General features: G+C 38.4%; 1 long non-coding RNA gene across 1 annotated transcript; it reads right to left on the bottom strand.

The window, feature by feature from the left end:
* Window positions 1-42,778: 42,778 nt before the first annotated feature.
* On the bottom strand, window positions 42,779-48,123 carry LOC131196033 (uncharacterized). Its single transcript, XR_009154609.1, has 3 exons — window positions 48,103-48,123; window positions 43,372-43,457; window positions 42,779-43,164 (listed from the first exon to the last, which is right to left on the bottom strand). It is a non-coding gene; the product is annotated as an uncharacterized LOC131196033 (long non-coding RNA).
* Between the last annotated feature and the right edge of the window lie 23,966 nt (window positions 48,124-72,089).

The raw sequence follows: 72,089 nt of genomic DNA, 5'->3' as shown, positions 1-72,089 counted from the left end.
AAATGCCACGATGGTCTTGTTTGTGTGTTTGTTTGCTTCATGATTTTATACGCTTCCCATTTCCAAAAGGCAATGTATGTAATGAAAAGTTAGGTGGAATAAAATAGGAGCACACCAGAACTAACGATTTATGTAAAAAGCAGCCCAGGAACAATTATACCCAAATATTCTAATGGCTTATTTACAAAAGGCATGGAAAAATCAGGGTGTTCCATTTCTCTGGGGAATTTGATTCCACATCAAAGAACAACTAACAAAGCAAGTACAGCATTGGTCCCTGATTCCTTTGACTTCCTATGCAATGATGAATCTCAGTAATTTCTTGTTGCAAAATTCATGGACAAGTCAGATCTTGACAGAAGAGATAGTCAAGCCATGTAAAACAACCAGTACTTTGAATTGTACCTGGAAGCAAAGTGGTAATCAGTTGCAGCAACCATAGCATGGGTGTTAACAATGGGAAATCTGCTGCCTTCAGTTAGCAGATCACAGACACACACACACACACACACACACACACACACACACACACGACTAATTGAAGCTTCTTGGGCAAGCATGTTGGAGTTGCCTAATCATGAAATGTCAAGAGCATATGTCACAGTCATCAGGTAAGCCCACATCCCCAGCCATAATTCTATCAAGAGTTGCAAGCCCAGGAAAGCCTCCCCTCAAAGAGTGAACTGTCACAGCCATTCATAGGGATGATATCAACCCTCTACTGAGTGTAATAATGCTTCATAGAAAAGCAGTTTTGTTTTTTTAAAAAAATTATAAATGAAGCGCCGTGGACGACTCACATGGTGCCAGTATTGTACTGTACTTTAGGAGATAGATTGTTAATCATCAGTTGCTCAACATATCAGTCCTCTGAGGCTCTTTGAAAGAGGTGGCTGGCTTAGATATGAGTGTATGACTGTGTTATATACTCGTGCATATATATATATATATATATATATATATATATATATATATATATATATATATATATATATATATATATATATATATATAATCTACCTTTTTGTCTATACACTACATTCCTCAGAGTACTCTTTTGCAAACTGAATCTGGAATGTCGATTGCTGTTGCAATTATAGGTGCTATTTCAGATTTCAGGCAGGCAGCTGTTAGCTGAATTAGCTTGCTGAAAAATCCTTTACTGTGTTATATATGGTGCCACTTGCCTATTTAGCGTAGCGCCATTGGTCATATTAATCAGCGCTGTTAAGGATGCTTCTCTGCACAGCGTTTGATAAATAATATCCACTTCAGAGCTGAGTATGTACGAGCAAAGGTTAATGGTTTGGCTGATGCATTGTTTCATTTACACTGGCTGCGATTCAGTTTGCTGGCGCTGAAATGGGACAAGAGACCATATGCTGTATGACACATGTTATAGAGTATTGGCAGCCAAGACTTTTAACTTTGCTCCCCAAAGAAAAGTACGAGACCATAAAGAGATGCATTTCTGCTAACTCTTGACCATGTGTCCTTCCTTCCTTCCTTCCTTCCTTCCTTCCTTCCTTCCTTCCTTCCTTCCTTCCTTCCTTTTGCAGAGTTGAAAAAAAAAGGAATGAATGATGGAGCATGAGAAGAGCCAAATCCATAGCAATCAGTAAAGATAACAATGATATTCCTGTATTCCTGTGAGTTTGTCAAAAAAGTTGGGATGGCAAGTATGACATCCCATTTTCATACATTAAAAAACAATTCAAAAAAAAAAGGAATGAGGCTTCTATCACACAGCCACAACTGCAATCTTGATATTATTTTACTCAGAGCCACCTCCCATTCCCGTGGACACCCCTGAAAGACAGGCATAGACAACAGATCTGTAAACATTTAACGCTTACCCAAAAACCAAAGTGCTGGGGGAAATAATAACAATTATAATTATTTTATGTGAAGCCATTGGATGTGCTCTAACATTTTGTTTTGTTTTTACTAGTGTCACTGAAGGAAAGACCAGTAACAACAGACAAACTTTTTTTTTTTTTTTTTGCTTTCAGCTTCTGAGCCAAGTAAAAAGCAGTATGCTCTTCTGGGAAAATGTGCCATGATCTCCATGTCTTCTCCTTGGTGTTGCCAGAAATTGTCCTAGGTACAGAGGGGAAAGGGGAAATCTGCTGTCTGCTAGCTTCTTAATTTCCCACTTCTATATTTAAAAATGGATACCCTCCCCCTCACATTAGTATAAGCCACAATTGTCTGGTTCAAATTAAAAATGTCCTCCTGAATGTTTCCTTCTTCTCTCTCGCCCCTATTATGTGAAACTTTTGTTCAGTTTATACTGATTATTACCGAAGGAAGCCATGGGTCACGAGGGGAAGACTGGAAAGATTAGAAGATGCAGTCACGGATTTCTTCAATAATATTAAAATACATTGGGTTGGGTCCAGAGTTAAGTCTGAAATTCTCCATCTGGTTCACAGGAGCTTAAATGGGGTGAAGCACTTAGCTGGCTATTCTCCAAGTGAGGAATGGGATATTTTTCAAAAAGGAAAATTCTCAGAGAATTTCTGCCTGTTCGGAGCCATGATATATGGGAGGCCAATGATTTACTGCCCAGAAAAATGCAGGATGGAGGCTGCTAAATATGGTAATATTTAATCAAAAGGGCTTGCAGAATAAGCAACCAGTCCAAATGGACTATAACTGCTTACATTAAACTACTGTTTCCAAAATGGTAGTTATCCAAAAGTGTAAAAATAATATATATTTTCACCATGAATGTTAACTATAAAAGACTTTGACAGTACTTTTGGATCTAAATTTGAGATATAAAGCACTGAGGCCAAGTACGATTTTATCTGGCATCAAAAAAAGTCTCTATGTAACTTGTGAACTGACTATCATTTCTAGCCCAGCAGCTGAATTAATAAATGGGAATTCTGCTTTATTCTGTTACCACTAAGTTACCAATTTAGTTTTCAAATCGCAGCTTCATGTCTGCTCAGAAATCCAGTACGTCCCACTGATTTCAGTAAGGCTTACTTTGTGTTTTGAAAAAAAAAAAAAAAGGCAGAATAATCAATCCTAAAATATACTTAATTTTTTAAAAAAAGAATTAATTCTTAAATTACATTAAAACAATATTGAATAAGCTATCTTTAAAATACTACATGCATGGATAATTTTATAAATAATTCTATCTGAATTAAATTTACCTATGTATAGATACATTTACCTATGTATAAGCACATAGACACATAAAGAGAGAGGTGTATGCCATTTATTTCTGACTGTTTTAATTTTATTAAACAAGTGGCCACATACAAGATGCATTTTAAAATTTTGGTGATCACTTTTCTAATACAATTTCAGCTCAGGAAATGATCATTCAGAGTAAAGAAGTGCAAAAGAGATCTCCGTTTTAACTTTTACCTGTAATTTCTACATGAACCAATAAACCACCTCTTTTCACATGATGTTCTGTAGGCAATGTCTACCAGGAAGGAGGAGGAGGAGGAGATGGAGACACTGAATGGAAGAAAGCAGCTACCAAGGAAAGTTTTTAATATCCTCTTTTCCCCCAGCCCATCATTTGATCTGTTGCCAAAGCTGCTTTTCCATCAACAAAGCTTAGCGGTTTCAAAGCGAAGATAATCACACATGCCTGTCTGAAATTTTCTACCCTTCTGCAGTGAATCATGTCAGATGATCCCAACCTCCAATGCCGCACACATGTCACTCGCTAACCCTTGTCCTTAACTTTATCAAAGTTATTTTGTCTGTCAGTTCAAAGTGCTAATTGCGCAGGCATTCCTCTAGAAAATGTAAAGCATAGAATGGTTCCACTATTAAGCCTTTTTAATTCTGGCAAAGCAGATGGTCTGGGCAATGTACAGCCTTCCAGAGTGTCAAACTTCAACTACTAGCCAGGGTGGCAAATCATGAGCGATGACAATTGTATTCCCACAATACCCAGTGGATTGGACCCTTGTCCCAAACTACATGAAACAGGGTCTCACGGAAATGATCTTTTCTAGCATTGCAAATGCAGGACAACTCTATTTTTTCTATTTTAGGATTGTTCAATATAACTCATAAGTGATGGATCTCAGCTGCTTTGGAAATGATCCACATTTTCTGTCTGTTCAGTAGGTTTCCCATCATGCCTCATTATTATCTTTCTTTATACCCTTGCTTCACACATTCTAGAACTATACTATAAATATTTTCATGGAAATTTATTTCCCTTTTATGGCTATAACAGTCTATAGCAGATGTATAGGCTAAACCAGTGGTAGTCAACCTGGTCCCTTCCACCCACTAGTGGGTGTTCCAGCTTTCATGGTGGGCGGTAGGGGTTTTGTCCGATACTGAAGCACTTTCCTTTTTTTTAATTTAATTGACTTTTTTAAAAAAATTCATAGCATTACTTAAAAACATTTTCATAAAGGTTTTCATAAAATTCCCTGTGACAATTTAAATTTCTGAAAATATACTATTTGTATCGCCTGCGCATAAGTTTAGTTCATGTTACGTAAGTGAAACTAAATGGCCCTATAGTGTGACCGCAAACAAAACAGCCTCATCCCAGAATAGCTCGCAGATCTCCTCCCACACCACCCAGCTGTAACAGACAAGCAGAGCTGGTAGCCGGCGCCCCCCCAACCCAATCCATGATGCACAAGAGGCATGCGCAGATGACGATACACGGCACATTACTGTGGAACCATTGGGCAGTTAGAAAATTTTAGTACTAACAGAGATACAAAAGTGGGCGGTAGGTATAAAAAGGTTGACTACCCATGGGCTAAACAATCTTTGGGGGCCATTGAACAAATTTGTAACAATCAAATCACATAGTTGTGTTTTTGTGCATTTTTATCCTTCAAGACTGGTATTATTGACAGTTCTGGAAGATACAGAACATGTTCAGCTCTCTCAATAGACATAAAAGCCAATGATCACTTTCAATAGTCATACTCAATATAAACGAAACATTGACTGTTGAGTAATTGTGGAAATTTGCTTAACCACATCAAAGTGCGTGTGCTATCCAGTTCTGGGAATAGACTCTGCAAATCAATTTTGAAGGACAAATGCAATATTGTAGGTGATTTATATAAGGATATCCCTCCCTTGAAATTTAACAATAGATCTATTGTAAGCAAAAAGTTGATTTTTTAAAAAAATTATTAGCTGATTCACAAAGCCTAGTAGTATTTATTATGTTGGTATTTAATTAACATGTTTCTAAATACACAGGTGAGAGAAGGAGTGGTTCTAATTATATGGATCTGGAGGTTACAGATTACTTGGGTTATCTTTTGTGGTTTTAAGGATTACCCATTCATTAAAAATGATGCATGATTAAGAACAGAGTTTACCCACATAGTGCTCTTCCTTAACTCTTGCAGCGATCAGGAGAACTCTAATGGCAATAGTTAGTGAAGGAGAATAAAAATATTTAACTTGACACTGCTGCACTAACAAAAGCTGAAGAGATAACATGGAGCAAATTCCTGATAACATCTTGACTAAAACAACTACAATTTCAGTTACTACAACCATTTAAAACAGTAGTGCCTGCAGGTGTTTATTAAATATGTCCACAATTTTACACACAGCTTTAGGAGAAACTATTCATGAAAGTCAACCTAGGAAAAGTTAGACATCTTGAAAATGACAATCACAGGACAAATGGAGGTTCGATCCAATTTTATGTATCACAAACTAACCAGAGATGTATTTGTGTTATGTGTGTAAGTCCAATTGCCAAGTTTGAGCCACAAGTGAATTTCTATCACCAACTTAATCTATTATGCCTGGAAATAAGAGCTCACAACAGAACTGCTGACACAGTCTTAGCAATGGCAAGCAGAACTGTTTGTGCTGTTGCAGCACAGATTCAATTGTGCTTCAGCCAAGAACACCTTGACAATCTTGTTTGGGCCTTGTGATTAGTTTTTTGCTCCTGTTTGCTAGAACTCAATAGAACTAATAGAACAGGGAGGGGTTGCTGTTGGGTTTTTTTTGCAAAGGTTTGATGATTACACTGTACCCCGGAATGCTTCAGAAGCAGAATCAGCCAGGGTGCAAATAACAAATGAATTGTCAGCACTGCTCCGTGAAGTCAGTACAATGTTGTTCAAACAGACGCTTATTTATATTCAGGCAGCTCCTTCTTCCTTGCTCCCTTTGTTAACATTATTGAAGGAAACTGACTCCAGCTGCCAGGGCTATAGAAGTCAGTGCCAACAATTTAAAGGAACAGTATAGTGGAACTGAAGATAAACATATAGTCACCAGCTGACGGAGGCGAAACATGTGTAGGGCTGCTAATGTTTTGCAATTCTATTTCTGGCCAGGAGGAATTAATGAGACACTTCATAGAGAAAGATTAATTAACACCTGGGAAATAGAAAGATTTATGGGGCCAAATTTTGCTCAGCGGTATCCCAGGACAAATCCATTTGTAGTTCTTTCAAAGGAAAGAGTTTTAAATGGTGACACGGAAACTAGAAATTTATTGTTCTAAATTTATTGATTCATTGTGTCCATCAAAACTGGGAGTGTTCCTCTGAAATAATTTTAGGAAAAAAAACTCTGAAAAGTTAGAAACTTCTATCAGTGGCAATTATGCCAATCCCTGATGGAGTTTGGACTATTAAATGGATAAAGCAAACTCTCATCTTTGGGGCCTAGTGACAATCATTTGCCACTGCAGATTAAAAAAAGATTGTATTTCTCCAGGGTCATTCCTTTACATTTTCTTCCTCAAAAGTCTTTCTAACATTTATACATATTACTTTCACAGCTATTACATGCATAAGTAATGATACAGGGAATTATATGCTGGTTCTGTTTAGGCATCATTATTCAACACCCATGTCTAAAGGTGCTTTTTCAAAAGGCAATTGGATTGGGTTTTTTTTCCTTAAGGAAGAAGAAGAAAACATTTCACTTCTCACCCAAGAAGCTTCATTGGTTCTGATGGTGGCGGGATAGATGGCGCCTAAGATGGCGCCGACGAAGGCTGCCTCGGTGAAATGCTCTCTAACCACTGAGAGCATATGCACCAAGACAAATTCCTTGTGTGTCCAATCACACTTGGCCAATAAAAATTCTAATCTAATCTAATCTAGAAGGATAAATTCCATCTCCCCACCATTAGAATTGATGAAGTTTCTTGGATGAGATGTGAAATGTTTTCTTCTTCATCAGGTAAAAAAAAAACCCAGTCCAGTTGCCTTGACTGAGAATCTCCACAAACACTTACAACTATTTTATTCCTGTGTTATTAAATTATAACCTCAGAAAAGGAAAAGGTCATGGCTCTCATGGCCTGTACCCAATGTCACCAAATCATGACAGTGCCATTCTGAGTTTCCTACCTCATGCTTTTCATTTGAATTTTAAGTGTAATGTTGTTCATTTAGCTATTTGCTTCTGTTAGCCTTTCTTACAGATATTTTGAATGGGGAATAAATCTCAGGAAATTCTAAACATACCTGCAGATAGACTTCTGCCGATGAGCAGGTTCTCAGCCCAAATGAACTTTCTAAGCAGATTCAGACAAACACACACAAATCGCACTTATTTATTCAAGCGGGACTGGCTTAATTTTTTTAAATTTTTTATTTAAACATTTAAAAAATTTAAATTTTTTAAAATTTAAATTTTTAAAAATTTTTAAAATAATTTTTAATTGGGGTTACTATTTTAAGAATTTTAAGGGTTTTAAATTTAATTATTTTAAATTTCGGCCATTTATGTAATATGTTTTTTAAATCTTTGTTTTAATTCTATACTGTAATGTTTTAGAATTGGCTGTACACCGCCCTGAGTCCTTCGGGAGAAGGGCGGTATTAAAATCTAAATAAATAAATAAATAAATAAATAAAATCTTCCTACTAGGGCCTGCATACAGATAACATATTCCTATTCTAGAGATACAGTTTAGGAAGGCACATGTGACAATCCCTATTGGGATATTTCAGGATGTCCTAAGTTCCACTAGCTTTTGTGCAATCACAGCAACATATTCTATATCAAATACAGGATGACACCCCCACCCCCCAAATGTCCACATGGTTAGGAAAAGGAGAGTGGGGACATGATAAAAGCAGTGTTATGCTCTTGCAACACAGCTTTGTCCTTCTACAAAAGAGGTGGAGTTTGCACCTGCAATGTTGTATGCTAATTTTCTCATAAAGTGTCCTAACAGTAACAGAGTTGGAAGGGATCTTGGAGGTCATCTAGTCCAACCCCCTGCTCACGCAGGAGACCTGTACTAGGGATTCGAACCGCTGAACTGCCGACCTTTCTGATCAACAAGCTCAGTGTCTTAGCCACTTGAGCAACCTAGTCCTATATGTAATATGCATAGTGAATTATTTGATTAGGGTTCAAGAATTCGTCAACAAGGCTATAATGTGCCTTGTTTGATTTTAGTTCATTGTATTGTATGAATAAAGTCAGGGCTTAAAATACATGGGTTATAGGTTAGGGTAATGTGTGAACCCAGCCAGGTTTTATTCAATAAACTACGATTAAATAAACTATAGCTAAGCAAAGTGAGCCAAACTCTATATGTATATACCTAACAATACATCTGTATCCTACAACAATTTAGATGTTCAGGCAGTTATAGCAAAGTAACGTCTGAAGTAGAAAACTATAGATATTGTTCTCAAAATTAAGAGAATTAAGAAACATTTACAATAGATGATTATGATTATGTATTTCTTTTTATATTATTTATTTATTAAATTTGTATGCCACTCATTTGATAAGCAAGAGAAAGAGATAGTAAACATAACAAACCAAAAATTAAATAAATGGAAAAATTATAAAAACAATTATTTTACCCGAGATAGCATATTCCTCTCTTCTCCTGCTAACTTGATTTTTGCATCATTGAACAACAAAATAGAGCCAGTCTACAAGGTTCAATTTTCCAGTACAAATGAAATGTAATATCCATTCATACTGGAAACTTTTAACTTAAAAGAGTAACTCAAAAAACTGAAGGAAATAATTTTATGCAGCATAGAAAGCTACAAACTAGAAATTCTTGCGCATATAACAAAAAATATTGAATGAAGTCACAGAAAGTTGGACTTTAAAACACTGGTAAAATGTGTATTAATAATAATCAACTGATCAAACAATATGCACAAGTATATTTTTAATAAGATCAAAATAACTGCTATTTAGTAACTTAATGTTATGCCATTAATTAATTAATTTAAATTTTCTTGCCCAGCATATATCTGAAAATGATCAAGCTATGAAAGGCCAGATGTAACTTTGTAACACTATATACCTGTGCATTTGAGATCCCAGCCAAGACATTTGAATTCAAGATATCTGGGAGGTAGAGGATAATGAAAACAAAAGAGGAACTTTCAGTTTAGTCTATAAATGGATATTTCACAGAACAGATGTTTATGCATACTCCAAGTGATCAGTTATTTAAACATAATTTATTGAATAATCCATAGTAGGCTGAATTTACACCAAATGCAAAAATAAAATCATATCAAATATATAGCTTGGAGCAATGTATGGACATTTCATTATTTCTTTAACACGACTGACAATGTGGCTCACAGTTTAGTCGCCACAGGTATTTAGGCTTCTCAGTAACACCTCCTCAGTTATTCAACTGAACCCCAGAATGTCTTCCTTGAAACAACAGCCAAAGATATGACAAAATGTCTGTGGAGATTCTCAGTCATCCATGCCATGGTTGTCCTAAAGATGTTTTTTCAAAAGGAAACTGGGCTTTCTTTGTTTTGCTTGAGGATGTTTCACTTTTCATCCAAGAAACTTTTTCATTTCAGTCAAGTCACTGAATGAGAAGTAAACATCTTCAAGCAAAACAAAATCCAGTTGCCTTTTAAAAAAGCAAATTTGGGACAAATAGCAATAGCACTTAGACTTATATATTGCTTTACAGTTCTTTACAGCCCTCTCTAAGTGATTTACAAAGACAGCATCTTGCCCCCAACAATCTGGGTCCTCATTTTACCCACCTCGGAAGGATGGAAGACTGAGTCAACCTTGAGCCTGGTGAGATTTGAACTGCCAAATTGCAGGCAGCCGGCAAACAGCAGAAGTAGCCTGCAGTACTGCACTCCAACCACTATGCCACCATGGCTCATAATGGCAGTTCATGCCACTGCCATGGCTTTCAATCTGTTCAAGCAGCTTCACTTCTGAGTCAAAATTTTTTTGCCAAGTTCTTATTTTCTGGGGGTGTTCCAGCATGCAGTACTTACTTAGATGTTCTGCTAACAATATTTTACTCTAACTAACAAAACTATTGAGAAAGCATGGGAGCAGGAAGGAAGGAGGTTCACACATTTCCTGGTTTAAAGCTGAGAAGGATAAAAGAGTAGAATAAGCTGTCTTATTTTTTTAAAATAAAAATGCATCTGTTGACCCAAATGTTTGACATAACGAAAGAGCATGTTTATGATTAGACAAGTGTTTAAAGAATAAAGACTTGTCCAATAATAAACACTGCGTTCTTCTAGATTAGTTCTTGTTGAAAGTAAGGATCATATTTTGGACAGTCGTGAGAAGGAGGTGTATTTGTCTAACGACATTTATTGGGATCTTTGCAACTTGTCAGAGCTGGAAGTAGTTATCTATGCTTTGTTTCCCGTGACTGCCACAATTCATTATCATAGGGCTAACCTTCAGAACACTAGAAAGTAGCACTGTTGTAAAACACAGCTTCTCTGCTGCTGTCTAGTGAGCTGTTTTGTGATCATTATCAGAGCCATGTGCACTGAAAGATGCTATGGATTAAAGAAAATGTTAAACATGTTAAAACTTTGCATTTAAAATATTTCAAAGCATTGGTTAAAGGTTGAGTAAAATGTAATAGGTAAAATACCTTAGCACTGCGTTTTGTTTTTATTTGTGGTGCCATGAACAACTGTTGCATTTTGAATATTTTGGAGCAGTGGTGGGTTTCAAATTTTTTTTACTATCAGTTCTGTGAGTGTGGCTTGGTGGGCATGGCATGGCTTGATGGGCATGGCAGGGGAAGGATACTGTAAAATCTCCATTCCCTCCCCAATCCAGGGAAAGGTTACTGCAAAATCCCCATTTCCTCCCAATCAGCTGGGATTTGGGAGGCAGAGAATAGATGAGGGTGGGGTCAGTCAGAATTTTTATTACCGGTTCTCCAAACTACTCAAAATTTCCACTACCGGTTCTCCTGAACTGGTCAGAACCTGCTGAAACCCACTTCTGTGTTGGACATATGCAACTAGCAGAGTTGTGGGAATTAAAGTGGTTAAAGTTCAACATACTTTAACGCTGGGCACAAAACCAGCAAGGAAAGTTTTAGGGCCCTGGCAGAGTTAACTAAATACCCTTTTATTTTTCTAGTTTCTTCTGTGTTTAGTGATTCACCTTGTTTTTAGAGCACTTAAAGAGCACTTGTTGCACCTATTTTAATGTTCAATATCTTACCTAAAACATAGTTAGGTCAAGGACATTGTGGAAGAATTAAAATAATTCCCAGATCAATTCTTCCTCCCTCCCTCCTCCCTCCCTCTCTTGGCAATTAAAGAAAGGGAGGGATGGGCAAAAGGACTTTCTGGTAGTATCTTCACCAGAAATCATCTTTGAGGAAGCATTGTGAAGTTAGGTCACAGAAATCAGAAGAATGACCTCTGGCAATAAATTGAATTTCACATGTGTATTATTTTGCTGTTCCATTTTAAATTTACAGAAATGCATTCTCCATATGTCACGTTCCACAAAAACAAGCAAGCAATAATTGTATATGATCATGAAAATCAGCTGTATCTTTGTAAAATATTTTTAAAGTCAGTCCAAGAAATGGTTTCAATTGAACACTAGAGTTATTGATAACAATTTCACTTCACTACTGAGTAAAGTTAGCTCTTCTGTAAACTATGTCATATTTTGAACTGAAGATTTCAAAAAGAAAATTCTTCAACTGGAGAAATCAACAACAAAAATTAGGTAAGATTGTATTTACAGATGCTATGACAGATAGATGCTGGTTTTTATATCAACACACACACATGGAAAAAGGCGTAAGGTCATATCAAACAGCTGTCTGTATTGTGTTCATGCCAAATGACTATGTGATCCATTAGCTAGGTTAGGAAGTCAAGGTTATGCTGGCTGTTGTTGCAGCAGATTTTAACTTCAGCCAATTTGATAAGATAACTAAAATAAGGATAAATTAAATGATGGTATCATTTCAATCTCATTGAAAAAGTATTGCTATATTTTTCTTCTTTACTAGGCATAATTACCACAATTTTGCACTGATTTTCTAACTAGTTTAACCATTTTCTTACAGCCCTCAGATAAACTAGTTCACTGCATTTTCTAATCCCTGATGCCATAAGTAGATTCCCGATTTCCTTTCCAAATTCTTTTTAATGTGGAAGGCCAGCATGACAACTGAAACTATAAAAAAATGTAAAAAGAAGACTATGAAACAGAAAACTTCAAGTTCGTGTAAAGTCACAATTTATGCACCATTTATTGTTTAGCATTATGGCTTCTGTGCCACAAGCAGTGCTGACAACAGTACATAAATGAGAATGCTAAAAGTTATCACCAACAGATTAAAAACTCAAATACATTTTTGAAAAAAATCTCTGAAGTGCAACTAGGAGAAAAGACATGCAAGCTTCCAATAGATGCTATTCCAATTCCTGGTATTCCACCTGTTTCCTATCTGTAGGGTAGATTGAACAACAGAAAGCTGGAAGAAGCTGGAAAAAGATAAAGGTTAAAAGAGAACCAATACAATGACTAACAACATTTAATATGGCATTTTGGCAACACATAGTGGCATTTGCCATGGCACTGTTGATACAATTTCAATTAAAGGAGAAAAATGCATACATTTCAGAATGGCACAAAATGTTCACTTTTGAAAAAATGAATCAAAAGTTAATATTAAAAATGTCAACAATGATATCTGCTTTTGAGAGGTAGGCTGATAAGATGTAATGGAAAAGGGGCTTCCAGTGACGTCACCGCTCCTGCAGGGTGCTGTAACAGGGCACTCAGCGTTAGAAGATCGTAAAAGTCAGTGAAACAGTATAAATCACTGTTCACTGACCTTAGCATACCCCTTGGGCATAAGGGGGTTATGCAGAGCTGTGGGGGAGTGGTAGATCTATCCAGGGGGTTTGCTCTTAAGAGCGAATTTTTCTGGATTTATGGTCCCATCGAACCTCATTATCTCCGACTTCAAATGTGCTCCTGTTTTTTTCAGGAAAAAGGAGTAGGAGTCACTTCTGCTCAAAAGGACTTGTCAAACTGATTGTTTTTCTAAGCAGACGGGAATTTCACAAGCGTTCGATCTTTGAAGTAGAAACAACATGGCAAGTATACCGACTCCCCTTTTGAAATTTGAAACTTCTCTTTGTCTTTGATTAATTGACTTTTAAAATGGCGTCTGAAAGTGAAAGTGAATTTTTTTAGTACAACAAAGTAGCGTTATTTGTGGATTGTTATAAACGGAGTTCTCTTATACTGAAAGGAGTAAAGGAAAGTTTTTAAGTTTAAATTCCTGACTCTTTTGAAGACAGAATGGCAGCTAAACCTTTAAAGCCTTCTGGAAGAAGGGGATCTGAACCAAATCTTGAGGATATATTGAAAGAACAATTAAAACTTTCTGAAGATAGGCAAAAAGAGATGATGGAGAATTTTAATGCAAAAATAAGAGAAGATATTATCATGGCTGTTCAAGGTTTGAGTAAAAAAATTGAGGGATTGGAAGAAGAAATGCAACAGATCTCTCAGTCAAATAAGCACTTAGAAGACAAAATGCAAGGTGTTTTCAGAAAAAAGTGGATCAAAATGAAGATCAGGTTGTGATATTACAATATAAACTTATGGAAGGAACTCTTAGAATCCGTGGTATGCAAGAACAGCAAGGAGAGGACCTAAGAAAAATCATATCAGAAGCATTGGCTGAATTTATTGAAGTGGAACCCCAAGAGGTAGCTTACCAAATTGATAAAATATATAGAGTTAATTCCTGGATCGCAAGACAGAGAAAGCTTCCTCGGGATATTGTGGTTTATTTTGTGAAAAGAACTATGAGAAATCAGATTCTGCAAGTTTCATATCAGACAACTTTGAAAATTGGAGAACAGGAGCTGAAGGTCCTGAAAGAGATTCCTTCCAAGATGTTAAGAGATAGGAAGGAATTTGTTTTTTTTACACAAGAACTTAAAAAACATCAGATTCAATTCAGATGGGAGGTGCCAGTTGGTCTGACAGTATTTTATCAAGGAAGGAGATATAGAATTGACACTGTTTTAAAGGCAAAGGATTTTCTTTCTACAGTTTTGAAAGTCGAAATAGAAGTGATAGAAAAACTTCAAGAGATCCAAGAAGGCATGGTGATCCAAGAGGCTTCATTGCTGCCAGCATCAGAGGAACCACAAGAGCAAAGGGTGACAAGAGGAGCTCTTAAGCGTAAAGAAGAGCAACAGCTTCAAAGTAAAACTCAGGACCCCAGTATGGAAGCTGTGGGAGGAGCTAGACAGAAGATACCGGAGGAGGATCTTCCATTGTCTGCTTCAAAGCTTCAGGAGGCCAGTAATGGCAAATAGAATTTTGTCATGGAATGTTAATGGTTTGAATTCAGCTCAGAAGAGAAGGAAAATATTTCACTACTTGAAACAATTTAAAAATGATGTGATTTGCCTGCAAGAGACACATATCAAATTATCAGACCAAAAATACTTAATAAACTCAAAATTAGGTAAACATTTTGTTGCATCAGCTTTGGATAAGAAGCAAAATGGAATCGTTGTATATATCAGGAAGGATATACCAGCTAAGTTAATTGAGGCAGATATTCAAGGAAGATTTATTGCTATTGAACTGGTGATAGATGCAAAAAAGACTCTGCTGATAGGTATTTATGCACCTAATCAGCAACAAGAAAAGTTTTATAAAATGTTACATGAGAGGTTGATCCTCTGGGATTATAGTTCGTTTATTTTATTAGGAGACTGGAATGGAGTAATTGATACAAGAAGTGATAAGAGAACCTCTTCCAAGAAGATACCTATACATGCAAAACTACCAAAATCCTTCTTTGAAATGATGGAAGACTTTGCGTTTAGAGTTATATGGAGGTTACGGAATTCAGATGAGAGAGATTTTACTTTTTTTTCCGATAGGCATCAATCTTTTTCACGTATTGATTTTATTTTAATTTCCAATGACTTGCTTTCTAGGGTGAAGAAAATGAAGATATTTCCGAGGTGTTTAACTGACCATAGCCCAGTATGGATGGAATTATTACAAGGGAAAAAAGGTGGTAGAACATGGAGGCTGAATGAAAATCTGTTTAGATATGAGGATAATGTAAATCATTGTAAGAAACAGATGAAGGAATTTTTTGATTTTAATATGCACAAGGGTACACCTATAGGAACTGTGTGGGAGGCGAGTAAAGCTTTTATTAGAGGGATATTGATATATTTGGACAATAGGCAGAGGAATAATAAACAAAGGCAGCGTAGGTATTTGGAAGAAGAAATTCAAAAGAAACAACAGTTATTAATTCAAAACCCACAAGATCACAAACTTAAAGAGGCTATAAGAATATTACAGAGTCAATTTAATATGTTAATGGCAGACCAGGTGGCAACGAATATACAATATGCTAAACATAATACCTTCTGTAATGCAAATAAACCTGGGAGATGGCTGGCATATAACTTAAGGAAAAAACAGAAAGTACGTGTCATACAAAAAATAGAATATAAAGGTAAAGAGATATATCAACAGAATAAAATTAAAAAAGCCTTCTCAGAATTTTACACTACTCTATATGCAAAAGATAAAATATTGAAAAGGGACGTTTATGATTATTTGAAAGATTATAAGGTTAATACTCTAACATTAGAACAAAGGGAGGAGCTGAATCGGCCGATAGCTACTGGAGAAATAGCGGAGGCAATTAAACAATTAAAAATGGGGAAAACCCCTGGTACAGATGGTCTTACAGTAAGTTATTATAAAAAACTACAGGATGAAATACTAGGCCCACTTAAAGAATTATTTAATCAGATACAACTAGGAGTGGGAATACCCCCGTCATGGAAAACATCTTTTATTTCACTGATACCAAAAGAGGAGCAAGATTGCTCTAAACTCGGTAATTACAGGCCGATTTCACTTTTAAATAATGATTATAAGATTTTTGTTAAAATAATAGCAAATAGATTAATGTTAGTTTTACAACAAAGAATTCATACTGATCAATCTGGTTTTATAAAAGGGAGGCAGATGAGGAACAATGTTAGACAGATTATTAATATATTGGAATATTTGGAAAAGAAGAATACTTCAGCAGCACTTATTTTTTTGGATGCGGAGAAGGCCTTTGATCGATTGCATTGGGATTTTTTATTTAAATTAATAGCGAAAATGCAATTTGGAGATTGTTTTGTTAGAATAATTAAAGCGATTTATGGAGAACAAACAGCTGAGATTATAATAAATGGTAGTTTGACAGAAGTTATTAAGATTGCAAAAGGAATGAGACAGGGATGTCCTTTATCACCACTATTGTTTGTTCTGACTCTGGAACCATTATTGGATAAAATACGAGAGTTAACGAAAATAGAGGGAATTAAAATTAGACAATATGGGTACAAAGTTAGAGCTTTTGCAGACGATGTAGTGGTTACTTTAACAAATCCTATAAATTCAAGTAGATCTTTGTTGGAAACAATTGATAAATATGGAAAGGTATCAGAATAAAACAAAAGTGATAATCAAAAATATGTCTATACAACAGAAACAAAAACTAGAGGAAATAACAGGATTTGAGGTGGTAAAAAAGGTTAAATACTTAGGGGTTTATATTAGCTCATCGAACAAGAAACTTTATAAGAATAATTATGACTTGCTATGGCAAAAAGTTCAGAATGATATGAGTGTCTGGAAAAAATTGCAGTTGTCGCTATTGGGGAGGATTGCGGCTATTAAAATGAATGTGTTACCTAGATTTTTGTTTCTGTTCCAGATGATACCAATAATTAAGAAAGATAAAAATTTGGAGGATTGGCAGATTGGGATTAATAAATTTATATGGCAAGGTAAAAAGGCGAGGGTTAAAATGAAAATAATACAGGACTCATGGGAAAGAGGTGGCTTAAAAATGCCTAATTTTAAACTATATTATGAAGCAGTAGCCCTTTCAGTAATAAGTGACTGGTTTAATTTAACGGAGGAAAGAATTTTGTATATAGAAGGTTATGACTTGTTATATGAATGGCATGCGTATTTATTTTATGAAAAAAAGTGGATAGGGCTTTTAAGAATCATGTGTTGAGAAGTGCTCTTTTGCGGGTCTGGAAAAAATATTCTTATAAATTAGACTACAAGATTCCTATATGGGCGAGCCCCAGACATGCAATAGAGAATATAAATATAGAACATAGACAGGAAATGATTACTTACAAAGAATTTTTGTATGCTGAAAGAGGTAGATTGCAATTAAAATCATTACAGGTATTAAATGAAGAAGGGGGGAATTATACTTGGTTTCAATATGGGCAACTAAGTGCTAGATGGAAAGAAGATCAAAAAATTGGTATAATGCAAAGGGAGGAAAATTTAATAAAGCAAATTAGAAATCAGACCCAGGAGCATATAAAGAGATTGTATAATGTGTTGCTTGAAATAGATTCGGGAAAGGATTTGGTAAAGGACTGTATGATAAAATAGGCACAGAATATTCAGGAACCAATAATGTTGGAAACATGGGAGAAAATTTGGGTTAGAAATGTTAAGTTTACACAAGCACAGAATTTAAGGGAAAATTTTTATAAGGTGTTTTATAGATGGCACTTAGATCCCAAAAAATTATCATGTATGTATCCTGATATCCAAGCAAAATGTTGGAGGTGTGACTGTGATGACGCTACATATTTTCATATTTGGTGGACTTGCAAGAAAATTAAGGCCTTTTGGATAAGAATTTGGTGAATTATTCAAAATGTACTGAAGAAGAAGATAAAATTCCTGCCGCAATTTTTCCTTTTGGGAATTATAACAGATTGTACAGGGATTGAGACTAAATTGATTCTGAATTTAATAACAGCAGCAAGACTGTTGATTGGACAATACTGGAAGAAAGAAGAGGCACCTACAATAGAAGAATGGATATTGAAAGTCATTAATTTGGCTGAGATGGCTAAAATCTCAGCTTTTTTGAAAGACAAAACGCAGGAAAGATATTTAATTGAATGGAAAAAATGGATTGATTATCTACAAAACAGATATCAGATTAAGAAATATCAGATTGCCTTTGAATAATTAGGAAGTATTATTTTATGTAATGGGGAGGGGGTTGGGAGATGAAAATATTTGGATGAGGTTAATTGTATTAGAAGGGAAAATTTTACTCTATGTTTGGTTTATGTATAACAATACCTTGTGATTGACCCGGGAAGCCGGGGGGGGGGGAAGGGAGGGAGGAAGGGGGTTTTCTGGGAGGGAGGGGGAGAAAAAGGGGGGAAAATGTTTTTGTTTTTTAAAACTTTTTCAATTAAAAAAAAAGATGTAATGGAAAAGGAACAAGTTTTGCCTGACAAGACAAAGACTGAGTTGAAAGTGCATTTAAAAATGGCAGGCTACAAGAATGACATGAAAAAGGATGTTACACCTGACATACAAAAGAAACTGGACAATGTTTTAATAATTAAAAGAGAATACAAACAATAAACCAAGACAGTTACCTGGATAATTTTTCTATATTTGACTTAAACATGAGACTTGTTAAATCTTTGAAGAATCTCATGAGAAGGAATAAAGAAGAAATGAAAAGAATCAAGTTTATGTCATTATTGGACTAGAGATTAAGATTAGTAGGAGTAAAAGGATGAATATAGCAATAGCATTAGCAATAGCACTTAGACTTATATACCACTTCATAATGCTTTACATGCTCTGAGTGGTTTCCAATGACAACATATTGCCCCAAACAATCTGGGTCCTCATTTTACTAAATTGGAAGAATGGAAGGCTGAATCAATCTTGAGCTGGTCAGGATCGAACTGCTGGCTGTGGGCCGAGTTTGCCTGCAATACCGCATTCTAACCACTGCACCATTACGGGATGAATATAAAGTTAGTTTCTTTGACCAAGCTTGAAATAGACATGATGTTATTTCTAGCAACCCTTAACAGATTTTGGCTGACATCTGGACTGAAATGGTGATGCTTTATGGATTTGCTTATGGGATATGGGAAGGAGAGATCATTTGTTGTAATTTAAGAAGAGATGTAAAGTTACTAAACTTGTTTATACTTGTGTTGGAAGCCTCTTATACATTGCTTTTCCTTTTTTTTAGTAATAATTTTATTTCTTTTTTATTATTAACATTTTTTCTTTTCCTAATGCACATTTTACTCTATTTTATTTTTATTTTTATTAGTTTTTACTATTGTAATTTAATAAAATCAAATGACAAAAAAATCCCAACTCCAAATGTATATTTGCATGTGTTGCAGAAAACTGCATTAATTTCAGAAAGTCTGGTTTTTTGTTACAGGATACGACAACCATTCACCTGCACCCTCTTTAAAATGATATAGGAACCTAATAGAAAAAAGCTATTGTGGCTGGCTCCACTTTCCTTCTGAAGAGCAAAGGACAAAATTGATTGAGAAAAGAATGTTATTTTTCAGTCTGCAGAGGGCAAGGACATTGCACACAATGGAGAGGAGAAAAAAAGGAGTGAAACTATAAATGAAACTATAAAGAAGCACCTGACAGCATGTTTTCAGTAGCCATCATAAGATGCTGTACAAGCAAAAATGGTACCAAAGAGAAAGAGAAATCTTTGCCCCACTGTTTCCGTTTAATATGATCATATTTCTGCCTCCCAGCCCCACCAGACCATTGAATAAATCTACTCTGAATCTAACAGAAGCTCTCCTCATTATGTACAGAGAAATACTGACATTCTCAGAAAGTTTATTAGAGGAAGGTATGTGTAAACACAGAGAGAGGGAGAAATATATAGATAATCTCCTAACCGTGAGAGCTATTAAACAGTGAGAGAGCCAGATTCATGGTGCTCCATTGCTGGAGTTCTTCAAGGTCAGGAAGGTATTTTGTCTGGGCTGCTCTAAGGATTTGTTTCCTGAGTAGGGGACTGGATTCGAGGACCTCAAAGAAACCTTCCAGCTCAATGATTTTTATATCCATTCATTCTGTTAATCCATTACTTAACTCTCATCTTCTCTTCCTTCCTAAATTTAAAATATTTTTGTTACTCCAAAAGAAGTCTACATTGATTTCTTCGAGCAGAGAATAGTCAATATCTTTGTTTATTGCTGACTGGAAAGCCCTCATAAATTTTTTTGCGTGAAACAGAAAAAAAAATGAATTTATGATGTATGGTTTTGGTGATTAGACAGGATAGATTATAGAAAAAAGAGATTTATACTTTAACCTGAGTAAGATGCAAATTTATAATTGTACTAATAACTGCTACAAAGAAGATTGGAAGCTGGTTCTTTATAACTTTTTTCTTTTCTTTTTTTTTCTTCTTGCTATTTTTTTCCCCTTGTACTTTTAGCTTTCTTTTTTCTTTTTCTTACTTTATATTAATGTATATTCATTTTTATCTTTCTTTTTTTTAACAAAAATTACATATAAAAATACAAAAGTGATTTGACTATGATTAGGAGGTAGTATTTCATATTATTGGAGAATCTGTTTTTTTCCCTCCCGTGTGGTCATCCCCTGGTAGAATAGAATAGAATAGAATAGAATAGAATAGAATAGAATAGAATAGAATAGAATAGAATAGAATAGAATAGAATAGAATTCTTTATTGGCCAAGTGTGAATGGACACACAATTTGTCTTTGGTGGATATGCTCTCAGTGTACATAAAAAGACAAGATACACTTGTCAAGAATCACAAGCACAAAATCCAGTGACAGTCATATGGTACAATAAGCAATCAAATCATACTAGGAAACAATCAATATCAATATAAATTGCAAGGTTATAAGCAGCAAGTTACAGTCATGCAGTCACAAGTAGAAAAAGTCCGTGCATTTTAGCAGCTTCCATTATTTGAAAAATCAGAAACTTGTACTGGTGCAAAGGATAAATCATTCTCTCTCTCTCTCTCTCTCTCTCTCTCTCTCTCTCTCTCTCTCTCTCTCTCTCTCTCTCTCTGAAAAAGAAACTAGGTTCACTGCATTATTTCAGAGGCTCCAAACAAAATAATGCTTTGTTCCTGAGTGAAATGTATCTGCAAAGGAGGGACACTACTTCCTGTTAAATAGAGCCCCGCAGATGTGCTTTGCACGGTGTTGCCCTGCCTTCCCTTCCTTTGGTCCAATCGTTAAGAATAGGCACTTTGTGCAGCACTGAAAATTAAGCTGGTGGGCTTCCCTGATCACAGCTGAGATTATGCCTTTCTCAAGCAATGACACAACTTCCTGGTAGAGTTTCTTTTTATCTGAGTGGGGGTGGATGGAATTGGTCTTGTTTTGTGTTTGCTCATAGGGCCCTCTGCTTAAATTTGCAGTCTTCAGTGGAGTTGCTGTAACAAAAGTAAAAGGAGTTCATTCCTGGTCACATACACAATTAAGCGTACAGAGAGAGAGCTGACTGCCACCACACTAATAATCCACAAAAGAATAATTTGTATCTGGAGCTTTGCATTTGGAGCCTCTCCAGAAGGGGCTGCTCAGAAACCATTTCAACTTTCCAAAGGTCAGGGTGAATGGAAGGTAGGGAGGCAAAGCAGCACAAACCAGGGTGACCTGACTCTGACCTTTGGCTCTGGGATGCAAGGGCACCATGATGCTTCATGGAGCCGTTTCAGAGAAGGGCTTTGCTTGAACTTGCCTCGATGTGAAACACACCTGGAAGATGGTGAAAAAAGTAAGGTTCTACATTTAGGCAAGAAAAACAAAATGCACAGGTACAGTATATGTGCTACCTTGCTCACTAGTAGTAACTGTGAGAGCGATCTTACTGGACAACCATTTAAAGATGAGCCAGCAGTGTGCAGCAGCTGTCAAAAAAGCCAACAGAGTTCTAGGCTGCATAAATAGAGGGATAGAATCAAGATCACGTGAAGTGTTAATACCACTTTATAAGGCCACACTTGGAATACTGCATCCAGTTTTGGTCACCATGATGTAAAAAAAGATGTTGAGACTCTAAATAGAGTGCAGAGAAGAGCAACAAAGATGATTAGGGGACTCGAGGATAAAACATATAAAGAACAGTTGCTGGAACTGGATATGTCTAGTCTTACAAAAAGGACTAGAGATGACATGATAGCAGTGTTCTGATTTCTCAGGGGTTGCCACAAAGCAGAGGGAGTCAAGCTATTCTCCAAAACACCTGAGCGTAGAACAAGAAGCAATGGGTGGAAACTAATCAAGGAGAGAAGCAACTTAGAATAAGGAGAAATTTCAGAACAATTAATCAATGGAACAACTTGCCTCCAGAAGTTGTGAATGCTCCAACAATGGAAGTTTTTAAGAAGATGTTGGATAACCATTTGTCTGAAATGGTATAGGGTTTCCCGTCTAAGTAGGGGATTGGACTAGAAGACCTCCAAGGTCCCTTCCAACTCTGTTATTCTATTCTATTCTATTTTATTTTATCTGCATTTCACCTATGCTTGATAAATATCTATGGCCAGAACTTTAATTCTGGTGATCCACAGGGTGTAATGGCTAAGTTCTTAGACCATTGCTGGAGAGACACAGGTCCAAGTGCGCCCTCAGCTATGGGAGCTCCATGGGGGAGTTTGGGCCCATTCAGCCCAAACTACTTCACAGAGATGTTATGAAGAAAAGCAACAATAAACATTTTTAAAAAAAAAAAATACAAGACTATCCAGTGCTGCTGTGCAGCTTCTGTTCTCACTTATTGCATCACAGTGGTTTGCTGTGACCCTTGATTAATTGATTGATCACATTTTCTTTTTAAACCACCCCTCAGAGAGCCACTCTAATATATATGTTCCAACCATTCCTGTAATCATAGCTTTAGAGCAGAGGGGTGTGTGTGTGTGTCCCACCTTGGCAATTTTAAGACTTATGGATTTCAAACTCTCAGAATTCCCAGAAGGAGCATTGACATAGATATTTGAGCTCCCAAATGAAAGGTGCGAGAACATCTAACAAATAAGGAAATAAATTCTCTGCTGCCACAGACACCTAGTGCCATAAATTGTCATAAATCAAACAAATCACATTACACCTTCACAATGTATGAGCACGACGTTTGAATTTTTCAGGAAATTGTAGTTAAAACTGGTGATAGATATACCCTATTCACTAAAACATTTGAAGACTTTTATTTTCTTGTTCCTCGCCGGCTCTTTTGCAAAGTGACAACGGATACAATGCAACCCTCCTTAAGCTGTATTACTCTTTGAGATATACATGGTTGAGATCTCCAACCATTCTTTGGCTAGAGGAGTTTTCGTAAGAAGCTGTCTTCTGGGTTAAAATCGGAATAAAGTGGGTATTCTAGATATTTTCCCAGGGTCAGGCTGAGAAAATGCAATTTTTATTTAAATAAAAGGGTTTGCACTGCTGCCACTTAGTTTCTATTTTCACTTACAGCATCACAGGAATTTGCTAGATTTATGTATTTATTTTTCACATATTCATTTGGAACTGCCCGTCTCTCTAATGAATGACTTTAATATATATGTGCCAGCCATTCCTACATCCAAGCTTTAGCAGGGGTGGCCAACCTTGGCAACTTGAAGACTAGTGGACTTAGACTAAATTGTTGGGAGAATTTCTTGGGAGAGGTGTTGATTTCATGAATTGGGATGTGGATCGAGTTTATAGAGTTAATTCGCAATATGCACGCACGCATGCAGTTCCCAGAGAGGTTCATGTCAAATTTGTGAGAAGAGAGACGAGAGATGAAATTCTTAGAAAACATAGGAGTGGGGCACTGATTTACAGGGGCAGGGAGATAGCCATTCTGAGGCAGATTCCCAGACAGGTACGTGAAAAAAGAAAGAAATATTATTTTTTGTCAAGCAAATTGTACCAGAAGGGAGTGGGCTTCAGATGGCTGATGCCAGAGGGATTGATGATTTTCCGGGAGGGCATTACGAAAAAAATCAGTACAATTGCGGAGGCTACGGCCTATGTGGAGGAACACAAAGCCCTCCTGGAATCAGATGACCCAGGAATTGAAGAAGGGAGGTTATAGATCATGGGGCGGAAGCGGCTGCCGCTGTTGCGGCCCTGGAGTTGGGTCAGGCTGAACCCAGAGTTCTGAGATCCAAAACTAGGAAGTGATAAAGATATTTGGGATTGTGTTGGTTTTCCTTATTCTCTTTAGTACGATATTCTGTTTATTCTTGACCCTTCTTTACTACGTATTTAAAATTTGTAAACTTAGCTACTTCGTGTTACCTGCTTGCCATATGGCTGTTGTATGTGTTAAAAAATTTGAGTAAAATTCTTATTTTAGATAAGAAAAATGAAAATTTACCATACCTGATATGTATTTGTATAAACCTTTTTTTTGACTAATAAAAACTTTTTGAATAAAAAAAAAAAAAAAAAAAAAGACTAGTGGACTTCAACTCAAGCCAGCAATATTCTCAAAGTTTTCACAATGCAAATGGTTGCCTCAATAGACTAGGTGTCTATTATTTCCTAAAAAAAGAAACATCTGTCAATTATTGAACATTTGATACCCTAAATACCCTCAAAGTACCAGTACTAATTAATTACAAATGCTTGTAGTGTATATGTCCCTGTAAAGATATATTTTTGAGCCATGCAATGTCTGTTTGTTCTCTTTCAAAACATTAATTAAAAAAGACAACTGAAAATTAGCTGATTGGATGTGAACAACTCTACCCATCAAACTAAGATGCCCTCTTCTCCCTTCAAAGGTGATTGTGCTTAATGAAACATGTATTTACATGAGAAAGGTTGCAATTCAGTCTGCAAGCAAGTTTCCATTTCCTACAACTCTGACAAAAAAAAAAAAAGAGATCCATATCTTTTAAGTCTCTTTCCATATGGATTATGGCTCCCCTGCTGTTTGGAAAAGATAATTTCACTTGTAACCCCTAATAACTTGAGCATGGTAAAACTGGCTCTGTGACTGCCATGCACTTCACTGCACATCTTGGTTCAGTTAGAAATCGGAAACAGATGGTCCTTGTGGCTGGCATCCCACTTGGGTCCATTTCGTGCCAGCCCATGGTCGCTGGCTCATTGCTGCTGGCATTATCTGACTGGAACATACTAGGACAGTGGCAGAAGAAATCAAATCTTTTTCATTGAGCAGCATACTCTAATTCCGTTTGACAAAACTGACATTCTATACTCAACATCTCCTTAGAATATATTAACCTTTCAGTTTTCCAGTGCCTCTTGCGCAAATTATTAAGCCATGCTGAAGAGTTTTGCAAGGAAGAAGGGCTTCTTACGAAAACTCCTCTAGCCAAAGAGGATCCTTCAAAATGCCTTCTGGAAATTGCAGGATTGAAAGAGGGAGGGAGGGAGGGAGGAAGAGCAAAAGGAGAGCAAATTTGAAACGCCTGCCCCAAACCAAAGTTAAGCCAACCTGCATCCTTAAGATTGACTTCATCTCAATCACACATGAGAAACGAATAATATAGTTGTCCTCGACTTACATCAGTTCATTTAAAGGTAAAGGTTCCCTTTGCACATATGTGCTAGTTGTTCCCTACTCTAGGGGGCAGTGTTCATCTCCGTTTCAAAGTCGAAGAGCCAATGCTTTCTGAAGACGTCTCTGTGGTCATGTGGCCGGCACGACTAAACCCCAAAGGCACATGGAATGCTGTTACCTTCCCACCAAAGGTGGTCCCTATTTTTTCTACTTGCATTTTTTTATGTGCTTTCGAACTGCTAGTGTCGTGTCCCACTCCTCCGCTGACGGCCGGGTCGGGGAAGTCCGTATCAAGCATGCCTCTGCAGCTCTGCCAAAGTCCTATCAGAGTTCTCAAGGCAGGCAGGCAGACCAGGAAGTGACTTCAGCAATCCAAGTTAGACTCTGCCTGACTCAGAGAATGCCAGAAAGCAGATCCTTTATATAGGCCATGGGGTGTGGCTCCATGACTCAGCACTTATCCAGGCCTGCCCCTCCCTTCCTTTTGCTGATGTCGCCTCTCTACTCTCCGGAAGCGAAGATCTCTCCAGCCTCCAGCTGTTGGTAATCTTAGCTCATGACTGGCTTCACATTCTTCAGGCTGTGGGGAGGGGTTTAGTTGCTCCGTTTGCCTGGGCATGGTGCCAGGACTGGGGGCTAAAGGCACGTCAGGCCCTTCGTCTTGCTCGGCCTGTCTGGGCATGGTGCCAGGGCTGGGGCCTGGAGGCATGCCAGAACATTCTTCCGAACTATCAGTGTCCGGCAGGAGATAAGAGGGGCCTGGCTGCGGCAGGGGGAGCGGACGAGACACAACAGCTAGGTTGGCAGAAGCTGGGACAAGTAATGGGAACTCACCCTGTTACGCAGCACTAGGGATTCGAACCACTGTACTGCCGACCTTTTGATCGACAAGCTCAGCATCTTAGCCACTGAGTCACCACGTCCCTCTATTTTATTTTATGTTATATTATAAACTATTATATTATAGTTCGTTTGGTGACTGTTCAAAGTTACAATGGCACTGAAAAGTGTGACTTATGACCGTTTTTCACAGTTACGACCTTTGCAGCATCAACATGATCAAGTGATCAAAGTTCAGATGCTTGGCAACTGACTCATATTTACGGCGGTTGCAATGTCCCGGGGTCATGTGATCATTTTTTGCAAGCTTCAGACAAGCAAAGTCAATGGGGAAGCCAGGTTCACGTAAGGTTCTGTCTCATTAATTTGACAAATGCAGTGATTCACTTAACAACTGTGGCAAGAAAACTCGCAAAATGGGGCAAAGGGGGCAAAGCTCACTTAATAAAGTCTTACTTAACAAGAGAAATTTTGGGCTCAATTGTGGCCGTAAGTCGAGGACTACCTGTAATAAGTGCAATACTAAATTTACAGTGCTCTGTTACCAGATGTCAGCACCAAATTCAAATAAATGTTGTTGGACTTGAAGCCTTATATTTATTTCCTTTTTAATATGATTTTCAGTATTTGGTGGTGATGGAAGTACAGCTTAGTCATTGACTTCGAACCATGTGTTTTGTAACCAGATTGGGATATTGGACTTTGTTGCCTAAGGACGCATATTTGTGTCCAGCCCAGTCTTGCTTTCTTTATTGGCAAATTGCCTCAGCTCTCTCTCTCTCTCCCTCTCTCTTCCCCTCTCCCTCTCCCTTTCCCTCTCCCTCTCTCTCTCTGAATGATAGCGAATCAAACCTGCAGGAAATGGAATAATGGATTTACCATATCTTTTGGAGTATAAGATGGTCTGGACTATAAGACGCACCTACCTTTTTTGGTAAGGAAAACAAGAAAAAGAAATCTGCCTCTGCCTCCCAACAATTTTGCCTCGTCACAGCAAATGAACAGCCTGCTTTACTTTCATTTTCGTTTTCAGCATAGCTTGATTAGTACAAGAAAAAAAACCTGCTCCCAGCAATTTTCCTCCTGGCAGCAAGCAGCAGAGTCCTGCATAGCTGAGAGTCGGGAGGCCAATCCAACGGATAAACAACTTGTGTTAATTAGGCTGTGCTGAAGCTGAAAGGGCTGTTTCTTCTTGCTGCTTGTTACAAGGAGGTAAATTGCTGGGAGGCAGAACCCAAAGGGTGGGGGCCAGTGGGTGGGCAGGGCTATATTCAGTGTATAAGACGCACCCAAATTTTCACCCTTTTTTTGGGGGGGGGAAGGTGCATTCCCCCCCCCCCAAAAAATACAGTAGCTTACAGGAAGCCAAATTCTGACTGAAATTTAAAAAGACTTGTTAGCTGTGGGAGTAGTAGACAATTGGTTCAACAGTGAAAACAATTCCTCAGCAGGTGGTTGGTTCTCCTTCACTGTATGTGTCCAAACAGAGGCTTTCAGATGGCCATCTGGTTGGGATGCCTGAACTTGTTTTCCTGAACCAAGCAGAAAGTTGGATTGGAAGGCCAAAATAGTTTCTTACAACTCTATGATTCTTTTTGATATAAGAATCTATGATTCTATATATATAATCATAGACTCTAAGATTCTATTCTATGGCGGGGGCGGGGACATGTTAGCACTGTTCCAATATTTGAGGGGTTCCTATAAAGATGAGAGGGGGGGAATATCAAACTATTCTCCAAAGCACCAGTAGGCAAGACAAGAAACAATGGTGGGAAACTAATCAAGGAGAGAAGCAACCTAGAACTAAGGAGAAATTTCCTAATAGTGAGAGCAATTAATCAGTAGAATAACTTGTCTTCAGAAGTTGTGGGTGCTCCATCACTGAAGGCTTTCAAAAAGTGACTGGACAACCCTTTGTCTGAAATGACATAGGGACTCCTGCCTGAACAGGGGGTTGGACTAGAAGACCTCTGAGTTCTCTTCCACCTCCATTATTCTATGTTCTATTTCAGAAATCAAACCTATCTCATCTCAAAAGGGCACAAAACCATACTGGCGATTTTTTGTTTTCTGCAAAGCCAACATTTACCATCCGAGCTGCAAAAGGAAACCAGGCATGACGCTTATATTGTATATAGCTTATGGGATCTACATAATGGGGCCGTGGTAGCTCAGGCTGTAAGAAGCCTGTTATTAAAACACAGCAGCCTGCAATTACTGCAGGTTCAAGCCCGGCCCAAGGTTGACTCAGCCTTCCATCCTTTATAAGGTAGGTAAAATGAGGACCCAGATTGTTGGGGGGGCAATAAGTTGACTTTGTAAATATACAAATAGAATGAGACTATTGCCTTATACACTGTAAGCCGCCCTGAGTCTTCGGAGAAGGGCGGAATATAAATGTAAAATAGTAATAATAATAAAAAAAATAATGATCGCAATCTGCAATAACTGGATCCCACCCATGTCCAAAATGTTTGAAGGATAGCATTAAATGCAGGAATGCTTTGTATGAGTAATCCAGACACACAGGCAATAACTGCATAATCGTTCAGTTTGTCATTGTCACCTGCAAATGCTAACAAACCTCTGCAGGAACAGTCAAATGATATTAAGCATCTTGCTCCTCAACACACTTCTGCTTCTCTTGGGGACCTTCTGAAAGGAAAAACCTATCATGCTAAGCCATAAAGTGTTTGGCTTGCTTTTACATTGCTGTACTGTGCAACCCACACCGGAAGGATCTACTCTGCATTTTGTAAACCATGGCTCAAAACAACGTGCAAGATAAGCCTATGAGAAGCCTGGGGCATAAAATAAGGGTGCCAAGTACTTTTTTACATAGTTGTGATTTGTCACACCAATTCTGTAATGATTGTATTCTGCTGAAGCAAGAATCTAGCCAGAGGTTTGGTTTTTCAGTGATGTCTTAGAGAGAGCAGACAAAAATGAGCTAGCTGGATGCAAATAAACAGAAAAATTCCTACACCTTTCACGGTTGCATGAAAGCTGAATCTGCTGAATATTCCCTTAAATATAATTATATTTAATTCCTCTCTTATATTTCCCCAGTCTGAGAACATTCCCACAAGCACATATTTTAAGAATAAATCTGATTTGCTAAATATTTTTTCCCATATTCCTTATAGCTTTGAACCACTTGGTATATAATGGCTGTGTTCTCACATTATGCTTCACCACAGTTAACTGCCACTTTTTTGGCTTGGCACAAGGCAGCAAATCAGAAATGAATTACTTAAGCTGGTTCACATCATATTTTATCCTAAAACATGTCTGTGGCTCAGAATATCATGTTTATCCAAGCGTTTGGGTTTACATCCAGCAAACTATGAATTAGCAGCATCATAATCTTACAGTCTCAAACACCTAGCCATGATTTGTGTACTCATAATACATTGAACATATTAATAAGTGGTTCATTTGTAAAACATTGTCATCAACTATGATTTAATAAGATTATGGGCTGCTAAACCCAAATCACACAATTTATGCTATGGTTTGTTACAGTGTGTGAATTCAATAATTTCCCCTTTTCCTTCTGTCTCTAATATTTGTTTCTATCTTAAAGAATTCAAATGTTAGCAGCTCTCCTAACAAAGTTTATATTGTCTTTTATGCATCTTGTCATCCCAAGAAACGCAGATGTGCTGAGTATCTCTTCTTACACAAAAATCCAGACTGGCTTATATGTTAGGTTTGAACCGCTTTTGATTACATGTTAGTACAACACTGTGTTAGAATGTAATTCTGATGGCACTTGTAGTTGATTTGATGCATACTAATCTTAGTATTCAAAGTGATGAAAGGAGAACAACACACATTATATGTGAGAAAGATTGGGCTCTAAGGCATTAGAAGTAGCACTTTGCTTCTAATTGAGTTGGCTGTCATTGAGGTTTTTCGATTACACAAACTCCTCCTTATAACACCATTGTAATTAAGCCTTGGTTTAGCAGTAATCACAAAGGGGTTCAGCTGAATTGGGATCGTTCTGGGATGTGGGGAGAGGTGGAGACAAACCAGAACGAAAACACTCAAAAACTGATCTTGGCATAATCAGATCTTTGAAAAAGGAAACGGCCTTTCATATTAAAGCCAAAGCTACTCTGGCAATCTGAAAAATAGAATAAACTAGGGCTAGGCCAATCTAGTAAGTGTCTGAGGCGCTAAAAAAATAACTTAGCCATGAGTTCAACTGGCACAGAAAAACAAAACAACAAAAAAAGCCATTTCTATGAACAGGTAGACAAGTAGGATTAACGGATCTTGACTGCAAAAACCTGGATGTTACAGTTGGCTGGGGAACACTGGGAGTTAAAGTCCACACATCTTAAAACAAAAAGTTTGAGAAACACTGAATTAGAATTATCTTTGTCTCTTTACTGTCATCTAGTGAGTATCTGGGTTTATACAGTCAAGATTCTTCAAATATCAAAGCTGTTTTTGCCAATGTGTTCTTGTAGCTCTAAATGCTACTGCATTTACAGAAAGCATTTTGCTTTTTTATTCAAAGAGTACCATGTTGAAAAAAAGCTACAACTCACATCAAAATAATTATTATATACTAGAGGTTTTGACCTCTCTCTCTCTCTCTCCCTCCCTCCTTCCCTCCCTCCCAAAGGTGCGTTTCAGTAGGTTTCTAGAGAAATGGTAGCAGAAATTTTGAGTATTTTGGAGAACCAGTAAATATTATCTCTGACTGGCTCTGCCCCCATTTATTCTCTGCTTCCCAAGTCCCACCTGATAGGGAGGAAATGTGGATTTTACATTATCCTGCCGTGGCTACCCATCCACGCTCACCCAGCTATGCCACGCCTACCAAGCCACACCCACAGAACTGATAGTAACAAATTTTGAAACCCACCACTGCTCCCTCCCTCCATCCCTCTCTCTCTTTCTCTCCGTGCATGTGTATGTGTGTATAGCGACGCACTGTCCCTACTGTTATTCTGCATAGACTTGAACCCTCTTAGCCAGATAATCATAAGGACTGGATATGGAAATCCTCCTTCACAAGGATGATATCAAGCTCTGTGCAACAATGACATGGAAGCCATGAGTAGGAGGCAAGCAAGACAATGTCCAAGTATCTCCAAAGGATAAAACAGGTCCTGAATACCACCTCAATATAGTGAACTGGCCAAAGGAGGACATGGAAGGTACTGATGTGAAGACCTGCACGCTCCTCACAATGTACAAAGGTTTCCATCCCATGTTCAACACCAGAAACTGTATACCATCTGGCAAGACAACAGGCAGTATCCAGTGAGTGTTAAAGCCCGTGTCCTATACAAACCCAGAGTATCCAGAAGAACATCAGTAAGAAGAGTTGCTGAGATAATGCCTAGGGCAACAGCAGACATGGGAGGAAGATCAAGCAGAGGAAGTGCCAGGACAAGGCAAGACTCTGCATTGGTTGTACCATTGACAGATAGCTAAAGTGGTACACATTGGAAAATCCCACCTGTGACTGGAAAGAGTTAGAGTGAAACACACCATTGCACTGATTGTAGCATCACAAGACAGAGCACCAGATCCACAGAAGCAAAAGTCTATCACACTAGACAGATCTGAGATGCAGAGAGACCTCAAAGACAGTCCAATATATGGTGGAAATGAATAAGATGGAGATAGAAACAGCCTACATTAATTGGCATAAATAAGTAGCTGACACTGTGTACAGGAACATCTGTACAGTACATGGACTAGACCTTCCCAAGTCCTTATGGGAAATTCCACAGAAGATCTTGAAGAATACCAGAGCTAAGATCCTGTGGGACTTCCAGATCCAGACAGAGAGGCAACTATTGGCCAATCAACCAGACACTGTTGTAATAGACAGAAAACAGTCATGATGATAGATATAGCAGTGCCAATTGACAGCAACATCTGGAAGAAAGAGTGTGAGAATTTGGAGAAGTACCAGAGCCTGAAGGAGGGACTAAAGAGGATGTGGAAAGTAAAAGCCAAAGTGGTCCCGGTCACGTAGGAGCCCTTGGGGCTCTGACTCCTATGCTGGGAGAGTAGCTCCATCAGATCCCTGGAATGACTCAAGCTCTCTATCCGGAAGAGTGCAGTGCTAGGAACAGCTAAGATCCTGCACAGAATCCTCAAACTTCCAGGTCTTTGGTAGAGGACCTGAGATTGAAGAAAACGTGTGCTATTCATAGAGATGAGAAGATTTTTTTAAAAATATATATTATTATAATAAAGAGCAAAAGAAATAAAAATAATGAAAATAACTATTGAGTTTCTGATTCTGGAATTTTTTAAAAAAGAAGCTGGGCAGCCTTCATTCACTGTGTGGTGGCGCAGTGATAAGAATGCAGTATTGCAAGCTAACTCTGCTGACTGCCAGCAAAGTCCAGTCCTGACTGGCTCAAGGCTGACTCAGACTTCCATCCTTCTGAGGTCAGTAAAATTGTTGGGGGCAATATGCTGACTCTGTAAACTGCTCAGAGAGTGCTGTGAGGCACTATGAAGCTTATAGAAGCCTATTGCTTATTTGGGGGTGGTTTACTTGTTTTCCTGCATATTTCAATGGTTGGACTAAATTGGGGTGTCAAATTGGCAGCCCGCCGGCCAGATGCGTCACACGCAGGCCACACTTACCTCAGCTCCACAAAGGAAAAAACATCACTATACGTCACGTGACTGCAACGTGGCACCATGAATTTGACACCCATGGACTAGATGCTAGATCAGGGGTCTCCAACCTTGGCAACTTTAAGACTTTTGGACTTCAACTCCCAAAGCTGGCTGAGGAACTCTGGGAGTTGAAGTCCACAAGTCTTAAAGTTGCCAAGGTTGGAGACCCCTGTGCTAGACGATTCTTGTAATCTCTTCCCCAATGATTCTATGATTTACTTCTTTATTGTCCTGATAAAGTTCTTGTTCTTGGAATAGCTGAATAAAAAGTCAAGGCCAGCAAATCCACTCTCTGCATACCCCGCCAAACTCTGTAGGTTTGAACATTATTTTCCAAGATCCTCTATCCTTTTAGTGTTCCAGAGGGCCACAAAGAATTGGTTCTTCCCTCAAGCATTGATAGGGATAAACCAGCATATGCAGGGTTGATGGGATTTTATGGTGTGCTGAGATTCTGAACAAATTCCTTTGTAAGGGGGATATAACTGTTTTATTGATGTTTTATTGGTTGTGTGGTAAACTACCCATAAACACATCTTATTGTGTTTAAAAGATAGGCCAGTGTTTCTCAACCTCAACAACTTTAAGAGGCATGGACTTCAACTCCCAGAATTCATAAGCGTGAGTTGAGGAAAACTGAGATGGGCAGCCATAGCAATCTCCCATCATACATATGGTTTTTTTTTAAATAAACCAAATGAATCAGTTATCTTCCTGCGAAGGACAAAGCATCCATGCCAGGCATGGAATGCATAAAATTATTTCTGCATTTCATAAATTCTTCTTGTGTTATTTTACATGGATCAAGGTAGAAGAAATCCAACAGGAGACATGTATCCCAGTGCAGAAATTAAATATAAATATTTATTTATTTATTTATTTATTTATTTATTTATTTATTTAATTAATTAATTAATTAATTAATTAAACTTTTATACCGCCCTTCTCCCAAAGGACTCAGGGCGGTGTACAGCCTTCATATAAAACAATTAATATACACACTAAAATAACAATTAAAAAACTTATTCAATAAAAGGCCGAAATTAAAACCGTCCAATTGACCATATAAAATACCCAATAAAATTACAATTGAAAAAATTTAAAATTAAAATGTAGAGTTTAAAAATCAGGCCAGTCCCGCTTGGATAAATAAATAAGTTTTCAGTTCCCGGCGAAAGGTCCGAAGGTCAGGCAATTGGCGTAAACCGGGGGAAAGTTCGTTCCAGAGAGTAGGTGCTCCCACAGAGAAGGACCTTCCCCTGGGGGCCGCCAGCCGACACTGCTTGCCGGACGGCACCCTGAAAAGACCCTCTCTGTGAGAGCGCACGGGTCGGTGGGAGGCATGTGGAAACAGCAGGCGGTCCCGTAAGTACCCGGGCCCTCAGCCATGGAGCGCTTTGAAGATGGTAACCAAAACCTTGAAGCGCACCCGGAAGACCACAGGTAGCCAGTGCAGACTGCGCAGGAGTGGTGTTACCCAGGAGCAACGTGGTGCTCCCTCAATCACCCGTGCAGCTGCATTCTGGACTAACTGAAGTCTCCGAGTGCACTTCACAATAAACAAATAAACCGTCTTTTCCATGTCTGTGTACCATGACCCTATGAAAGGCAGAGGAGCAGGAACAAGAGTTGAAAAAGCGACAATCCATGGGCCTAGCTTTTCCTTTTGTCCATTAAAATTGTACTCCGTCCCTCCCTTTGGCAGACCATCCATGGCCAAAGAATAACTCCAAATTTAGGAATAGGTGTTACTCAGTGGTGGGATTCAAGTAATTTAACAACCGGTTCTCTGCACTAATGATTTCTTCCAACAACCAGTTTGCCAAACTGCTTAGAAAGTTAACAACCGGTTCTCCCGAAGTGGTGCGAACTGGCTGAATCCCACCACTGGTGTTACCTGCTGCTTTACCTTTTCCTCTCGTTTTTTTTTCAACTTAGAGGCATTTCCAATAAAAGCACAGTAGGTGGCAGTGCCTATGCTGGATGTTATGAGAGCAAACAATAAAGGGCATCATCACCCTCACTGGGCTTATTGACTTATTGAATGTGGGAAAATATTTTTCTAGAGCGGTAGCTTAGCGATACGCATGTTGCAATGTGGCACGAGAGAAAGGGAGCGAGAGCATGATCCATGCTTTGTAATAACATACATGATTGAGTATGTACAAAGAGCAGCCTAAGAAATACAAGCTTCTAGCGTCGTCATTTTTGGCTTCAGGAATAGATGAATTCAAGTTCTCACTCTCCATTTCCATGCTATGAAGAGCTGTGCATTCTTCTCTCTTTGAAGTGTCACCTGTTTCAACATAAAGGCAAAAGCAGATTTTGGGATACTTGCTTCCACGTGTTTGCTTCTTCCAGGGATAATAGATACAAAAGGGGAATTTAATTATAAGAGAAACAAGAAAGGACTGTTTAAGATCTAAAATCAGATTCCTACAGGTTCCGTTTGCTACTTCACACTTTTCATCCTCCAAACTTTTTGATTCCCCCAACCAGTTTATAGAAGTAATGGAATTTTTTTGAAAACCTCAATTTGCTACACTAATTAAAAATATTCAGAGACGGCTAGAGCTAATGTAACATGTAGCTTGACACCTAGCAACTGAAGTGAAGAGGAAGAAACTAATTAAAGTGCCAGAAGTCGAGAAAGGGCTGCTTGTAAAGCAAGGGACAAGAAAGAGGATTAAAGCTATTTTACCAAGCCTTCCAATTGGGTCTGCAAAAATCCAAACACAAGGGGGAAAGAACTGGTGGTTTCTGTGTCTCTTTGCTACCATCTAGTGGCCATCTTGATTTTGGCAGTGTACATTTAGCACCTCAGCCTACACAACTACACCATCTGTTATGGCATTTTTGTTTTAACTAAAACAAGCACAGTCATAAAAACTAGGGATGAGTCAGGAGAACAGTGTCAAAAAACATTGAAATGCAATAAAATGTGGCTTTTTGGTAAAACAAACTATATTCTTTCAACATTAAATAGCTAGTAACAGAACATAAATGTTTATGAATAGCATACATAGCCAGTATTGAAGGAACCACATCTGAAACCCTTCTGTTATTTTCTTTCTTGCTACCATCAAATGGCTCATATTCTTCAGAAGCCTAACTTTGTTGAGATGTTTAGGTTGGGGCAATGGCTGCTGTAATTTTTATGCTTTAACTGAAAAATATGCAGAAGGTGATTGTAGATTACTTAACGAAAGCAAAAATGTACTGATTTTGATTGCTGTATCTTATTCTCTTGCTGTTGTTCGAATGCATTTACTCCCTTGTTGTTTTTACAGGAAAACCACTTCTAATGAAATATATGTAGTAATAAGGAAAACATGGGTTTTTTTCAGTGGATTTTGATAAATTCCAAACTCCAAAGTCAAACTCGGTTTGTTTGCAGTAATTCAGAAAAGTCCAAATTTCAGGGATCCTTCACAGTAGACTTTCCTGAATTTGTATTTTTCTGAAACGAAGACAAATGAGGGTTTTTGTATTTGTAAATACTCAACCATTTCCTTCTCAGCTTTTTATATAAGGAGGTTGACAGGACAGATGTGTTTTCATTTGATTGTCTGCTAACTCTTTTGGATCTCCTCAATCTTAATATTCTCTATATAAGAATATAGGAATTTATAGGGACCAGTGATGAATTTGTATGTTTGGAGCAGCAATGATGCTCAGGGCTTCCAAAAAACAGCTTGATAGTCAAGCTACCTAGCAGGTATATCAATATTTTCTGCTGTTTATTCACCGATTCACCACTCTTTTGTATGAAGTGCTACTGAGTTCCATTTGTCTTGGCTGCTGATACCACTGAGGTCAGGCCAACTTTCCTTCTACTTGATGTTTGTCAGAAATTTCTAGTGAAAAACCAGCTCTAGATAAGTAGACAAGAAAGTATTATCTGGAGGAATGAGATAACTCAAAACCCAAAACTTTAAAACTTCCCCTTACACAAGGGATGGGCAACTAAGGCTCTTTACAACCTGTGGACTTCAACCCCCAAAACTGGCTGGCTCAGGAATTCTGGAGTTGAAGTCCACAGGTCATAAAGGGGCCTTAGTGTCCTATCCTTGCTTTACACCATCAGTTCTCATTCTTTTCCTTTACGCTAAATCAGAGATGTCAAACTCAATTTCATTGAGAGCTGCATCAGGGTTGTTTATGACCTTGGGGTGGGGGATGACCAGAGTGGGCATGGCCAGCTTGACATCACTCATGTCAGGGGCACCTGTGGTGGCCCGGGCAGGGCTGGGGGCAGGGGTGAAATCCAGCAGGTTCTGACAGGTTCTGGAGCATCGGTAGCGGAAATTTTGAGTAATTCATAGAACTGGCAAATACCACCTCTGGCTGGCCCCAGAGTGGGGTGGGAATGGAGATTTTGCAATATCCTTCCCCCAGGAGTGGGGAGGGAATGGGGATTTTGCAGTATCCTTCCCTTGCCATGTCCACTAAGCCACGCCCACAGAACTGGTAGTAAAAAAAATTGGATTTCACCACTGGCTGAGGGTATCTTCCTTCAGCCTTCTGCCAGTGAAAAAGATTGTGGCCCTCCCAAGATCCCTTTTCGCTGGCAGAGGGCTGTAGGAGGCCGTCGCGGCTGAAAATGGAGCCTGGGGGAGCCATGCATGGCCCTCCTGAGCTCCTTTTTCATTGGCAGAGGCATCGTGGGCCGGGCCTTTGCTGTTTCCAGGGCAGCAATGTGGGCCAGATCTGGCCTGTGGGCCTTAAGTTTGACACCCCCTGTGCTAAATGTAAAGCTTTTGAGAATTATCACCTAGGCCAGGTGCAGCATCGGTGGTCACTTAATGGTCTATGTGAGCCTCTCTCAAATTGCCTTATGCACGATCCACAAATTAAAGAAAAAAATGCATTCTATAATTTAGTAAATAACCAAAATCTTGGGAGACTGTCAGATCTTGTGAGAGTCTGACGTTCCCATCTGCAATGCTGCAACTTTTGCAATAACGCAAAGCAAAATTATTTGATGCCCGCACTGGGGATCATGTCTAGTATTGTAGATATTCCCAGTCGTCCACAGATCCTAGTTGGGAATCAATGCTTAACAGTACGCAGTCATGTAAACTTTCTCAATAAAGTACAATAAAGCACAAAACATCAACGGAGCACAAAACAATAAAGCCTTAACATGAAGCATATTATAGCTAAATAATAGAATTGTGAATAGAAGACAAATACTGAATCATGGTATTGGATTTTTTTTATTCTCACCTCCTCCCCTTGTTATTTATTCCCACCCATCCCCTTTGTATTTTCCTATGTCAGCTTTATGATAGCATCTGCAATAGCTTTTCTTCCACAAAAATGGCAAGATACATTCTCAGCAGTTTGATTGAAGAGAGTTCCAGGGCTGATATTTAAGGACTACGTGCCTCCTTGGATCTTCAGATTTCCTTATGCCGGTGTTCAATACCTTATTTAATCTTACCAAAGATATGACCATGTTCTTCAGTAGTTTGAGAAGAATAATCCCCTTTTGTTTCTTATCCATTTACTCTTCCCCAGCTAGTTTTTCCAACTTATTTAAGAAATTGTCAGTTCTTCAAGGCAGATCAGACCAGGACACCAGAGTTATGAATCCTTATACTACTTTTACAATCATAGAATATTGAAAGCCTGAATGCACTTATCCCCTCCCTCCCTTTATGTTTGTGAGAACCAGGGAAGGTTATATAAATGGGGGGAGGGTGGAAACAGATTTTGGAACTTTGGAACCTGGTGCAACATAACTTTCAACAATCACTAAGCTATGGGATGAAAATCAAGGATTATGTCTAAAAGTCTTTTACCTGACCATTGCCTTAATTGCAACTCCTCCTTCTGTTCCTCAAGGTTATGCCTACTGTCCATTACAGATATTTATATCGCTTGCTCATACCAACAATTATAGAAAATGATTGTAATTGCTGAGATGTAAAGACTTAACACACATAGTAAGACATGCAATTCAATTGAAAAGTCCCCCAAAATATCTTTGAATAACTTGTTCCAGATTCAGGGACAACTCTACATTCTATCTGATATTTTACAAAACTCGGTAGTTTCCTCTCCAGATCAGTAGTCTTAAATGATAGGCCTAGGATAAGAGCATTACTTACCAGAGTTTTTCCCAATTGGTTGCAATGCAGCATGAATGATGAAAGAGAATTTTATAATTTTTACAAGGGAAAAGAGAATGTTTGAAAAATGTGGATGGATGGAATATCATTCTTTCATTACTGAATAAAACTTGGTCAAGATATTTATTCAAATGCCTACTTTATCATCACACAATAATCTCACCAGTAGTCTCCACCTGGTTTGCTTTATTTATCTGGTGGCTGGTTTGTAGATGTTATAATGCTACAAAATTAATATCATACAAGAAGGGAAGATGTCGAGAGGGAACTCTATAACTGAATTGTTTTTGTTTTTTTGGGAGAAGGGGATGGAATTCTGTCCTTGGGAAACTTTTGGAGAACTTCTCTTCCTCCTAGAATTTTTTTTTTTAAGTCCACCCAATTTCTCTGCCCAAAAATGGGTGAAGAATTTTTAAAGGGCATTTGTTTCAATTTTCCTTTATAAAGGACAATTGCAAAATTCTTTACTCTGTGATGAAAACAAGGTAAAAAGATGCTACAAAGATATACATTACTCTACCACAACAATGTTCTTTTTGTGTCTAGATGCCTATTTCATAAATGAAATTCTACAGAATTTCTTTATACATTCTGCATTATTCAAAATAAAATAAGGCCAGAATTAGGTCAAAGATTGGAGTCCATTTATTTGCTCGATAAATAACTGTAAGAAAAAAGAGTTTCAGTCATATAAAACACTTGGACTTTTTTAAAATATAATTTCCCTGAAAACTCTGTGAATTGTTCACCTAACAAATGTTCAAAAAATGTTGTCCAACAACAACATGAGGATACATGGGTTGGTCTATGTGATTAAAATTCTGCTCCTTTTTTACATATATTGTATGGTCTAACATATGTAATAAGTGTGTGGTTGTGGTTATCATTCTCACAATTTTGACCACCTTAGTAGACTCCCCTTGATCCCAGGTTTGAAGGATTCAGGTTTGGGTTTCATTCAATCTTTGAGGCCCATCAGAATGAAATATTGGACTGGAAGCAGAAAAGAATTATAGGTAGACCAATACCTATATACTAAGGTGTAGTTTGCTCCATCACATATTTTGTACAACAAAATATCCCCACAAACATTTGGAGCCAAAGACCAAATTCCTCGAGTGATGGACCAGAGATCATACCTCAAATAACAGCTAGATCTTGTACATTAAAACTAAAAGCATTTGTGACAATTAATATGTGTATTCCTGTCAGGTATATCCTGGCCATAATAAGCTGTCTATATCCTTTTAGAAGCTCGAAGTGTACTGAAGAACTTTCATGGGAAATTCAAGGACCCAGTTTGAATAAATGAGTCGGGGGTGGAAGGGGGTTGTGAAAATGCTGTGTAACCCTAAGTAGATCAATTGTTATAAAAAGTAAAAATATGTATGTGTGCGCCTAAATTTGGAGCTGTAATCTTGAATTTTATTCTCTTAATCTTATCAGTAACACACTGTTTGCTGCTCACTCCTCAGGCAAAGAAATCTGCTGATTTTTTTTAATTTTAATTTTTTTTAATTTACATTTATATCCCGCCCTTCTCCGAAGACTCAGGGTGGCTTACAATGTATAAGGCAATTTTCAACAGTTCATTTTTTTTAGCAGTTTAATCAATAGATTACAGTTTGTTTTCAGTCACCCTACTCCATTCATTTTCCAATCACTCATTTTCCAACAATGAACTAACATAAATTCCTTGATAAAGTACTGTAGGTACTATTTCTGTTCTCTGCCTCAAATTTTGCCTTCTAGGGAATTATGAAAGAGTCCTGCAAACTGAAAAAATATATTAGAAACCTACACTAAAAAAAATAAAATTCAGGCAATAATTTGCAAAGTACAACAAAGTGTTTTGTTAAAGTGTGTATCCTTAAAAATAATGATACCACCAGTAATTCTTCTTTGCTAATACATGGAGTTTCCTCTGGTACCTTTTAGATTAGTGGTCATATGCCATCTCTATATTGAGAGACAGTGCTATTTGTTTGCTATAATTTATTTTCTACCTGTCTCCAGGAACACAAAGTGCTCAACACACAATCTTCTGAGGTAGATGCACTGAGAGCAAAAGTCATTTAACGAGTTTCTACAGCTGAGTGTAGACAGGATTTTTCCTGTTTCTAATCCAACTTTCTAAACACTGCATCACATTGGTTCTCACATATTGCTAATTACTGAAATACTAAGCGCTAGACACCAGTGGTGGGGAAAACTTGCCCGGATCATTGACAAAGAAGAAGAGTCTTGTTGGCAATTGTTGGTTTTAAAAAAAGAAAAGGGTGCAGAACTAGTCCATAAGCTTTGGGTATTATCAGAGCTTGTTAATAGGATTGTTTGTGTTTTATTTGCATGTTACCTTTGTGAGATTCTGAGAGGGTCTCACAACAGTAAAACCTCTTCTACAATTATACTGTTACTGTGATAGGAATTATCTCAATGCATTGCATATTCCCTAGCACTATTGTGTCTAGTGAATGCCTTATTTTTCATTAGAAACATTTCAGTTCCTGAAAGAATGCAACTAAAGTGTGCTTAAGTTTGTTTGTTTTTTACAACTCAGAAGCAATACACTCTCCTCTAATCTTCTATAATAAGAAAGCTAACTTTATGTATCTATAGCCAGGGTAGTTAAGGATTCCCCTTTCAGAATTGTGGACATAAATCTGCTTTTTTGTGATTCCTAGACCCAGCAGAATTTGTCCAGCCAGAATTCGAAATTTTAGCTGGAAACAAAAGAAATTCAAGATGTATGCTATTGGTTGCTTTTAACAACCTAAAATCAAATAATCAACACATATACAGTTCTTTAAAAATGTAACTATTAAAATCCAACAGGCTGCATATCACCAAACCATGGGACCTAATATATTTCACTTTTTACTCTTCTAGTAGAATTACACCAATTCACTATCTTCCATTCTTGTCCATGGATGGTTAACCTGTACAGGGGGAAAAAAATGCATTGATAGTAATATTTGGGTTAGTGTGTGTTAATTTATTACTATCCAGCTAGGTAAAAAGACGTGCTACAAGTGCTGTGATCCTACATAAAGACACAATCATCCACCGGATGTGAAGGGATACAGTGGATGTTCAGATGATTAACAACAAAGCACATTGTTTAAAGGGTCATTAGCCATAAAGCATGGCATTTCAGTTTTGACCTTTTTTTCCCTATGTAAAATATAAGGAAAGAAACAAAGGTACTATGCCTTTTGTGGTTAAGTGTCCAATGGAAATATTTTGCATAGCGGCCATTGACATGTCATGTTTGCAGAACAGTGACTGACAAGAGTTAAATTCAAAACATGTAGTCATTTTCTAATGTGTGGGACTTATTATTTTCCTTTTCCCTTTTCTGTGATTGAAGGAAAACTGTTTAGATGTTTGTTTCCAAAACGGCATCTGTCAGTAATCAAAGGGAGAAAAATTGCATAAAACAAATGCAATTGTTTAGAGCAGCATTTCCTGGATCATGTTAAATGCTTGATTTGCTCCCCATTATGTTCACCAAATAATTTTGTTTTCCACAATAATTGTAATATTTAACATGTTGCATTTAATCTTCTTTCAAGGCTATTAGTAACAGCTCACTTAGAAAAAGACTCGTGGCTCAATAAGAATAGATTCACTGCCACCCACATCATAGAGAAAAATGGTAAAGTTAACTGCACCCTAATTGTTCTGGATCGAAAACATGGTTATTTAACTGCATTGGTTCTTTATTTGATTTCCAACTACTGTATATTTGCAATGGAGAGAGTTCATATTCATTCTGAATGTTGTTCTCCAGCAGTCGCTGTGGGTATTTTATGTGCTTTTCGTGGTTAATTTGTAGCTTCAGTGTTAGGGCCGAAGATCTGTAAGTGTTGAACAACAGAAAGATAATAAATAGAACAGTTATCAGTCAATATAAGATCATATAAGCCTGTGTCAGCCTCAGGCAGTAATCATGTAGACTGCAGTTCATTTTTATTCAGCTGCATTTTAATAGAAGAAAACAATGTAGGTACAGTTATTGAGTTAATAATCACAATTGCTAGCTAGTTGTGGAGAAGGACAAATACCTGATCTGATATTGTTTAAATGCTGGTTGTTGTTTAATAGTCTTACTTTAACAATTCTGTGAAGTCCTTGAAGTCCATCAGGTAGGCTAAGGAAGAAAGAACAATTTTAATCAAACTGAATTGAACCTTGGAGGTAGTTTAATCCATCAATCAGAAGGCTCACTGTGACAATATTTATCTTTTTCTAATGTTTATTTTCTTCTTTGTAGCTCTGACTACAATTTTGATATTCCCTAGAAAAGGAGTTGACACTCAATATACAAAGCATAATGAGATGTCAGGCACCTGCGTTACTGATTTTAGAATATATACACACCAAACATATCTATGAATCAGTGTTATACACAAAGAGATGTTTATATGCATGCAAGCTAACTGTATCCGCCTTTGATTGTATCAAAAGAAATAAGACATCTCTAAAAAGCATCAATTTCTTTGAATATAAAATAAAATGAAATTCTTTAGCCCTATAGAGCTACAAGAGTGGTTAGAAACTAATTGCACCTGATAATGCTATGTAATTCAAGAGTTAGAAGAACATGTGTTTCGAAGAATCTAAAGTATTTGAATTTTTAATCCTTCTATAGTATTTCATACTACGATTTCGCAATTATTCATTGTTAGGATGTAAACATATAAGCTTATATTTACTCACAAAGTCACAGTGGTGGCATAGCCTTCCTTTTCTTTAACGAGGAGAACAAAAGATTAAATCACTTAAAAATAGGATAATCAATTTCCCTTTAATAAAATAATTAAGAGAAATCCTGTGTTAATAAGAGTACAGCATAGGACATTTAGGCTTTTCATATCTCTACTTTTATAATGTATTCTCATATAATCAACCTGTCTGTCTATATCTGATTGAGAAATGTGCAACTAAAGGGGGGGAGTATGTTGATCATTCATATATGCAACTTTATGACAATGGCATTCAACTGTACAATTATGCACATTTCCTGCAAAGTAAACAATGTTGAACTTGTGTGACACGCTTCCTAATAAACATGAAATATAACTGAGTGGCTGTTAAAAATATATAGGGAATGCATATTACATGGTTGGCACTTTCCTTGGCATTCCAGAGATTCCATAGGAATTATCCTTTGATTTCATGTTGTTGCTAAGACTGCACAACTTCTTTTAATATTTAGGGATTGAATCATATAATTTAGGAGCGTAGGAAATGTGTCTTTATAGAACATCCTACAATCAAAAGTGACAAACTTTGTCATCTTCAGTAAACAAATGAAATAAATATGATTTCCTTTATTGCAATACCTTAGAAAAAATATTTCATTTCATGGAAATTAAGATCTGTAGCATGCTATTTATTATATGATTATATTTGAAAGTATATATCATTTGGCATTTGGATATTCAAACCATGTTAAAAAAATGGAAAAGAAGAAGAAGGAGGAGGAGGAGGAGGAGGAAGAGGAGGAGATTTTTTTACATAAGACATTTTTAATATTTTAATATTATGGAAGATAAAACTGTTTTAATTACTAAGAAGAAATAAAAATCCTCAGTTATTCAGATCTGCATTCTCTTCTTTATTTCTTAAAATGATTACCTACCAAATTGTACATAATGCCAAAAAAATTAAATTAAGTTAAATTAAATTAAATTAAATTGAAACCTTCATTCTAGTCCCCGTCTTCCTCCTGCTCCCTGATCACATTCATGGGAAAAGTAGCTGTGATAAACAGATACAGAATCAGTCTTGAAATTCTTTTTTTTTTTTCTCTTTCTCTCTCTTTGGAGGAGGAAAAAAAAAGCATACGTCCAAAACATTGCATGATAGTCTCTAAGCAGTTCCATCTGTCAAGCAGAAATTTTAGGCTAATAGCCTGTGGCAATCTCCCTCTGCAGTCCACTACCTGCCTTTGTCGGACTAAGTCTCTGTTCCATTTTTTTAAGGGGGGGCCCGGAGAGGAAAAAAAAACCGAAAGGGGAAAAACTTTGTAAACCAAAATCATCTGAGTGATGAAACTCTAATTTTACCCTCCTCTCTTTGATGTTAAGCGGTGGCTTCTTACTTTAAAAAAGAGAGAGAGAGAGAGAGAGAGAGAGAGGGAGGGGGGAGACAGAGAGAGAGAGAGAGAGAGAGAGGAGAAGACAGCAAGGCTAGAAGCAGATGACTTTTCATCCCCATTTCACCTTGCCACTGGGTCTGTGAGAGATTGGTTCACTGTCAAGGAGATTTTTTTTTTACCCATGATTCCATATGGTATGGACCGGGCTACATGTTGCCCAACATGCCAGTGCAAGTGTTTTCTCAATTAGGTGTCTTATCTCCCGTGAGTTAGCATCAGATGAAGCTTGCTGACAGCATAATGGCAGGGAAAACCTCCGACGGATCCATCAAATGGCAGCTCTGCTATGACATCTCGGCCAGAACTTGGTGGATGGTGAGTTGGCAGCACGGCTGCCTTTTTCTTCCCCCTCCTTCCTTTTTTCTACTTTCCCTCCCTCTTTGACAAAATGTCCCAGACCTCACATTTATCAAATTAACATTTGGATATATTTTTTTTCACACTCTTCACTGGAGCAGCCTTCCACTTGTCCCACTTGTGTGTTTTTCCCCCTCTGTAACAAGAGACCATTCGTGTGCCCTGCATTTGAAGACAGTGGCAGCTTTTCCCCACTCAGGCTTTTTCCCCTGCACTTTTCTTGCTAAACCTAGCTGGATAGGTAGCTTGACAAAGTTTTCGTTTCACTCTTTTTCCCATTGAGCTGTTATGCTTTGTTGAACTTTGGCGTTGCAGATTCTCGTTCTATCTCTGCCTGCGAACATGTGTTTGCATGGGTAGAAATATAAATAGAGTGTGTATATTTTATACTTGTTGACAAAATTGAAGCTATTGCAGGCCATCCCAATTTTAGGGGGCAAAAGCTCTGTTGGCATTTTTTTTTTTTGGTGGCATGGGACATTTGATGGCATGGATGTTATCTCATAGAAGGAGCTGGTCTAATGTTTCCTTTTATTTGTTAGTGTTCGAAGAGGTTCCTGTCCAGTTAGGTTCAGAAGGTGGATGTTATATAGATCCTACTTGAATTTCGTTCAGAGGCAATTAAAAGTTTTATTAAAGTTTCCAAAGGCACTCTCAAAATGAGTTAACTCACATGTCATGGTCATTCGGGCCAGACAACCTTTGACATCTTGAGTCTAGCAGAGATACAGTGACTTAAGAGGATGCACAATAGCTCATTGTAGCAAAGATGCAAACCCCGTTGTGTTGAAGGGAGCCCTCAAATCATTACTGCCCTCGTTAGCGTGCTGTCCGTTAAGGATTAATTTGTTAGCTTGTTCTTTTCTTTTTCCTTTTTCAAAAGCTTTTTTTAAAACGTTTTCTGTAATTTTAATTGTTAAGGCAAAAAGTGATTTTGCTCTTCTTCTTCTTATTATTATTATTATTACTTTGTGGAGAGAAGCATTTTTGCTGCCAGAAAATGCATATTTTATGTGCTCCTAACTGGACTATGAGCCTCTTCCATTCAGTTCACATAGATATCACGGTTTGTTGCTGGTTTTGTTTTAAAGAAGGACTGATGAGTGGAATTACAATGAAATGGACTATGGCACTGTGTTGTTTGATATACTGAATCAAGTAAGTGGGAACATAAAATCTTACATATATACATGCATGCACCCACACATACATGAGAAACTTCTCTACCAGATCAATTTTGTTGTCACTCGGAGAAGTTTAGGACTCCTGCGGATTTGGAAGACATGAAAAAGTGAACTACAGAAGGATTTCATTGTTCTGTTTGGCGGAATTGGTTGCTTGCATCAAAAGTTGTTGGGGGAGTTATATTTGTTTTAACTTTCACTTGTTAGAAAAAGTTTAACTGGCAGTCTCCAGGTATATGTTACATGCTGATGTTGGTTAATTAAAGGAGGGGAAGTCTCACTACTTTAATCAAACTACTAATTTTCCAATTAGATTTTCTGTCAGGAGAAAATGCAGAAAGGATGTTCTTGGATGCTCTGAAATAGTCTGACCTTTAATTTGACTGTTTAGCTTGATAAATTCTGAAATGTGACTGTGGAACAGTCATAAAACCGCACTGCTTTGGTATATGTACATGACAGCACACTTTGATGTTAAAGATGTCAGTATATCTATTTGTTGCCTTTTTTTTCTGATAAACTGGAGCTGCTTAAAATTCTCCCAATATTGTATCTTAAAAGATTGCATCTCTTTTAAAAGTATGCCCAAGACTGTGCTATACCTCACTGATGATGATTATGTTTTATCATTTTAAGTATAATATGTACAAAATAAAAGGCTGGAAACATTAAGCAATGCACTTGACAAGAAAATAAACAAGCTTTATTTCTAGACAGACTGTTTGGATAAAGCCTTACGGAAAGTTCTTAAACTTTTAGCATACCTAATTTTATTCCCTAAATGTACAGATTTTAAAAAATCACATTGTTAAAAGTTAACATACTAATAATTTTTTAAAAAGGAGAACTGTTATGTTTTTCCTTTTACACAATCTCTCCATCTATGCAAGTTTTTGTGTAAGAGACAGGTCCGTTTTCAGACCGGGATTCAATTATTGATACAAAAGTAAGCAATTTTAATGTCTCTACTATAACATCAAGCGTATTTTCACCCTTAAATCTCAACGCATCTGTTAACTTCTTTTAATCAAAACTCTGCTACACAGTGCATTTTAACATACAAAGACAAAAAAAGAAGCTTTGAAAGTTACCTCATGCATCGTCTGGCTGCACAAAACAATCTCAGCTACTGCCTACTGCTAAACTTCAGTTTGGTACTGCCAGCATACAAAGAGATGAGTGAATGCCCCCTTTCCACCCGCATGGACCCAGCTGCCAGCCGCGTGATATGCAATTTTGCTTTTTAATGAGTCGTAAACAATTTATGTATGTCAATGGAGCGAGTTTGTTTTATTTCAGGGAACAGGTTCAGAATCGGTTTGAAGTGGCTGCTGTCTCTACTGTAGGAGAGTATGCTGTCCAAATTTTAAAGGTTCTGTGTCATTTTGATGAAAAGACCTATTATAATGAAAGAAATGGCTGTTTTGTAAGGGTGGGCATAGTAATCTCCTAGGCTGGGACTGAGTCTCTCTCTCTCTCTCTCTCTTTCTCTCCCTCCCTCCCTCCCTCTCTCTTTTTCTCCCCTTTTTTTTTCATGGCATGGTTTCATATAGTCCCCAGCGTGTTTGTAGTTAGATAGTTGTTTGGTTGGATATCAGCTAAAATTGAAATTATCTTCAGTGCTTGGACTTCTCTCTGTGTGTATGTTTTTAAGTAAGAATTGTTTAAACTTTGTAATGTTGCTTTCTCATCACATCTTCAACACCATTATTAGAAACTGGTCTTTCTATCTCTATCACATAGAGTGGTCAAGATATTTAATTTCTTCTCTGGAGTAAATAAAAAAAATCTAAGGAAACTACAACCTGAAGGTATTTGTAATATTTCCAGAGACTGTACTGCCAAGTAAATATGTTCAGCATCATCAGACATTTCCTAGTACTGTAAGCAAGACTCAGTACATGTGTATATTTAACAGTAATTACATTTGTTGTAATGATTTGCAAGAAATCTTTTGAAATCTAACCTTGTCTACCTCATGCTTTAATCATGGCATTTGTGAAACAGGTATTAATTTAGGCTAACACTCATATGACATCCTTAATTTAAAAACTTCTGAAAATGAATTGGCATTCTTTGGCACTCCAAAGATGACAAAGTTAAATCAAGCTTTTTTTTTTCTTTTAAGAGGGAGAAATATAAAATCTAACAGGTATTTAATATATTAATATGTTCCCAAAAGTTATGAATCAGGGTGCATGTGCCATTTCTGATAGCCTTCTCAAGTTCTGTTTCACTCATACTTATTATATAGGTGATAAAAACATTAATAATTTGAAAACAAAATTATTTTGGAGTTAGGTGCTAAAAATGTTCAGAAGTTTGACTGGTGTAAAAAAAGTAATAGATTGAGCTTGTATCTGACTCTTATCCTTGAGAACTATGGAGGTATTTGTTGCATTTATGTCAATGTCATTAATAAAGAACTATTTTGAAAGAAATTCTTCACATATATGCCAACAGATGATTGGCTATTAAAAATATTTTTTTGAAGTGGCAAACTCTATAGCCTAGACATCTTTTCACTATCAACCTACATACAACATGCTTTTATCTGTGTCTGTTCAGCATATAACAGTAATTTAGGGAATAAAGCTTCCAACAGGATTTCACCAATATTAAATTAGAACTGGGAATATAATACTGTGTCCTTTCCTAATTACTAATAATTTTAATCCTGGAAACAATTACTAGCAATATGTATAACATCAGGCATTTAATTTCTTCCCCTTAATTCCTGAATGACATTTTGGTTGCAACTCCTATTTATTCTTTGTTGTCACTGGAAGTTACAAAAATTGTCAAGATGGCCTGTAATGCAACTCAGTGTGTAACTACTGATTTAAAAATATATGTATTCTCAAGACAGAAATCACTAACATGAACTCTAGATGATAAATTTCACAATCTCATATGAAAGAATGCCATTAATGGCCAGAGCTTACAACTTCAGAAAACTTTGACAGATTGCACTTCACCGACTAAACGCGTCTTCTGAAGGAAATACATTCAATATCATATCGGGGCAGAGAATATGATCAGCTTTTCATCTAATAGTTCATTTGCCTGCCTCACAACATTTCATCAAAGACATTTTGTTTTGCAGTCAGGTCAATATAAATTTCTGAACACTTCCAAAAGTATTTAGCATTTGTAGCCCATTCTTTCTCATCTTTTAGGGACATTAATACTGTTAACTACTTTTTCACTGTTATATTATTCATGTTAACTATTACACAATATATGTTTTTTCTCCCAGTAAACATCTTGTTCTTTCATTGTACCATCCACTTATATTTCTAGATATCTCTGCCTCTGTTTCATTTCTGTCCTCTTCCTTCACCTGTCCTGAATATTGTTAGGAATGTTTCTAATTTAGAGGCAGTGGCTGATTAGAGGACAGGAAATTGAAGGATTAAACTGTCTGGTTGAACTTCCTTTACTTATCAGCACTCGGTAACTTAGTCTGGATTATGAACTCAACAACAGTTCCAGAGTTGATTTCCCTGTTGTGTGTAATTTTTTTCTTTCTTAAAAAAAAATATCAGAACTTTAGGCTGCTCGTGACTGTAAGCCATCGTTGGTTATTTTCAGTCTTCGATAAAAGAGGAAAAAACTTTTGAATAATTTTAGACTTAGAGGACACTCTCTATTGACACTTCATAATGTGTTTCTGAGTGTGCACATACACATATTTTCATAATGTCAATAATTGCTATTGAACCAAACATCAAGTAGTATCATACTTTCTAAGGGAAATTGCATTATTTGATAAGTATAAAGGGCATTATAACCATTATTAAAACCTGCTTTTCTATAAGAAGCACCCAAACTCTTGGGTAATATCATGATACAGATGTGTGGTCTATTGGCAGAAGATCTTTCCGAAGATATCAAAAGACACTAGTCTTCCAGTTCATAACTTAGCATGAAAAGGAATTCACCTCATCTCAATTGTCCAAAAATGAGACAGGGTAAAATAATATTTTGGAAGCATGTCTTATAAATAGTTCATTGAGAACAAATTTAGGCCTACAATAAAAAAAATCTTCTAATAAGAAGTATCCTATCATTGTAGCAATGCCCTGTAGGATCAACAAGATCTTTGTCTGTGCTATGTGATATTTATGAATCATAAGGTTCTTTTTGCTGTGTTTAATCAAAACCTTGAAAAAAACCCAGAACTAAATATGCAATAAAGCATATTTGTTCCTTTCCATCTTTATGAGAAGGAGCCCCTAGTAGGATTTTCATGATTTCACTTTTAATAAACTTTACTTTTTAAAAAATATTTATTGGAGCTCTAGCTTGTTTTGTAGCAAAGGTTCATGTATTATTTTATGTATTGTTTACATACAATATGTATAACATTATTTTAAGGCATCTTGGCTTGACTCGGATCCGGTCCACTACAGGTGTAGAATGGAAACCTAACCTTGCTTCTGATTCCATTTTTGTAAAAAAAAGAAAAAGAGTCACTGACACAGGCATTTTTAAATATATATAATTTGTATCGATAGAAAATGTTTGAAGAACATGACATGAAGGGCGATTTATTTTTTCTAAAGAAGGAAAGAAATCATTTCTCTTTTCTCTGGACATGGCAGTTTTGATCTGCATCAGACCATCACCTGTTAACTCTAGGAAAAGGTATGTAAAGGTATTTGGTACAAGCCATAGTGAAAAATGATGAAATGGACACCCTGACAACATGATGTGAACCCTAGCCTTTCAGATTTATACTCCAATGCTGTACACAAGTATATAAGTCAAGTTGTGTTATGTTTATGTCCTGATGACAGGATACATGTGTTACTTTTCAAGAGAGGTTATCACATAAATCTAACAAATAATCTTCACTTTGCCCCTCAACATCTACTGAGGTTCTATATACTTAAACCAATCTATCTTATAATATACTATATATAATGTATAGTTTGTTCCTAAGTACAGGTAGTCCTCAATTTACAAGCCCAAAATTCCTGTTGCTAAGCAAGACATTTGTTAAGTGAATTTTGCCCTGTTTTATGACCTCTCTTGTTACTGTTGTTAAGTGAATCACTACAGTTGTTAAGTTAGTAACATGATTAAGTGAATATGGTTTCCCCATTGACTTTGCTTGTCACAAAAGATGATGAATGACCCCGGGACACGGCAATCATCATAAATATGACTCAGTTGCCAAGCGCCTGAATTTTGATCACATGACCATGGGGATGCTGCAATGGTCATAAGTGTGAAAAAGTCACTTTTTTCTGTGCTGTTGTAACTTTGAACGTTCACTAAATGAACTGCTATAAGTTAGTGACTACTATATCTCAAGTTTCAGTGGTCCTTGTTCTGGGTTGGATTATATGTATACAGTGATAAGAAGAAAGTTAGGTTTACATCAATGTCCAGCTTTGGGAAACCTCCAACTTGCAGTCCTAATTTGGCAACTCAGGAAGCCCCCATATTGTTAATATTTGGTGTTGGATTATTTTTCCTCTTTTAGAAACTAGGGTTAACAAGCCTACTTCCTCCCAAATTGATCCACCTATCCCACTCATAAGGCTAAACATTTTGGTCCTGCCTGTCCAGTGTTTGACCCCTTGCCCATCCCTGCTACAATGGTAGCCAGGAAATTTTGGATCCCCAGAGTTGACAATGTGGAACGGATCGTTCTAGCAGAATCTCCTTTGCAGCTTTTCTCAATCTTGGCAAATGTAAAACGTGTGGACTTCAACTACCAAAATTCCACAGCCAGGAATCCACATGTCCACACATCTTAAAGTTGCCAAGGTTGAGAAACACTGCTCTTCTTATTTAGAGTTGCCAATATTTACTCAATCTTGAAACTAAAAGAATGCTATATAAAGAAGTCTGTAGAGATTCTCAGACATCCAGGTTATGGTTGTCCCAAAGGGGGCAACTGGATTTTCTTGTTTTTTCCTTGAAGTCCTTTTGCTTCTCAACCGAGAAGCTTCTTCAGCTCTGACAGGATAGTGGGGAATGGAAGGATTTATATTCCTAGCAAATAGTTGGCCATTTGCATCCTTTTAGATGGATGCAAGGAACCAGGAGCACTACTCAGGTGACCCTGAGGACACAGATAAACCTCCAAGTGCTTCAATGACCCTCTAAAAGGATGCAAATAAATCCTTCCATTCCCCACTATCCTGTCAGAGTTGAAGAAGCTTCTTGGATGAGAAGCAAAATGTCTTCAAAGAAAAAACAAGAAAGTCTAGTTGCCTCCTGAAGAAAGCTATATAAAGACGTTTCCCAGATCAATTTTATTTTATTTGAAATTGAAACTGCTTAATTGTTTTAATTATTTGTCTATGTTCTAGCCCGTAACCATAGTAAAAAAATTACTAACATTATTGCTACCCTTGAGATTAGGAGGATGCTATATAAATCGGCTTCCCAAGTGTCCTACTTTAACCAGGATTGTCTCACCTTGCCATGTTCATCCCAAATGAGTTACAAAAACTCCTAGAAAAAAGGGCTCTACAGCCCCAGAAAGCATGGAACTCACAACTCACAATATTTCACAATTTAGTTCGTCTCCTTTCACTGACACAATTGGCCTTGCCCCAGGGGTGGGTTCTACTTACCTTTACTACCGGTTCGCAATGGGGCCGCACACGGAAGCATGCGCAGAAGCTTCCTGATGATGTCCAGGTCAGTGGGCGGAGCCTCCTGCCAGTTTTACTACCAGTTCTTGCGAACCGGTCTAAACCAGGGGCAACCCACCACTGGCTTGCCCACACAACAGGGAGTTCTTTAGAGAATGCGTTTTAACCATCTGACAAAACTAGTTCCCCCAGCCAGCTGCGGAGGCAAAGGTAGTTGAAGTTAGATAAGAATGCTAAAGCCCATGTTTCCCAGCTCTGTGCATGACTTTTTTCATTGTGCATGATCCTTCCAAGCCGATCCATTAAAAAAGAGAACCGTTAGTAAAGTTATTAGGATTATTTGAAAGACAGTTGGACAACTCCTCCCTAAAGCCTGCCTTGGCTGCTGTACACACCTAACACCTTGATAGAGACAGTGAATCTCAGCCCATTGCATAAGTTTGTGAGCAAAAGCCAAAGCAGCTGTACAATAACCCTTTCCGTTTCATAGCCAGGGGTGAGATGCACAAATCACTGAGATTGTAAAACTCATTCAAGATATAAGGAAGCTATGAGCATTCCTGGTTAAGGAAAGCTGAGCAGGTGGTATGAAAAGCCTTTAAGGCTTCAGATAAAATCACATAGGTAGCAATCTATTCTGAAATCAAAAAAAGCAGATTTCCTTTTTGTATACATGTTCTAAGTACATAAAACTACACGCAAAGCTAATTGCATTTTATTGGTCTGAAGTGAGTCAGAAAAAAAATGTCGGCCCATAATAAAAAGTCAGTACTGTTGATTGAAATCCCTATAAAAGCAGTATTTAAAGATCAACCTACCAAAGGAATATTAACATTCTGCAAATAATAATGCCTGTCCCAAAGAGCTTTGAATTTATGGCCACTGTAATCAAGGCTCTGGACTATTTCCCATATACCAGATTGCCGAAGCATGACTATGGGTAATCTATGCATTTCTTGAAGAGGCAAAACAGATATATTAACTAATGGAACTGAATTCAAACCATTTGCTCCATGTAAACATAGATTTTCCAGGGGGCTGCTGAAAATAAACGTAGTCGCCATCCAACTACGGACGTGACATAATGCTATAATGCAGACCCCACACTTCATAGGTTTTTTTTTACTTCCAAAAAGCACAGCACCCTTGTTTTCAAAGGATCGTACTTTAGTAACCACCCACATTATTTTTATCATTCAGATGGAATTTTGCAAAACAGGATCACATAGTATTCTACGGGGGTGAAAAACAGAGTTACATGAACTGAAAACTATTAGGTCATACAGTAAAGGGTTTAGAGAATTTCCACAGTGATGTTTGCTAGAGGTTTTGTGCAATTTGGGTCAAGATATACAGCAGATTGTTGTTATAAGCTTTTTTTCCCTGCTAACAAAGTATCTTAGAACAACCTGATTTGATCACTCTTGCAAGATAGGCTGACATGGTTGAAAAGTCTACAAGGTCTTTGTAAGTTAATCAGCTAGCTAACTTAGAGGCCAGTGGGTGATGGTATATCCAGATAGAACAGTTATCTTCAGATTCTTAAAAGCCATCTTGATCATGGTGTTTAATTTCTGCATAAAGCAATAGCCTTGCATCTCACCTGAAGGACATTGGTTGCTATTTTACAAACATTTCATAGGCTGCATTTGAAGTACTTTGCCACCATCCAATTCTTGCACTGCAGTTTAAAAGAGGCTTCAAGAAAATAAAGTATGTTCAGAAGAAAGTTACCAAGATGATAAAACAGGACTGGGAAACCAAACTGTACAAAGAATTGCTAAAGGAGATAGAACTTAGGACCTAGAACTTAGAATAACAGAGTTGGAAGGGACCTTGCAGATCTTCTTATCCAACCCCCTGCTCAAACAGGAGACCCTATACCAGTGATGGCTAACGTTTTCCAGACCGAGTGCCCAAAGCACACACACGCATACAAATGCGCGAGCGTGCACCCGAACACCCAAATGCAATGCGCATGCGGGCCCGTGCATGTACCCCACCCCCTGCACATGCAAGCACTCCCCCATGTGTTTCCTGCACATGCACACATCCCCCCTGCCCCAGCGCATGTGCACACAAGCCATGGCGCATGCGCAGCAGGGACTCGAAGACCAGCTGGCTAGCGGGAGGTGCACACACATGCATGGCAGAACTGAACTGCGGCGACAGTTCGTGTGCCCACAGACAGGGCACTGCATGCCACCTGTGGCATGCATGCCATAGGTTCGCCATCATGGCCCTATACCATTCTGGAAAAATGGTTGTCCAATCTCTTCTTAAAGAGCTCCAGTGATGGAGCACCCACAACATCTGGAGGCAAGCTGTTCCATTGATTAATTGTTGTCATGATCAGAAAATTTCTCCTTAATTCTAGTTTGGATCTTGATAATCTTTCACCCACTGCTTCTTGTCCTGTAGGTGCTTTGCAAAATAGGTCAACCCCGTCTCCTCTGTGACATCCTTTCAAATATTTTAAGAGTGCTATCATGTCACTTCTAGTCCTTCTCTTTGTTATACTAGACATACCTAGTTCCTTTAACCACTCATCGTACAATTTAGCCTCCTGTTCCCTAAGCATCTTTGTTGCTCTTCTCTGCACTTTTTCTAGAGTCTCAATGTTTTGTTTTTTTAATCTTGGTGACCAGAACTGGATGCGGTATTCCAAGTGTGGTGTTATCAGTGCAATATAAAATGGAACTAACACATCACATGAACGTGATACTATCCCTCTGTTGATGCAGCCTAGAACTGTGTTGGCTTTTTTTTTTTTTGGGCAGCTGCAGTTGCAGTAGACTGCTGACTCATACTTAAGTGGTTGTCCACCAGGACATCTAGATCCCTCTCATAGTTATTGCTGTTGAGCCAAGTATCACCTGTTCTATATTTGTGCATGGGTATATGTGGGGTGTTGCTTATGAGTAAGCCCTTAACTTTCTCACCACTGAATTGCATTTCATTGGATAGGGCCTACTGCTTAACTTTGTCACAAGCCTCCGAGATCTAACTGTTGACTATTCTCCCACAGTTTAGTGCCATCTGCAAATTTGATGAGCTCCTCTTCGATCCCTTCATCAAAATCATGTATGAAGACATTGAAGAGCACTTGGCCTTGAGTTACCTCACTGCATGCTTCCCTCCATTTAGTTCCATTTATTATGGATGGACATGATTACCTTGGGGAAAAAAATCAAAATTAATGGAATAATTGTACCTAACAATATACAAATATTTAAAAAGCTGCCAAGGGCAAGCATGGGTGGACTGTTATCTATTGACTCCAGGAGCAAAACAAGGATCAATGGGCTGAAATTTAAAGGAAGCAGATTCAAGTTGAATATTTGAAAGAATTTCTTCCTGGTAGGAGAGGTAAGGTGTGGTCGACATCCCCCGCTTACTTGAAACTTTTAAGCAACCACTTGTCAAAGACAGTTTAGTGAATTCCTGAACTCTGCAAGACCTTGGACTTGTTAATATAGACATTTCTGCCCAACTCTACCTTCTGTGATCTAGATAATGAGTGTGTCTTTTAAATGTTGTATTAATACCAATAAAGGATAATATTTGTAGTTCATGGTTGAAATGAGGGATCTACGGTGCTTTCTGAGCTTGCTTGACATAAAAAGTAGTTCTGTTTAGAAATGAGCTTATTGACTAGCAGCACAGGACTTGGTAGAAGAAATATCCAAGGAACCCATACCTGTAATTAGGATGGTTAGAGAGGCACTCAGTTTGAACAAGCCATTGGTTAACTACTTTCAGGTGACCCTTTGGATCACTTACCTGGTAGGGTTTTGTTTTCAGAAAGAGGCAGAACAGGTCTTCCAGAAGACTTCCACACATGTATTTTCCCAGTTAATACCATCCGCTGATGGAGGGGAGAGGGAGAGTGGGACAGAGAGGCAGAGGAGTTTCTGTGTTTTGATCTTTCCATGTCATTTGATCAGGGGTCTGCAAATTTGGCTCTTTTAAGACTTGTGGACTTCAACTCCCAGAGTTCCTCAGCCAGCAAAGCATGTTTATATTTCCTATAGTTTTCCAGCTTATTGTTTCTGATCAAGGAACAATGCTCTGGAGAAAAAGAAATGCTAGAAGGTGTCCCAAAGCAAGTATCAGCGAAGGATCTTATTAGACTACCAGCACCTGTCAGCCCCTTGGAAATTCTTTGTTCTGCTATTTTTTAACACCTTTTATATCTTCCAGGACCAGCTAGGAGAGACCCAGATAGTCCCTGCCCTGAGATTTACATTCTAAATAAAAGGTTATAAAATAAAATTTAAAAAAATTAAAAAATTAGATAGGAAACAAGAAAGAAGCAAATACAAGCCCTAGTTTTTAACTGTTAACATTTTTATATATGTTCCACGTTGGAGAGAGGGGCTTATAATATCTAGAGATGAGAGAGAGGGACCAGGCAAGACACACGTGTGTGTGTGTGTGTGTGTGTGTGTGTGTGTGTGTGTGTGTGTGTGTGTAAATGGCATTTCAACATTGTGGCTGTAGCAATAAGAAAAACAAATGGTAAGCACTCAACAAAGTATAACATAAAAAGCTAGTTGATATCTAACAAGTTTCAAAAAATATGCAATATCAGCCATATCATATCTATCCCTCTATTGTACTTCTCTAAGTCATGCCACTATTTTCACATTTAACTGTGAAACAGTAAAATTGGGCTGAGAAATGATTTGTCCAGCCTTTTTTCTGAATGAACTTTATGGGCAAACAAAATTAAGAAACAAATGCACCATCTTCAAATCTAATAGCACATCATTCAAATCAAAACCTTAATCTCCTGCAAAGAGTAAGGTGTGGAGAACTACACATGCTAATAAAATACCAAAAGTCAAATTCTTATTTAACTCATTGGAGTTCTGCCAAAGTTCACTTGTCAGAATTTCAAACTGAGTTCCACTTTAGATCAGTGCTGAACATATATCTATATTACTTGATAAACATTATCTATTAATATTCACAATGTTTCAATTTCTGGAATAAATATTATATCAGTGAAAAGCTTAAATATACAGAGAAACAAAACTTGGACACTTGGACATTAAAAAAAACAACTGGGTAGGACAGAGCGGACACAGGATGAATCAGTGACTGCTTATACAGGAGCCTTCTGTTTATAAGATGGTTCATTCTTTATTTCATGTCTTTAATTTCTACAACCACCCATCTCAACTAGTGACTCTGGGTAGCATTCATCATAAAAATATTAAACAACAAAAATGCAGAATACATATATGTCGCTACTGAGTGCTTTAGATTATTGCTGTACATGTTAATAGGCATCTACACCTGTCTGGAACCCATACCTCATTTCGGACATTAATACAATTGAGCGTTTCCAGAAATATTTTACAAGAAGAGTTCTCCACTCCTCTGATTACAACAAAATACCTTATGCCACCAGATTTGAAATCCTGGGTTTAGAAAATTTAGAACTCCGCCGCCTTCGACATGACCTGTGTTTAACTCATAGAATCATCTGTTACAATGTCCTTCCTGTTGAAGACTACTTCAGCTTCAATCACAACAATACACGAGCACACAATAGATTTAAGCTTAATGTGAACCGCTCCAATCTTGATTGCAGAAAATATGACTTCAGTAACAGAGTTGTTAATGCCTGGAATGCACTACCAGACTCTGTGGTCTCTTCCCAAAATCCCCAAAGCTTTAACCAAAAACTGTCTACTATTGACCTCACCCCATTTCTAAGAGGTCTGTAAGGGGCGTGCATAAGAGCACCAACGTGCCTACCGTTCCTGTCCTAATGTTCCTTTTGATTGTATCCAATTTCATATAGTTATCACATACTTATGTTTATATTTATGCTTATATATCGTATAGTTATTTCATGCTTATGCTTATATATACTGTTGTGACAAAAATAAATAAATAAAAAACCGTTTCTTCAGCTATGGATGGGTTTGTCTGCCTTTGAAAGAGCTGGTGTGCAATCTGGAGGTCCTCCTGGAATTGCAACTTCTGTTAGATCAGGGGCAGCCAATTAATTTTTCCAAGGAGTCACATGAGAAATTGGGGCTCTTGTAGAGGGCCGAACCAATGCAACCTGATTTTAATGCCCTCAAACTCCATCATCTCAATGCCTCAGGCTGCTCCAGATGAGGAGCAAATACTGCGCAGGTACAGAAAAATGCTTTCTCTCCTTATCCATCCGCAGCCACTAGCCGACTGAAGGAGCCAACTCGGCTCCTTCTACTGCCCCCTGTGGAGTGCTTATTTACATTTGATTTCCAAGTTCCCATTGACCTGGCATGGGCCAGACAGGGACAAAAAAAAGGGCCAGGTGTGGCCCCCCAGGGCCATAAAATGCCCAGGTCTCTGTTAGATCAACAGGTGTAAGTCTCAGCCAGTGAGCCTTTGCTCAGCTTTGAGTGCTATATCCATTGTAGCCTTTCCTAGACCAGCATGCTGGAAACAGTAACTCATACATTTACCTCTTGCTTAAATTACTGCAATTCACTCTTATATGCACTTGAAGGTGATTTAGAAGCCAAAGTTGACACATAATATAGCAGCCTGCACATTGACTAGAACAGAACCAATCCAGTAGAAAAACACAATATTTTCTGAAAACTGCACCAGTTGCCAATACGCTTCTGGATCTAATTCAAGGTGCTTATTACTGCCTCTAAAGGCTGCTATGAGTTGCGTTCTTCTTACCTGTAGGAGTGCATGTTCCCCAGACAGACTCTACTCATTTAATAGGTTCAAACTGAGAGATCATACTGCAGATTCTCTCTCTGGCATGTGAAAGGGAAGAGAGCTTGGGAGCAATATTTCTCAGTTATAGCTTCCTCAATCTGGAACAGTCTACTCTTCCAGATCTAGTCACTTCCAGATTAAAACACTTTTATTCCACAAAGATTCCAGTGAAGAGTTAACACATGATTAGAAACATCTATGGAAGTGATTGGACTGAAATGACTCTTGGTTACCATAATATTTTATTGTTTACTTCATTTTGTAAGCTGACAAGAATTTAAAATGAGTTCAGTGACATATAAGGTTATGGAACAGCTAAACATAGATGAATGAATGACTCATGCACAAAACATGCATATTAAAATTGCATAGAAACTGTACATACAAAGCTATGTACAAAGATGCCTATATAGTATGTAAAATTTTCAGCAGTTTTTCTTTAAAAAGGTAGAATGATGCATCACTTCAACAGAAGGGATAAATGACTATATGTAAAGCTGTCATGGTCTGTATGTATTTTGATTGTATTCAGAGAGTTGTAACAATGTATATTGGGATCTTCAACCCCTTTTAGGTCAGTGAACCTATTCAGTGAGCCCCTGAAAAGCTGATTACAAATAACCAGAAACAGTAACAATATAAAGGGTTGGATGGGACCTAGAAGGTCTTCTAGTCTAGCGGTCACCAACTTGTGGTCCATGGACCATCAGTGGTCCACGAGAAAATTTTGGTGGTCCACAGAAAAATTGTTTGCATTTTTTATATTGCACTAAATCAAGGGTCCTCAAACTACGGCCCCTGGGCCAGATACGTGCAATGAACATTTGTGTTGCTGCAGAGAATCTCCCCTTTGGGGTCTTTTTGTGCAGGTCAGAGAAGGGTAGAAATTCCAACTTGGGGTCTGCTTCAGCCTCCTGGTGTGGGGCTTTGGGCGAAGGCTGGAGGGAAGTGCCACTGGTGGCAAAGAGTGGGACTGCATCATGGCCATCTCAGCCAGCTGAGCCTCCCGGCCAGTATCTTGCACTCCCATAGGCCTTCCCTCTGCTTGGAAAGTCTATTTCCAAGCAGAGGGAATTCCTAGTCCTCAGTGTGGTGCTTCTGCTGAGCCTCCTTCTTGGTCAGATCCAATCTGAACTGAGCTATTTTGCCAACTCTTTCTCATAGTGGCTGCTTAGCTCCAATAACTGCTTCCTGTTGGAGCACTAAGGAGTGGGGGGGGCAGGTGAGGAGGGGCTAGGAGGGGAGGGGTGAGTAGAGGCTGGCGAGGTGCCCCTCAATGTGAGTAAGATTGTCTTGACCATGCCCACCCAGTCACATAACCACCTAGCCATGCCCACCCATCCAGACATTAGATCATATTATGGTCCGTGGGATTTAAAATTATGAATTTAGTGGTCCCTGAGGTCCGAACGGTTGGTGACCCCTGTTCTAGTCCAACCCCTTTCTCATGCAGGAGACCCTATAGCTTATATACCATTCAGACAAATGGATATCCAATCTCTTCTTAAAAGTTTCAGCAATGGAGCCCTCACAATTTCTGGAGGCAAGCCATTCCACTGTTTAAAAATTGTCACTGTCAGGGAATTTCTGCTTATTTGGCTGAAGCCATCCACCATATTGTTTTCTAAGTGAGGCCCAGAGGAATTTGCTTTACAGATTTCCTTCGACTTTAAAAAAACTTTTTTTGTTAAAGAGTGAGATAGGACAGAGAGCTTGGCAAAGAACCTGCTGACAAGCACACAGTCAACCCCCTGGTACCATGTTGAGAAACTTGGCATTACATAATTTGTTGATTCATAGTATTTCTCTACCCATTTTTTTGTAGCTATCAAAAAATTAGCAGTATGGTTTCCTGGGCAAACATTTGTAAATTCAGCAATATAAAAGTAAAACAGCGTGTCAGACCCAATACAAGGAGTAACAGGCAAAAGGGAATTAGATTTCCACATTTCAACATATCTTCTGCTAAGAAGAAAAATGGTTCACTTCAGCTGCGGGAAGGGCATTCCTGGGTTCACAGCTGTCTTGTTCAAAAGCTGAAAGAGAGGTATGAAGTATATATGATATCCAACCACAATCAGAAAAGTTTACATTGCATACCTAGTCTTTTAAGTAGTGTGCACATAATATGTTTATCATCATAAAGATCTGGCTCAGTTTTTTGAAGTAGGCTCTGCAAAATGTAGAAGCCAACATGGATAATAAAGAACCAGGATATTGCATTCTCTGCAACAGGATACAACTTCACTCAGGTTTATGTAGAACTGCACAGAGGTGGAACACTACTGGCCAGTTCTTGCCTACCTAGATTTTTTAAAGGAGATGACCAGTGAGAGCTGGTAGCTGCCATATTCAATTCCTTCCATTTCTGCCATCTGCTGTGGGTAGGAATAGTCTAGCAAACTAAAAATAGTTGAATTATGTGTACTTACAAAAGTAATAAATGACATCTTGAGGTTTCTACTACCATGTGGTTGATTGTTATTACACATTTTTTATATTCAGTTCCATTTGTCTACAGCAGGGTGTCAAACTCTGTTTCATTGATGGAAGCATCAAGGTTGTGTTTGACCTCAGGGGGTTGGGGTGGGTGTGGCCAGAATGGGCATGGCCTGTGCCATGTCACTCATGTCAGGGGCTCCTGTGACAGCCCGAGTGCTCTGCCAGTGAAAATGGGCTCCTAAGCTCTGTTTCCGGCTGTGACGGCCTCCTGCAACCGTCTGCCAGCGAAAACGGAGCTCGGGAGCCCATTTTCGCTGACAGAGGCACCATGGGCCAGTCCGTCACTGTTTCCAGGGTGGCCCCACGGGCCAGATCTAAGCACCCCATGGGCTGGATTTGGGCCCCGGGCCTTGAGTTTGACAACCCTGGTCTATGGGGATTCTCAGTCATCCAGGTCACAGTTGTTTAGAACCATGTTTGATACTTAACTTTTCACTATTTTACTTGTTGCTGTCTTATTTAAGAAACGCCTATGGCACTGCCAGGGATTGTCCCAGGCTGGTTTATTATTCAAGTTCTGAGGTTAATCAGCTGCAATTTCTGTTAATTTCATAGAGAGTGAAAATGAAGAACAGTCACACATGCAAATTGTATACAATGAAAGATTTCAGGTTTAAAAAACTGTTTTAATATTTCAAAATTAGTGTGCACCCACTCACATAAAATAGATACTCTCTCAGGAGCAATTTATTGCAATATTAATCTATTCTGGTTTGGGTTAATATTGCTCTTTTGTTAGTATATGTAGGTAAAAATATTCATGGCAAAACTTAATGAATGAGAATTAAAGCTGCATTTGGGAGCATTGTATATGACATTAACAATTAAAAGAAGTCTTTTTCTAAACTACATACCTCAAAAAAGTTTCAAGAGTTCACACTTAAAGTTCAATTATTTTTTGGATTTTGATTCCTTAGAGATAAGGATTTTTATAATTCCCAATTCATACAAACATGACTAATACTGTGGAACCCCCTTTTAAGAATCTAATATTTTGCTTTCTCTTTCTAGCAAGACACACTAAGAAGAAACATCCACAATCACTGTCACAATTATTATTATTTTCCATATGGTTATTTGGGCCCAGTAGACAAGAAATCAGTGACAATATTTTTATCAGAAAACAAAAGACAAAATAATCCAGGCTCTGGGAACTGTAAACTAACCACTGTCAACACAAACAGTACTTTTCTGACCATAGTTTGTGGTGGAATGAAAGATGCAATTGTCTGGATGTGAGGAATATAGAATCCATGCTGGCGGAAAGGTCAAAGGTCATCTCATGCAAAGGCCCCTTTTCTCTCTGGCGTGGTATCTTTTGTGCAGCATTGCTTGGCAGCGCTCTTCTGGCACTTCGGCTACCTGCCAATGCAGCTGGTACTGGGCAACTATCTAGTACTGACTACAAAGCATCTTTCGGCAACCAGCAGCTTTACCGGGGGCCCCATTTGTGGAGGACAAAGAAAGATGGATCATACATACACCCATCAAAAGGATTCCTCAGTTGCGTTGCTCCTACTTATTGTTAATCATGTAGCAGTTACTGAGTCTGGACAATTTCTTCTGCTGTGATCTTTACTGTGCGTAAAAAGGGAAGAAAAAAATTAATATGTGTATTTTATATATATTATGCCTATATAGGAGGGTGTGCACAATGAGGGACAATTCAAAAATTAAATTGTCCCAGTGAAATACATGGCTTTTTCTGCTTAGCACCACTAGTGACTAGTAGCTCAAGCAACAGTAACTTAAAACAAAGCTGAATTTAGCACCTACTGTTTCACTAAGATTTTCTTTAAACGATACTTAAACATGTTTATCTTGGAGAGGAGCAATTATTGTTATTTTTTAAAAAGAGAATGTGTGTTTTAGTATCTTCTTTCTATAAATAAAAATTAGAAATGCAAAGATGAATTTATCCGGCTTTCACCTGTACTTAGTTACATAAATCGGAAAAGGTAATCTTGTAATTTGAACAGGAGACATTTCTGTGGTCCTATTCAGACTGCTCTCCCCTCTTGTCTTCTTACTTGAGATCTGTTGTGATCTATTGTGCCAAGGGAAATAATTATCTAGGCTAAGATAAGAGCTCTGTAACAGAGTTGTTGTTTCTTTTTTAGATATCCAGCATCCACTGTCAAAACTCCAAAAGAAGTTAATATTCTTTCTGAAGGAAGAAACTTAGAAGGGTTACTTTTGTTTGACAATAGTTTATTTGGTTTAAGCAAGTAGATTCAAATTTGCAAATATTTAAAAAGGAATCTCCCTTTAGTTTTTAAGCAACAAATCTGAGATTCATATTTCCCCTCTCTGCTGACTATTTTAACTTAAGCAATGATTATGTTCATTTTATATATCCAATATTATATGATCATAGCAATATTGAAGATGTTCCAAAAAATCCATCAATTATAATGTGCGTATCACACTACTCTTATTTATTGGTGCATTCTTTCAAATTAGCATAATTTAATTTCTTTACCTTCTTATTTACTGTGAGGAGTTTAATTTTAAAAAAAACCACAAAAGAAGGGTTTAAGATCTCTTCTATTTCAGCGGAATTTAACTAAAATAAAACCTACTTAAAAGTTAGCATTTATGTTCAAACAGAAATAGATAATAATCCGAAAAAGATACCAATTTGGGCTGCTTCTTATTTCTCCTTATAAAGCAGACAAAATTCTTCAATGATGCACTGACCTTTAAACAGAAATAGCAATACCAATTTATTCATCCTTTCCATATCTCTCCTTCCTTCCTTCCCTCCTTCCTTCTTACAGTAAAATCTTAGAGATGAAACACAGTAAGGAAGGTGAAAACCCGAAGTCTTCAGTTTCTCTCTTTTTCCATTTGTCCCCGATATTCCGTTTCTCTGCTTGTTCCAATATCAGCGACTCAAAATTGATAAGGAGCTGGATAAGCTCATTAATCAGGGATTTTGGTGCCAGTCGATCACGCAAAGTGGGAGACGCCAATCGTCACCCCATAAAACCGGACGGGTCAATTAGAATTTGCGCTGACTACAAGGCGGCTTAACAAAGCCTTACAGAAAAGCGCTTACCCGGTTCCGTGGTGCAACACTTATTGCACTCTTTGGGGCAAGGGCAAGTCTTTGCAAAGTTAGACTTGGCCCAAGCCTACCAACAACTGCCAGTAGCGCCCGCTGGCGAAGCCCAAGCGATTGTGGCGCACAGGGGGCCTTCAAGTGCACCCGATTGCAATTTGGGGTCAGTGTGGCACCAGGGCTGTTCCAAAACCTGATGGAGCGACTACTGCAGGGCTCCCAGGGTAGTTCCCTACTTGATGATGTCCTAATTTCAGGGAAAACATGGAGGAATTGGGGAGGCGGTTAAGAAAGGTCTTGAGCATTTTCCGGACAGCGGATTAAAAGTCAAGACAAACAAATGCCAGATAGGGTCGAATCCGTCGATTTCTTGGGCTACCGGATAGACAAGAAAGGAATTCACCCTACTGAGAGCAAGGTTAAGGCAATTAGGAAGGCTCCAGCGCCCAAAAACAAAGCAGAGCTGCAGGCATTCCTGGGATTGGTTAATTTTACGCGGTCTTTTAAAGAACAAAGCAACCGTTCTTGGAACCGCTGCATAGGCTCTTAGGAAAAATACTGTTTGGTCTTGGGAAAGTCAGAAAATAGGGCTTTTGAAGCAGTAAAGAACCTGCTCTCAAGTGATAGCCTGCTCATCCAATATCACGACTCATTACCCTAGTGCTGGTTTGCGATGCCTCCTTATGGGGTGGGGCTGTACTCAGCCATAGACTTCCAAGCGGCACAGAAGCCCTATAGCGTTCTACTCTAGAACGATGTCCTCCCCAGAGAGGAACTACAGCCAATTAGACAAAGAAGCACTAGCCATTGTGTCAGGGGTCAAAAAATTCCACGAGTATGTCTTTGGGCGAATTTTGAAATCGTGACTGACCACAGACCGCTACTAGGGATACTGGCTGGCGACCGCCCAACGCCTGTGGCACTTTCGCCACGCTTGACCCGATGGACTATATTCTTAGCCGCTTATTCGTACAAGCTGCAGCATCGACCAGGAAAAGAAGTGGGGCATGCAGACGCGTTAAGCCGATGCCCACTACCCGGGGCGACCGAAGACCCCACTCCGGGGACGCCCGTCCTACTTATTGACTCTTTGGACTCTGGCCCAGTCACATCAAAGGAAGTGGCTCGGGCATCATACCGGGACATTGTGATAAGGACTGTACTCGGTTGGGTACAGAGAGGGTGGCCGCTGCGCCGGGCGAGCAGTTCAAGAATTTGTTAAAAAGCGAGATGAGCTCTCGGCTCAAGGGGTGCCTGTTATGGGGTGATCGTGTAATAATTCCTGTTAAGTTAAGGGAAAGGTATTGGACCTCCTCCACGAGGGTCACCCAGGCATCGTAAGGATGAAGGGGTTAGCTAGAAGCTATGTATGGTGGCCATTCATGGACGCAGAGATTGCTGAGAGGGTAGGGAAATGCCAGGCTTGCCAAGAGTCCAGACCTCTACCCCCAACGGCCCCAGTCAGAGAATGGGAAAAGCCCCAAGGGCCTTGGTCAAGAATCCACATTGACTTTGCTGGCCCTTTTCACGGCCAAACATTCCTAGTGGTTGTGGATGCATTTTCTAAATGGTTGGAGATCATAATCATGAAATCCACTACAGCCGAAGCAGTAATCGCAACCCTGCGCCACCTATTCGCAACTCACGGGTTGCCGGAAACTCTGGTATCCGACAATGGGCCCCAATTCACGGCAGCCCAGTTCGAAGAATACCTGGCAGAGGAAGGCATCCGACATGCCCTCTCTGCGCCTTTCCACCCTGCGTCGAATGGCCTTGCAGAGCGTTCCGTCCGGAGCGCTAAGGAGGCATTGTCCAGGCTCAAGCCAGGTGACTGGCAAACAAAAATAGACTTTTCCTAGCCGTCAGCACAGAACCCCAAGCACGCCACCGGAAAAGCCCAGCCGAAATAATGGGACGGAAACTCCGGTGCCCACTTGACCGTTGAACCCCATTACACACACCCGATGGTTACAAGGGCGAACTAGAGAAGACAAGAGAAATGAGCATAGGCGACCGGGTGTGGGCCCGAAACTATGGGGACGGCCCTAGTTGGTTCGCAGGACAAATAATAAAGATAACCGGCCCAAAATCGTACGTGGTAGAGCTACCCGACAACCGAGTATGGAGGCGCCACATAGATCAGTTAAGGAAACGAATAACTGACCAAATCGAACCAAATGAAACAGCTCATGACCAATACCAATTTGAATCCACAGCTGACAATGACCCGGGGGAGGCGCAAGACTTAGCTGAGGTCCCAGAGTTCCAGCGACGCCATCAGGTTCCCGAGGGAAGCAGCAGGGAAAGTTCCAAAATTAATCCAAGGCCGGATGGCCAAGAAAAAGAGTCGGCCAATAATCCGGAGCCCGTTGGCCCAGAGAAAGAGCTGGGAGGAGAAAACAGCCCCTCCGACCAGCTCAAAACACCACCCAAAACTGAACCGCGCAGGTCAGAAAGAACTAGGAGACGCCCAGGTTATTTGCGTGACTACGTCGAAAAATAACATGTAAATAATATGTAAATAGTGGCAAAGTGTTTTCTGGGAGGGGAGGAGTGTTATGTATTCATGTTTGTGCCTTTAAATATTTGAGCGGGAAATCAGCACGTTGCTGATTGGACGAAGCCTCCAGCAGAACTGTATAAAAGGAGAGGTTTTTCCCCCAGCCGGTTGCTGGGTTCACCCTATATTAAAGAGCTGTTGTCACTACCCTGGTCTCCAGCCTCGTTACTTCCAGAACCTAACACAGGTCACAGTTGTTTAGAACCATGTTTGATACTTAACTTTTCACTATTTTACTTGTTGCTGTCTTATTTAAGAAACGCCTATGGCACTGCCAGGGATTGTCCCAGGCTGGTTTATTATTCAAGTTCTGAGGTTAATCAGCTGCAATTTCTGTTAATTTCATAGAGAGTGAAAATGAAGAACAGTCACACATGCAAATTGTATACAATGAAAGATTTCAGGTTTAAAAAACTGTTTTAATATTTCAAAATTAGTGTGCACCCACTCACATAAAATAGATACTCTCTCAGGAGCAATTTATTGCAATATTAATCTATTCTGGTTTGGGTTAATATTGCTCTTTTGTTAGTATATGTAGGTAAAAATATTCATGGCAAAACTTAATGAATGAGAATTAAAGCTGCATTTGGGAGCATTGTATATGACATTAACAATTAAAAAGAAGTGACTGTATAGAATTACAGCATATTTGTTGCACTGACTTTAAGTCTTCAGATCCCATTCTATATTAAAAAACTATCGGTGTAATCCAGTTCCAACATTATACAGTTGATGATGTAGAATGAAGATATTGTACTATTTTTAATTATTTTTTTCACCTAATTTTGATACCATTCTCTGCATCCTCACACTCTAAATGCTGTTGTGAAGACAAAATGTGATCAGGAATTTAAATCATTATAACAGAAAGATATTCATTTAGAACAGATTGTTGTCTTCTTCCCCGATTTGAATATAACTGTGTAGACAGCTGGTGTGATGTAATGGCTCAGGAGTTGGACTAAGACCAAGGAAAGGTCATTGGATGACTTTGGGTCACACATTATCTCTCACAGCACAGCTTATTTGACAGAGTTATTGTTGTGGGAGAAAGTGGAGGAAGCAATATTATATTTGCCAAATTTTGTTCCTAAAGGAAAGATGCAATAGAAATCTAGAAAATAATAAATACATCCACTTAAATTTTTGAGCTACAATTTTCATGGGACTCTACATAAATAATAATATGACATGGCTAGACCAATCTATTTGCAAACTATCATTTCTCCTCTATTTCAAATTTTCTAGATATTACATATGATTTAGGTTTATAGAAGTCCATGCCTAAAAGGGCCCATTTTCAAAGTTTAGCAAAGTTTGTTTATTGGTTTGTTAGATTTATATCCCATCTTTTGATCCAAAAGCTCAAGATGGGATTTTGAATAAATTGCTATCGAATTTGCTCTTGGTTAGTGACAATGTGTCATTTGCATTAGATGTGATCTATAAATACTTTCCATTTGACAAGAAAGGGGCATCAAATAACCAAAGGAAAAAAAGAAACCACCAGAAGCATTCATGCAAATAGCTGTGCGGTGTGATACGATGGTTAAGGTTCTGGACTAGTACCAGGAGGCCAAGGTTAAAATCCATACTCAACCATAAAAGCCTACTTATGCCAACATATTTTGCATGAAGCATTTTCTTAGATTAGATTAAATGGTGCTGATACAGTATTCTAATCCCTGTGTGTGTCTAGGTTGATTCCTTTCTTTTTCTATTTATTCAGGTTCCTTCCTGATAGTAGAAAAGCAGCTGGCAACATTTCTAACAAATATGGCAAGAGTTATTTATTTATTTATTTTATTTATTTTATAATTCCCAATTCATACAAACATGACTAATACTGTGGAACCCCTTTTAAGAATCTAATATTTTGCTTTCTCTTTCTAGCAAGACAGCGGATAAAAAGGTGAGTCTTGAGTTCGTGACGAAATGTCCGAAGGTCAGGTATTTGGCGTAAACCCGGGGGAAGCTCGTTCCAGAGTGTGGGAGCCCCCACAGAGAAGGCCCTTCCCCTGGGGGCCGCCAGCCGACATTGTTTGGCGGACGGCACCCTGAGAAGTCCCTCTCTTTGGGAGCGTACGGGTCGGTGGGAGGTGTATGGTAACAGCAGGCGGTCCCGTAAGTACCCAGGTCCTAAGCCATGGAGCGCTTTAAAAGTCATAACCAACACCTTAAAGTGCACCCGGAAGGCCACAGGCAGCCAGTGCAGTCTGCGCAGGAGCGGTGTTACATGGGAGCTACGTGTAGCTCCCTCTATCACCCGCGCAGCTGCATTCTGGACTAACTGAAGCCTCCGAGCGCACTTCAGGGGGAGCCCCATGTAGAGAGCATTACAGTTACCCACATATATATGATCATTGTATTTACAATTATGTGTTTTCCCAGAAAAGCATATGGAAATCTGTGTGTCCGTGCAGGAAGCCTTCAAACAAAATTTGTTATTATTTTGGAGGATAAAAGAGGCCAGGAAAAGAAGAGACTGGGCAGCCACCTGTCTCAGATTGTATAGGGTCTCCTGCTTGAACAGTGGCTTGGACTAGAAGACCTCCAAGCTCTGTTATTCTGAAGTATCCTGCTGTAATCAGTAGGGATGTCTCTCATTTCTGCCATAAAAATCTGGACTTTCTGGAATGCTAAGAGAAACCAAGATCATCAATACTGGCACAGTGAAACCATTATGTCAGAACCATAGAGTCTTTAGGTTCTTATATGCAGAATACTAGCAAAGCAATGTAGATCAAGGATTGGACCAAAAAATGGTGTTTGGAAGTAAGGATTGAAGGAATTGTAGTTAGATGATTGTGTTTCAAAATATTTCTGAGTAATGATCTTAAAAGTAAGATTTATGCCCGGGGGAAAAATGCATTCAGTTTCTTTCTATCATCTATTCCCTGTGCCAGTTTGGCTACTAAAAACCAAGAAGCCTGAAGTTTTCTGAAGCACAGTCTTTTCAGAGATTTGTATAGAGAAGCAGAGGTGGGTTTCAGCAGGTTCTGACCAGTTCTGGAGAACCGGTAGTGGAAATTTTGAGTAGTTCGGAGAACCGGTAGTAAAAATTCTGACTCGCCCCACCCCCATCAATTCTCTGCCTCCCAAATCCCAGCTGACCAGGAGGAAATGGGGATTTTGCAGTAACCTTCACTTGGATTGGGGAGGGAATGGAGATTTTACAGTATCCTTCCCCTGTCATGCCCACCAAGCCACGTCCACCAAGCCATACCCACAGACTGGTAGTAAAAAAAATTGAAACCCACCACTGATACAGAACTGTTTCAGAAATTCCTGGTATGAGAAGTGTGGATTATAAGAGCTAGGTGTAAGAGGCAAGGTCTTATCTTTTACACATAGACATCCAGATATATATATTTTAGATTAAAGAAGCTATTCTGCTGATCAGACCCGGGCTATGCACTTAATGGCACATTATAATTTAAGAACTTTGTTAACAATTCTATGATATCTTTCCTATACCATAGATAAATATGAAATAATAATAATAATAATAATAATAATAATAATGTTTTAATTTGTATACCGCCCTTCTCCCGAAGGACTCAGGGCGGTGAACAGGCAGATAAAATACAGACA

Source organism: Ahaetulla prasina, chromosome 3 (assembly GCF_028640845.1).
Source record: "Ahaetulla prasina isolate Xishuangbanna chromosome 3, ASM2864084v1, whole genome shotgun sequence".
NCBI lineage: Eukaryota > Metazoa > Chordata > Lepidosauria > Squamata > Colubridae > Ahaetulla > Ahaetulla prasina.
The sequence above is the reverse complement of the archived record's forward strand: the minus strand, read 5'-3'. Positions and strand labels throughout refer to the sequence as shown.